General features: G+C 41.2%; 3 protein-coding genes and 1 pseudogene across 3 annotated transcripts; 2 read left to right on the forward strand and 2 right to left on the reverse strand.

Annotated features, from left to right (window-relative positions):
- Nucleotides 1-228: 228 nt before the first annotated feature.
- LOC142379625 (melanocortin receptor 5-like) lies at nt 229-22,608 on the forward strand. The gene is made up of 5 exons (XM_075464686.1): nt 229-335; nt 11,707-11,915; nt 12,068-12,174; nt 14,313-14,501; nt 18,935-22,608. Exons 2-5 carry the CDS (start codon nt 11,724-11,726, stop codon nt 19,503-19,505), a joined length of 1,059 nt encoding a protein of 352 aa, XP_075320801.1. The 5' UTR covers nt 229-335; nt 11,707-11,723; the 3' UTR covers nt 19,506-22,608.
- A 345-nt stretch (nt 22,609-22,953) lies between these two features.
- On the reverse strand, nt 22,954-26,753 carry mc2r (melanocortin 2 receptor). Its single transcript, XM_075466450.1, has 2 exons — nt 26,383-26,753; nt 22,954-23,566 (listed from the first exon to the last, which is right to left on the reverse strand). The coding sequence occupies exons 1-2, from the start codon at nt 26,751-26,753 to the stop codon at nt 22,954-22,956; spliced, it is 984 nt and encodes a 327-aa protein (XP_075322565.1).
- A 21,632-nt stretch (nt 26,754-48,385) lies between these two features.
- LOC142380640 (uncharacterized) lies at nt 48,386-49,414 on the reverse strand (annotated as a pseudogene).
- A 4,373-nt stretch (nt 49,415-53,787) lies between these two features.
- On the forward strand, nt 53,788-54,721 carry LOC142380534 (uncharacterized). Its single transcript, XM_075466451.1, has 2 exons — nt 53,788-54,089; nt 54,142-54,721. The coding sequence occupies exons 1-2, from the start codon at nt 53,788-53,790 to the stop codon at nt 54,719-54,721; spliced, it is 882 nt and encodes a 293-aa protein (XP_075322566.1).
- Nucleotides 54,722-70,898: the final 16,177 nt, after the last annotated feature.

A 70,898-nucleotide genomic window follows, 5' to 3' on the forward strand; every position in this document is an offset into this window, starting at 1 on the left:
CTGCTATTTAATTTAAGATGGAGCTCCTGACAATCTTTATTAACATGGAGGAAGCTTGTTTGGCTGCTGCTTCCTCCATTTTGCTGTGAGCAAAGGATGGCTAGAAATTGCTGGGATTGGCTGCATGTCGTGTCTACACCGTCAGAACAGGAAAGGGAGTTTCTCACCCATTCTCCCTCTCTCTCCCTCTCTCTCCCTGTGCCTCTTCCTATTTCTCTCACACACAGCTCAGCTCTCATGATGCGTAAATCCTCCGGTTTGATTCTCCACAGAGACACCGTTCATTCTTTCTGAGCTACTTGGAGAGAGAAATTGAGTAACTGCTCCTGAGAGGGGTGAGTCATTCTTTGCATAATCTCACCATTCATGATAGGATTCTAACACCATTTCTGTTACATCAGGAAAAATCTACATGTTTTTTAAACTGGTTTAATCAAAACTCTCACTAACACAAAAAGCTGGTATTAGACAGTAATTTGTGATTTTGCACCGATATCATCACATTTTTTCTTTTATACAATTCTTGGATTCATCACTATTATTTTTATGGGAACTTGATAAGCATATCTTACACCAAATGCAGAGTGAATTGTCAGTGTTATAGGCTAGAATTGAATATGCTGGATCTGCTTCAAGTTTATTTTGTAATATTTGGACTTTATCTCCCACTTTTTGCTCATGGTTGTTTTGTCAACTATTACATATTACAGTTATTGATATTTTAACTACTACTATAACTTGGAAATTCTGAGATAATCAGCTCTTAACGTCTGCACCCGAATCAGCACTGTCTATGCAGTGGTCACCACGGTTCACACATAAAATGCTTTCAAAATGAAAAGACCCAAAAATGAAACCGTACCATTTCATCCTGTCAGTAACTTTGCTGCCAGCGCAGTAGACTTATACCTGTGGAGAAAAGAAAAACAGGGATAACATGCATTTAATCTAGGAGCTATGCTTTGCAGCAAAATGTAAATTATTTTCATAGCACTGATAAAGCTTCGATCTGATCAAGGGTCCTGAGAGCTGCTCTGCTGCATCCTATGGAAACAAATATGCAGTGAGGTCCAAATGCTGCTCAGTCTCGTGGCATGCCGCCAGATCTGCATCTGCTTAAGTTAAAGTTGCTATAGCTTCTGTCCTATCAGAACTACACACGAGCCAGTCACTGTGTGGCTGAAAATGCTTGAAGTTACCTGCATTTCATCCCAGAGGTGCCTGTTTACTGGTGGCAGTAATCTGTTGGAACTGTGTTGCACAAAATACATTCTTAACAGGGGCAAAGCAACAGTGGCAATGCGCATCATTCAGTGGAAATCAAGGAGCTTCTTTTCCACCCAATGACTTGTATCTGGCTTCTGATAAACACATCTCCCACTGGGGGGGAAAATGGACACCTTCTGGTGTAAATTGCTTTCAGTTCTACTGTTTGGCTTACATCATGACCGTTTCATCTCTTCTGCATGCCTGTCAGTGATATCTGTAGAGAGAGATATCACTGACAAGAACAGTAGTGACTCAAAAGACTCCAACGGAACAAAACGGGTAACGAGCTGCTTATAATACTGGTATGAAGTACAGACAGATCAAGTAAAAAGGTCTTCTTCAGTATCGCTGGCTGTGTAAGCTATGAGTTTGGATTGTAAGATATTTAGTTCAGTGACTGTTGTTTTTGCAAAAAGTTAAACATCTTCCCATGTTTCCTTCTCTTTGCATCACAAACAGGTGCATGGTATGTACGTTACTAGGAATACGTTTATATTTTTCTCTATACACTCAAAAAAATTAAGTATTTTGTCAAGATATTCAATTTTCACTGAAATAAAGAAACAATCTACACCTTTACATTTGATTGCTTCGGTTGATCCATTATCATTTGATATTCATATGGAGAGATTTAAAAGTTAGAAAAATACATTTCAGAGTTCCCTGATAGCTGTATTGTAAGTGTGTGTACCACTTGCTAGGTTTTGCTCCAAGCATCCCCGAGTCATGTCCTGGCTGGACCAATAACTGTATTTACTTAGTGACTTCCTGTTTCCTGTATTCTATTTGTCTCCTCTCCTTGTCAGTAAAGACATATACCTCTTTATACAAAGATATAAAATAGTACTAAACTACACTGAACAGCAATTACAGAGACCATTTAGTGATGTAATCACACCAACTGGATACTACAGTAGTAGAGTTCCGGGCCCATAGCAATAAGCTGCCAACTTTCACCCATCGACCATACGTTTCACCATACATTGAAGGGTCAGGGGGGGGGGGCAAGAGCCCATCCCAGCTGTCACTGGGCAAGAGGCAGGGTACACCCTGGACAGGTCGCCAGTCCATCACAGGACCACACAGAGACAGAAGAGACACACAACCATGCACGCTCACACTCACTCCTAGGAGCAATTTAGAGTCACCAATCAACCTAACATGCATGTTTTTGGACGGTGGAAGGAAGCCGGAGTAGCCGAATACATAACCTGAAAATATTCATAAATGTATCTTGCATGTTAACAAAATCTTTCTGCAAACAAACAGACATATGAATACTTTCCAAAGAAGCTTCTGCTACAGAAGGTGACATCCAAAGCCTTTATGATATTTACATACAGACAGAGAGACTCATGAGATTAAATCATACCAACCACACCATTAGAGCCAGTAATTACAAATTGTTATAATTTTCCATTGAACTGCTGTCAGCTGTCTTTGATATTTTATTTCATTTGACCTCATATGAATCTGCTGCTGGCAGCCACCACTTGTTAATTCCAATTACTTTTCCTACAGCTACAAGCCAGCCATCATCGTTATTTTTGGGTGGACGATTCATGAGCAAGAGAAAGAAAACACAAAGCTGTGTATTTTTTAAAGGTAGCCATAGCAACCCTTCAAAAGTGGCTCTGACCATGCTGTCTTGCCTACATAAATGCCAATGTCTTGGCTTCAGTCACATCATGAGATGAGCAGAAAAGATTGAGTTCCCAGTGTGGTGCGTAGCTGTGGTGGATCAGAAAGATCAGAGCCTGAGGAGATCTGACAGCAGCTGCTCTCAGCTTCACTGTCTGCTGTTAAATCCTGCCATTCATCAAGAAAAGTTTGTCAGAGAAGAGAAAAGCCCAACACAAATACAGACATATTAAATATACTGACAGTGATATGAATGAAGTTCTAAATATTATTTAGTGATTGTTCTAAGTAATATGGAGCTTCATGCTTATCTTTCTGGCCAGTTGATAAAAGAGATTATCAGGTTTATCGTTATTTATCATTTTTCAGTTTTGTGTTTCTATAGTTTCTTCTGTTGATGGTCATGCCTTGTGTTTAATTGTCAATTGATTCCCTCTTTGATTGTTAAAGAATTTTTAATGTGGGGTGATTTGATTTGTTGACATGTGAAAACATTATTACATATTCCAGCTTTATAGCTGTTTCTAAAAGTGTCAGGGACTTGTCCCCAAAGTGCCAATTGCAAATAAGACATGTATAAAGTGGCTGTACAGCTTTATGCTGAATATTGCTGTGGTATATTTTTTGATGTGGCATGAAACAAGTATGGTGGAATAAGCTAAACAAATAAGTAACACTTGTTGGCTTGTTGTAGCTGTAGCATTTACTAAAATGTTTTACTTAGTTACTTTTCATACATTTATGCTGCATAAATATGTATACTATGTCAGCGAGAGGCAGCTCGCTGGCAACGAAAAAAATAAATGAAGAAATAAAATAATAAATGAAGGTTGAATAAAAAAATGAATACATTCCAGTTGTGAAATGTGTGAGCAATAAGCTATACAATTGGCCACACATTTACATGCCTCCATTATCCTCCAGAATAATGAAAACCAGAAGTGTATTAAGGAAAATGCACTAATATAATTCAGCTGGGTGCAATGCTCTTTGGCATTATTAATTTTAGTTATATTAGTTTTAGTTATATTAGCATATATTATATTAACAGAAGTATTCACTCTACCCTCAGCCTTTGTGCTCAGCCCTTCCCATGTGAGGACCTATTTGGGTAACTGTGATGAACTCAGATAAAAACCTTTTATGCTACTGTATGTGCATCCACTCTAACTTGTTATCTCCATTACACACTGTTCCATGCTAGCAGAAGAAGTAATCTGGCCGTGGTTATCTTAATCTCTGTAGTGCTCTGCCAGGTATCCTGGGGTGGTCCAGAATGCAATGACATTTGTGGTGTTGGACTAAAGCTCATTAAACTTTGCTGGCCAACCATGGCTTACTGAATTAAGTTAGTGACCTACAGAGGGGTTTCTGGGTTGGCACTAAGCTATCTGATCTCAGTTATATAGGGTTATGATTTTTTTTAGACTACCGTGTTTCTCCCCAAAGCCATGATACTGATACTGCCATGCACAAGTCAGTCTAAATCCAGACTGTTCTAATTTTTTCAACCATTGTGGAACAAGCTGCCAAATACATTGTTCTCTAACAAGAATCAAGAATCTTTAAGAATAATATGCCTTATATGCCTAATTCATAGTTTCTTATAACGTTCTGTCAATTGGATATAATATATATCATTAAATATGTATGCCAGGGTTTCATAATGTACTGAAGCTTGAATGTGGTTTCTCATTTGCAAAGTCTCTTGCTTCTGCTAAATAAATCATTTTAAACTTGTAAATGCGAGTGGAATTTGGTATAATTCACAGCTGCGTGCTTTAAAGCAGACTGCAAGAAAGCTGGAGAGACAGTGGCGTTCCTCTAATTTAGAAGAGTCTCAGTTAGTCTGGAAAGATAGTTTAACAATGTATAAGAAAGCCCTTCGTAAAGCTAGAACTGCTTATTATTCATCATTGATAGAAGAGAATAAGAATAATCCCAGGTTTCTTTTCAGCACTGTAGCCAGTCTGACTAAGAGTCCGAGCTCTGCTGAGCCAGTTATTCCTTTAACTCTCAGCAGTGATGATTTCATGAGCTTCTTTATTAATAAAATTGTTTCTATCAGAGAGAAGATTGATGGAGTCCTTCCCACTATTATCAGTGATGTATCATCAAGTACAGCAGCTTTAGAAGTATCTTTAGAACCTGATTTGTATTTAGACGGCTTCTGCCCAGTTGATCTCTCTGAACTAACAACAGCAATAGTCTCTTCTAATCCATCAACTTGTGTTTTAGACCCAATCCCAACCAGACTGTTCAAGGAGGTTTTCCCATTAATTGACACTTCCATATTGGATTTGATCAATCTGTCTTTGTTGACAGGATATGTACCTCAGACTTTTAAGGTTGCTGTAATTAAACCTTTACTTAAAAAACCTACTCTTGATTCAGAAGTGTTGGCTCATTATAGACCTATATCCAATCTCCCTTTTATGTCTAAAGTTCTTGAAAAAATAGTTGCAGCTCAGCTTTGTGATCATTTACACAGAAATAATTTGTTTGAAGAGTTTCAGTCAGGATTCAGAGTGCATCATAGCACAGAAACAGCACTGCTGAAAGTTACCAATGATCTCCTCTTAGCCTCTGATAGCGGACTTGTGTCTGTGCTTGTCCTGTTGGATCTCAGTGCTGCATTTGATACGGTCGATCACAGTATCTTATTACACAGACTTGAACATGTTATTGGGATTAAAGGAACTGCATTAGGCTGGTTTAAATCATATTTATCTGATAGATTTCAGTTTGTTCTTGTAAACGAAGAATCTTCCTCACACACCAGAGTAAGTCATGGAGTTCCCCAGGGTTCTGTGCTTGGACCGATTCTTTTTACTTTATACATGCTTCCATTAGGTAACATTATTAGACAGCATGGCATAAATTTCCATTGCTATGCTGATGATACTCAGCTGTACTTATCTATAAAACCAGATGAAACCAATAGGTTGGTCAGACTACAAGCATGTCTTAAAGACATAAAGACCTGGATGACTCAGAACTGTCTGCTGCTAAATTCAGACAAAACTGAAGTCGTTATCTTTGGACCTGAGCGTTTCAGGGAGAAATTGTCTAGCTATATAGTTACTCTAGATGGTATTTCCTTGGCTTCTAGTTCTACAGTGAGGAACCTTGGAGTTATTTTTGACCAGAACTTATCATTTGACTCGCATATAAAACAGGTTTCTAGGACTGCCTTCTTTCACCTTCGTAATATTGTTAAAATCAGGAACATCTTGTCTCAGAGTGATGCAGAAAAACTAATTCATGCATTTGTTACTTCAAGATTGGACTACTGTAATTCTTTATTATTGGGCTGTCCTACATATTCTCTGAAAAGCCTTCAGTTGATCCAAAATGCTGCAGCCAGAGTTTTGACGAGAACTAACAGCAGAGATCATATTTCTCCAGTTTTAGCTTCTCTTCATTGGCTCCCTGTTAAATTCAGAATAGAATTTAAGATTCTTCTCCTCACATATAAAGCTCTTAATGACCGAGCTCCATCATATCTTAAAGATCTCATTGTAAGATATTTTCCTAACAGAGCACTTCGTTCCCAAACTGCAGGTTTACTTGAGGTTCCCAGAGTTTCTAAAAGTAGAATGGGAGGCAGAGCCTTCAGTTATCAGGCCCCTCAATTGTGGAATAAGCTGCCAGTAAATGTCCGGGAAGCAGACACCCTTTCCACTTTTAAGACCAGGCTTAAAACTTTCCTTTTTGATAAAGCTAATAGTTAGGGATGGCTCAGGTGATCCTGAAACATCCCATAGTTAAGCTGCTATAGGCCTAGACTGCTGGGGGGCCTCATCTGACACACCTTTCCTCACTTTACTCTCTTTATGTATATGTGATATTATTGTGGTCATTAACTCGTGTTTCCCTGTTCCAACAGATATCCTTTGAATGGTGTTACAGTGCCGCCGTCGCGGTGGCCCCCTGCCCCCCTCCCCCCCCCTTTTTCTGTCTTCTCAAACCCCAGCTGGTCGAGGCGGATGGCCACCCTTCCTGAGTCTGGTTCTGCCAGAGGTTTCTTCCTGTTAAAAGGGAGTCGTTTCTCTCCACAGTCGCCTCAGGCACGCCGCTCAGGCCGGGAGATTGGACCGAAAAACAAAAAGTTTTCAGTGCAATCTGTTGGTTTTCTTAGCTAGGAAATTGTTTTTGAATTGGCTCTATATGAACGAATTGGATTATTTTATGAATTATGATTATTATTAATTAATTGAATTCCAATTGGCTTGAATTGGACTTACTATCTAAGTGCCTTGAGATGACATTTGTTGTATTTGGCGCTATATAAATAAAAAAAAAAAAAAAAAAAAAAAAAAAAAAAAAAAAAAAAAAAAAAAAAAAAAAAAAGAATACAAATTTGAAAAAAAGATTATTGGATTTTGGTGAAAGACAAAGGTTTTTATTTTTTGCTAACTGAAGAAGTAAAAGAGGTGAAAGGAATTCAGTGATACTGTGATTTACTATCAATCCAACGTGAATTCTTAACATTTTTTGCTGCTTGTTTTTATCACAGTTGAGCTCATAAAGTATCACTGATCAGGGTGAGCTGACATTTACTCAATTAAATTTGAATGATTGCATTGATATTTCACATTATGAGAAAAACAGGTAACTTTTCAAAACCAACATCTTTGGTTTATTTCTGGAAAGGCTAAATTTAGCTCTTTTTGATGTCCCTGTAGCGGCGTGTTTGTTGTAGAACTGTTTCCGCATTTTGGTCTGTGTCAGTCTGACTTTTTTAATGCATTCTAGATTTTACGTGGGAACAGTGCACACAAGTTTCTGTTTTGATGTGAAAAACATACCCATCTGATTAGATTTAATTACATCTGTGTCACTGTGCATAATCATTGTCCTGATCTCTGCATGAATAATGTGGAACATGTCCAAAGATGCAACCCCCACTTCAGAGAAACTACTTTTGTGTTTTGATTTGGTCTGCCACATCAATATTGAAACGATGTTATGACCTGCAAGGATACTTGGAAAAATTAATAGCTCTTTGCATAATTCATCAAGCTGTTCAGTTCCCTATAAAATAATATCTTCATGTGTGGGCAGAGACAGTATTTGCTGCAATATAAATTAACTTATTTTTTATTTTTTTTAGATACCTATATCAGGTATCTGTAGAGTTTTTATACAAACCACATTAGACATGTTTTAGGAAAATCTAAGAACACAACTGTTCCAGCGACATATTCAGGCATGCTTAGATTTTTAGAGCAGCCTTATGCACTGTGGGCAGTATGCACACAAGATTACTGTTACATGAAAGAAAAGAAGTAGCAAGATGTTTGCCTTGATCTAGGCACTGTGGGTCTTGTTTTTTGTTTTGTAATAATGACACAAAATCCAAGGCAAGGCAAGGCAACTTTATTTATACAGCGCATTTCATACCACAGCAACTCAATGTGCTTTATATAAAGACAAGGCATTTAAAAGAACAGCATAAAGCAGCATAAAAACAAGCAATTTAAACAGAATTAAAAAATAGAATAAAAATTCAAACACACAGTTAAAAGCAATCAAAGAAGAAGGGGAAAAGAAAAATATAAAACAATTAAGAGGATTTATAGCATTATGCTTTAAAATTATTTAAAGGAACTCAACCATAAGCACACGGAAAGAGAAATGTCTTTAACCTGTTTTTAACAGCTAAAAGCTGCTTCACCGTGTCTAGTTTGAACTTTGGGCTCCACTATCTGACCTGAGTCAGTAGATCTCAGTAGATCTCAGAGCTCTACTCAAGTCAAAAGCCAACCCCCTCTCCCATAGGACCATTACCATAGTGGGTGGATGGAGTGGTGGTGGAAGGGGGCTCGATGTAAAAACATAAACAAGAAAGAGATAGACAAATAGGAGAGATGGAGAGAGAACAGCTTGAGGAAAGTGTGAGGGGCAATGACAAAGAGATTATCAATATAGTCAAATTTTAAGTGAACAGTAGCATTCGGGAACGATGCATACGTGTCAACAAGTAAAAGACTGCAGCTTGTTTCGATATGTTATTATGCATTGATGATTCCTGGGAGCAGAATTTACACAACACAGTGGCTTAGATCCTCACATCCCAGCAAGCACATTTCACGTGCTGCACGTGCCCTCTGTCTCTGAGATCACAGCAGTAAGAAACAAAACGTCCACCTGTAGACACACCGCTGGCTGCAACCTGCACACGACTCAAACCCACAGAACATTTCCATGAGTCTTTCTTTTTTGCCAAATGAATGCTCCATCAGACTATTCTCTCTTATCAATGAGTCACTCTTGGCAACGCGGTTATCTCCTCGACTGATACAAAAAAGCCTACTGACAGATGTTTAAAGAGTTTGCAGTCTCTATGAAAAACCAAGAGCCCTTTCCTAAAGCAAATGGGGTGCAACATCTGGGACAAAACATTCAGACATCAGAATTGTTGAAGAAGTTCTCTTTGCTTTTGTAGAAATCAGTTTTAGAGTAGATCAAATTTGTTGTGTCAATCTGCCCTCTTGCTCTATTAAGTCATATGAAAGTGGTTTATCTGTGAAATGTTGCCAGAGGCAATTGACGATGTTCTACAGATTAAAAAAACAAAGCAGTGCATTTAGAATGAAAATGAATTAATAAATTAGCAGCCCCAAACATACGTCATCTATCTTCTTTTAACTACAGTTGGTCATTGTTAATACCTCAAATAGTAGGCTTCTTTGTGTTATTGATTATGACTTTTGCTTCTATAATTTCCATTTGTTGCATCACCCTAACATGCATGAATAAAAAGCTGTGTCAATTCTCTGCAGAATATTTAGATGTGAAATTTTGCCTGTTGCAATTAATCCAATATTATGTATAATGGGTGCTGTATTTTTCATTCTGGAAATGAGAGGCCGCATCTGAAGTTTCCACTGGGATTTCTCCCACAGCAGATATACTCTAAAGCCTCTTTAATTATAATACAGGAGAGGCAACGCCAACATACCAGTCCTTATATACCAACCTCATTTGACTTAATCTATGCCACTATGATATCAAGAATGTTCTACGTTACTCGTTCAATTTTCCAGTAATGAAAACTGAAAAACTGTCTTTTTGACAAGTTCAAATGGAATTAAATGAATTTGCCTATTAACTAAGCACTTTTTGAAATACCAAGGCACCTTAGTTGAGCAATTATCTGATAAGTTGCAAGAGCTTTAAAAAGAAAAAGAAAAAAGCCTGCAGACATAGGTACTCTGACCATTTTGCCATGCAAAAAAGGATCTCAGAATGAATTCAGACTCTTGAAGCAGATAAGCAATAAAAAAAACCATTTCAGGTTCTGCTCCTGTTAGCAACATGAATCCATGGATCAAGCCTGTCTTCTTCCAGGTACCCAGGCTGCTGGTGGTGGGTGGTGTGTGCGTGTGATATCCTCTTAACACAGTTTGTGACCTTTGATACAGATTATTAGTGGTTAGCATTCAACAACCTCTGTAAGGTTGTGTCAGTGGTTTGATTCGCGGCTTCCCCATGTCGAAGTGTCCTTGGGGCAAGACAGTGAACCCCATGTCTACCAATTTCTCCATCGGTGTGTGAACGTGTGTGATAGAGAAAAAAAGCTCTGTATAACCTGTGACATGTATGAGTGTGTGTGAATGAGTGAATGTGGCTTGTGTAATAGTACTTTGAGTTGTCAACTGGACTAGAAAAATGGTATAGTCAAAGGTATAGTCCATTTATCATAATTCTACAGAAATTTATGATGCAGATGATGGAGCAGAATCTCAAGGGAATGTTTCCAAAGCCTGTCACAAGCTCAGGCTGTCAGGAACAAAGGAAGGTCCGATCCAGTATCAATATACAGTGTTAATACATCCATCCATCATCCATTTTCTATACCTGCTGAATCCGTCGGTCAGGTCGCAGGGGGGCTGGAGCCTATCCCAGCGGTCCAGTGTTAATACATCCATCCATCCATCCATTTTCTATAACTGCTGAATCCGTCGGTCAGGTCGCAGGGGGGCTGGAGCCTATCCCAGCGGTCCAGTGTTAATACATGTATTTTGTAAATACTTTGGAATTACAAAAATGCAGACAATGCTCCTATTAGATCATGGCATTTTGCAGGAATAAGACAGATTATGTCCAGAAGAGGGGCTACAGTGGGCATGACGAAGGAATAAGTGAACTGCTGGATTCTTCACTGAACTCTTGGAAACATCTTACGTGTCACATGATGCTGGGGGATTTAAAAAACGTATATAAATATACATAACCTTAAAAGAAACTCCAATAGCATCATATGACATTACTGTGGTATCCATTTGATGGGTCATGAGTTACAAAACCTTTGGCTGTAAGGAAAAGTTAAAGTCTGTTTCCTTCACACCTCATCAGCTGAGGCTTAGTTTGTAAGACAGATGGTTTTTTATGTGCTCCATTCACTTAAAAGTGTCATGTAAGGGCCCTTTGTCCCTTTCCTTTCATAACCAAGTAAAAATGTTCAAAACAATTGTCAGTGCCATTTTGTTTGGCCTAACTTAGGAAAACAACAATTGTTTTTTGCTGACCCCATGAAGAGGGTTATAAATCATGGGGGTGCTGGATTTATTTCAGAAGCGGGGCAAAGACAAAACATGTGAGACATCACATCACTTTGTTATCTTGAGAAGCCACAACTGACAAGTGAACTGCTAATCCTGCTAAAGTGGAAAAAAGATTTAACTATGACTTGTCTGATCATCAATATGAGAATATCCCAAAGTTGTAATGCATGCACATGCATGAAACATAACTCTTTCTCACTCTGGCATTTGTTTTTCGTTACAGTGTGCTTGAAAAATGACATGCAGATAGAGTTGCAAGCAGGGATGAATGTGACTGATAGGTCATCCTACCAAGGGGAGGAGCTTCTGGGCAACTCCACCTCTGCCTACTCTTACTATCATCCAAACTACACCCTCGCCCCTTCGCTTCTACAGGACAAGAGTAGCACCCCCATACCTGCAGCATGCGAGCAGGTCCACATTGCTGTGGAGGTCTGTATCTGGGTGTATGTGAGTGTGTAAAATACCAATTGCATTTTTTTTAAACATTACAGATTTAAATGGTGGATACCATTAACTGTGCTGATCGTGTATGAATCCATACGTTTCTCATAGTTTCAGTTTTTTTTCTCTCCTCTTCTCAGGTGTTCCTGATCCTCGGTATCATCTCTTTGCTGGAGAACATTTTGGTCATTACAGCCATCGTAAAGAACAAGAACCTCCACTCCCCCATGTACTTTTTTGTCTGCAGGTAAAAGATTCATGTTAAACTGTAATGTAATAATGTAACACTGTTGCAAGTTCAGCTGAAAGTGTTTTGGGCACAGCGAATCTGTTAATTCTTTCAATCTTTGCGCATTGTGTCATTTAAATAATTTAAGGTTGCATTACATCTTCATTCAGGCATTATTGATGAATTAGGTGATTATACAGCTGTCCCATAGGCCCCTATTCATTTTGGCTCGTACTCATACAGAAAAAAGAAAGAAAAAAAGTGCTTATTTTGTGTTCAGCTCCTATGAAAACAGGGGATATGCTCATTATTGAATAGAAAAAGTTAACAGAAGATTTACTCCTGTGAAAATGTTTATTTCAAGCTGACAAGACTGTGAGAGTATGCCTGTGTGTGTGTGTGTGTGTGTGTGTGTGTTCCAGCCAACTTTTTTTATAAATGTCAATGTAAGTGTGCACTTTAAATGACAACCAACCTGGCAAAAGTTTGCCCCAGAGAAATAAATTCCGGATTAAATATCTTTAAATATCCTCGCTTTAGAGTGCATTCTTTCATGCTGCTTCTTTGCATGTGACATTACCACAGAGATGAGTGATACATAGGGGAGGAAATGTTGTGTAATTTCATCCCTATTTGTGGATCTTTATCATAAAATAATGAAAATGAATGCAGGGATAACATGCTACATGCTTATTAGTTTACACCAAGAACGGGTTGTCATTGTGATGGCGCAAACTTTTTTGCATTCAGCTCAAAGCACCGTAGCTTTAAAGAGCAGTTAACATTATTGGACTCGGTTGTTTTGTATTATCAGTCAAGGCCATCACTTGTTTCCCTTGCATCATATTTAGGAAGGACATCTCAATAAGGCTGCGGCTACACGAAAACGTTTTTCACTGTAAACGATACTTTTTCTTATCGTTTCGCTGTCGCGGCCACACGGAGCCGGCGTTCCCACTACCCCAAAACGATAGTTTTTGAGAACGGGTTCCAGAGTGGGAAAGTTTGAAAACGGCCTCGTTTCGTTTCCATTGTTACAGCTAAAACGTTTTTGCGTCAGTCAAACGTTGACGCTGTGAGCCAATTTTAACACTTCTCTATTGTCTCACAGCGTGGCGTGACACAGTGGCGTGTGTACTGCATCGTTTCATCGTTTTCATCCGTTTTCGTCTGGACCTGAGTCTTTACAGCAGCGCGTTGCCGTGTGGTCGCAAGAATTTTCGTACCCGTTTTCAAAAAAAACCTCGTTTCGTTTTCGTGTAGCCGTAGCCTAAGTCTCAGGATAACTGTTCAACCTTTTTTTCAGAGAATGTGAAGAGCACATTCAATCATCAAATCCTTTAACTGGTTTTCCCACTGAAGTGCGAATGCGTCACTACACAGCAGGAGGGTTTGTCAGCTCGTCTGCTGTATCCTGGAATCATAGAGAAGAAACAGTCAGTGGGGTTACATGGCACTGAAAGGATCAGATAATTGGCTAAATTACGATAAGATTGAGTTATTAAGTTCATGTAGACACCTGAATCTGACAAGAAATTGGATCGAATTGAGTTACTCGCGATCGGATTAAGACCCCGAGATAATGAAAGTCAAAATAAACGTGCTTGTAGACGCTGAAGCACGTGGTGAATTAAACTTTGCATTCTGCGCATGCTCGAGATTTTTTCCCTGGGTCGGGAACCGGAAGTCGGAAGAGACTTACTAGAGATATTACTGTTGTTGTTGCCGTCAGAAAGAAACAAACAACGCGATGGAGAATGCTCCGTTGTGCATCGCGTTTGTGCAACAAGCAGCTCATCACAGACCAAATGTAGAGGGACGTAGCTTCATCTTGCTCTGTGTTCTCCATCTTTCTCCAATGCCTGAGTTTGTTGTTGTTGTTGGTGGTGAAGAGGTCAACAGGAAGTGGCTCTATTAGCAATAGTTTGAATGGGTACAGCGCCACCTATCGTATCGGAGTATGGCATATTTTGTGCCTCTGATCCGATTCATTCACCGCCATACATCCAAAGAGAATTACCCTTGCTCAACTCATTCTTATTGTAATTTAGCCAATTATCTGATCCTTTCAGTGCCATGTGACCCCATTGTCTTTTGTAGATTGTGAATATCTATGTGCGTGAGAAAGCTTCTGTTAACCTGTCTGGTTGCTTCAGTCTGGCAGTAGCCGACATGCTGGTGAGTGTGTCCAACGCCTGGGAGACCATCATCATTTACCTCCTCAACAACAGACAGCTGGTGGTGGAGGAGCACTTCATCAGGCAGATGGACAACGTGTTTGACTCAATGATCTGCATCTCTGTTGTTGCATCCATGTGCAGCCTGCTGGCCATCGCTGTGGACAGGTAAAAATTGTGGAGAGTAATTACATCAATTGTAATCATTTACTTAAATTTGCGTGAAGATCCCGTTCAGTGATATGTATATATATATATATAAAAGTGTATTCTTAATTATTAAATGTAAGAGTAAATTAAATTAAATCAAAGTAAAATTAAGATTAAGTTTCCCTTTTTTAATTTATTTTCTATCTGGTGTTGTACATGTGCAATAAGACGCATCATGAGTGAAACAGTAAGACAACCATTACACCTCATCCTGACTGAAAGCGAGTGAGCGAAACTGACGCGATACGACGACGAAATTTCGCGAGGGTGTCCTGATATGCAGCGTGACGATTTTGTCGGGAGTGATTCTATTGGTTCAGAAAGTACTCACTTGAAAAACCGAGTTCTCTGGCTCCCTACGGTTCTGATTTTTGTGGTACGGGTGTTTGGGGTCATAAACCATTGGGTGCTGTTCAACGGTAAAGATCAGCTTCTCCTCGTCCATTATTCTCTGAGTGCTGCTGTCCTGTTGCTAACTAGTTTGTCAACAGGATTGATTTCAACCAATAAGAAGTGTTTAGGGGCGGGACGCCGCCGCGAAATGTCGTCCAAATGGAGACAGCGCGGGCGATTTTATAAGGGGCCGGCATCATCGCTGGACGGAGCGACATTTCTCGCGGCATGTTAGGACAGGCTGTTTGAAAAGTATGCGTTCTGATCACTTTTTATCAATCGCTCGCTCGCTCGCGTTCAGTCAGGATGGGGTGTTGGAGAAATCTTGTGAAGCTGGTTCACAAACTCTCACTGTTGCTGAGAAAGACTGTAGTTTTGATTAAGAGAGTAGTCTTGATTACATAGCTGTCCCTGCTACTGTGGCAATTACACATGGCTTTGAAGCCAGTGGTTTTTAAGTGCTGTAACTGATTTATATATCATATACTTATATAGACTTTTCTGCTAGTTGACTACGAGCCACATAGATCCATTTACACATACAGTTATACAGCATGCCTTAGTCTATACAGTGTTACAAGCTTCACACTCTTTCCTCTATCACACACATTCACACATGGACACTTATGGAGGCAACTTGGAATTCTTACCCAAGGATAGTTTGACATGTGACTTGGGGAAGCGGAGAATCAAACCTCCAACAATGCTTACCAGTCCCTGAGCTACAGCCGCCCCATGTAGTGGTTGTTTGTGTTGAGTTGCGATGTGTTAACTTGCAGTGTATTATACTATAATCAGAAGGAATGTAAAAGTGATGGATATGAGGGTGGCTGTCCTCACCCTTACAGATACTGTGAGGAGCTGGGTAATTATGGAGGGGCTCAGATTACAATCACTGGCTTCTGCATCAAAAGAAGCTTGTTAAGGTTGTTCAGACATTTGGTCAGCATGCCATCTAGAAGTGTCCTAATGGAGATGTTTTGGGTAGATATTATAATGACGAGATCTCAGGGCTGACCCAGAACGTACTGGAGAGATAATATCGATACTTATTGATATTATCAATAATACTCGACTGCCTTGGCCCCCCCTTAGTGTCCCTCTGGAAGAGTTTAAGAAGGTGGCTGAGGAAAGGGAAGTATGAGGATCTCTCAGACCCTTGCTCCTGTGTGATGGCGCACCCCCCCCCCCCCCCCCCCCCCCCCACTAGTTGTCCCTGTCTTTTTTGTTGGTTGTTTCTTCCCTTTTGCAAGGAGTAAGGCAGAGTGTTCATCAGGCTGATTGAGCCACACCTGGGGCTTGTGTCTTAAAAGCTTTATTTTGTGAATAAAAGTTATTTTCGACTCGTCTGTCTCCCATCTTTGTTGCAGCCTTAGAGCCGGGCTGTGACAAAAATGACACAAAATTATCTAAACTAAGGAAACGTGGAAGTCAGTTGTCAATAGTGTATGCATGCAAGAGTGTGTGGATGTGTAAGTGATCGAAAACAGAACAAAACAGTAGCCGCCCCGTAACCTGTTCTAATCAAGTTAATCCAAGTGGAGGGGGGGCGTAACTGGCAGGAGAGTATGTGCTTACACACAGGGGTGGCCATGAGTACCACTCTCGGGATGATTTTGGTTACCGGGGAGGTGGTAAATGTGGTGCAAGTCATGTGAAGGGGATGAAGGAATTAGTCATCTGGGTAACAGCAGGCCAGAACGGGTTGCATATGGTCAGGTACAGTTTGACTCAACTAAAACATTCCATTATTGCAAAGGCAGGGGGCATTGGAAAGGTGATTGTCCTAAACGCAGGGATAGTGGTCCCCAGGTTAAATCTGCTGCTCTTGCTGCCTCTGACGAACGTGTTAGTCCTGTCATTTCCTCCTCCCAGCAGGTGGAAGCTGGAGGTAGGTGCAGTTTGAACAAGGCTGATTTCTCAGCCCTTGTCTCAGATGGCCACTGGTTGGGAGTGATGCCACTGTGCCGGTAAAAAACTCGTATATTGTGAGTTCTGTGTTGCCTTTTTCTGAGGAAACCAATACTGGAGACTATATTTTGATACAGGGAATGGGGCTAACGGTGTTGCCAGTTCCGCTGCATAAACTGACGCTGCACTGTGGGTTGGTTAAGGGTGAGGTTGCCATGGGGGTGCGTCATACACTTCCCTATAAGGGGGTGGATATTATTCTTGGTAATGATCTTGCTGGGAGACATGTGTGGGCTGATGGTCTGCCACCTCCACCCATAGTAACATCTTCACCTGTTGTTACAGGAAAGCCAGATGGGAGTGCTCAGTGTTTTCCTGGAGTTTTCACGGCGTGTGCGGTGACACGAGCTCGAGTCTAATACTGACCTTGAGGATGAGAGAGCAGGAAAGAGTGAGGTTTTCTCTGTCGACATCCCTGAGTCTCTTTTTTCTGTTTCTCGCAGTGACCTGCTGGTGGAGCAGAGAGCAGATCCCTCTCTGGGTCAGTTGTTTGATCAGGTTCTCACTGTTGAGGAGGCAGAGAGTGTTGCAAGTGGGTACATGTTGAAGGATGGGTTGTTAAGGCTCAGATAACATTGTGGCTGACACTTTATCTAGAGCACCTTGCTCTTAAGTTTGTACTGTGCCATTATTGTTAATACTTTGGTTTTTCATGTTTCCTCCATCGCTGTGTCTCGCTTGTTTGTTTCTTCCCTTTTGCAAGGAGTAAGGCGGAGTGCTCATCAGGCTGATTGAGCCACACATGGGGCTTGTGTTTTAGAAGCTCCTCTCCTGCCAGTTATTATGAATTAAAGTTATTTTCGAATTTAAAAACTCTCGCCTGTCTCCCATCTTTGTGACAGCTGAAGAAAATGAGTAGATGAAACGTTCAATACCAATTAAATCATGATCCGTGATAACCAATTAAGTAATGTTATGTTATATAAAGTAGTATGGTGTGGTAATACCTATATTGTCCTCATAAAGCAATACTTTTGTAATAGCTGATTGTATAACCTTAGTGTAAGCAAGTGATTTAGCATTCAGCATTTTTTGGAGCCTGCCTCAAACAACCCCTGGCAAAAACTATGGAATACCCACACTTGCAGGAGGTTCAATGAGCTTTTTGTATTTTATAAAAAAAAAAAAAAAAAAAAGACAACACAGATATGAGACAAAACATTTTTATTTGACTGTAGAACAATCTGGCTTTGGAAAAAATGAAAAAATAAATTATATTGAAGAAAAGCAGTCATGGACTGTGGATGATTGTATGAAAGTGATATTCACTGATCAAATATCTGCATTGAGCAATGAAACATATAAAAATGAGTTCCTGAAGAGGACAAGCAAATGTCTACATTAATTGATGATAGGGTGTTGTGTCAGATAAAGGACAAGTGGAGATGGCAGTCTTTACCTCTACAGTAAAACGAATGGGTGAACACTGTCATTTTGGGAACTTTTCTCATTCCATCAGTTAGAATGAAGTCTAACTCAGCAGAGGTCATTTCACAGGATTATTATGCATCTTGCTACAGAGTAAAGATAATTCAAACTCTTTTCCAGGAAAGACGTATCAACTAAAGAACATGGTCAGCAAATAGTCCAGATCCAGAAAAAAACAGTCCATGATAAGGACCATTTAAATAAATATTTACTTTATCCTGTAAAGCTGGTCCATCAACCTAGTAGTAACAATGACCGTCTTTTTAGTCAACAATTCTATTGTGAGGTATGTTTTACAAAGCAAGGATATTCAGCTGTTAAGTTAAATCATTTTGTGTCATATCTATGTATTTTTTTGTGTTACAAAATAAAAAAGCTGAATGAACATGAATTAAAGTCTTTGATCTAATCTGCTGCTGTTAGGTTCTACCTCAGTGACAAAGCAGTATTATTCTTCACAGTAATACATTTTCCCTTACAAGGGTCCTTGCCCTTAATAGTTTCAGTAATCCCTCAGAGGGAGTGATTGCTGCAAGATAATTCTAGTTTACTGACGTGTCAACATGACAAATCAATAAAAAGTATTTTATTATCTACAGGTACGTCACTATCTTCTATGCACTGAGGTACCACAACATCATGACTGTCAAGAGAGCTGGTTGTATCATCGGAGGAATCTGGACCTTCTGCACTGGCTGCGGAATTGTCTTCATCATCTACTCTGAAACAACCCCTGTCATCATCTGCCTGGTCTCCATGTTTTTTGCCATGTTGCTAATCATGGCCTCCCTGTACAGCCACATGTTCATGTTGGCCCGCTCGCACGTCAAGCGGATTGCTGCCCTCCCTGGCTACAACTCCATCCATCAACGAGCCAGCATGAAGGGAGCCATCACGCTAACCATCCTCCTAGGGATCTTCATTGTCTGCTGGGCTCCCTTCTTCCTTCACCTGATCCTGATGATTTCCTGCCCTCGCAACCTCTACTGCGTGTGCTTCATGTCCCATTTCAACATGTACCTCATCCTCATCATGTGCAATGCAGTGATCGACCCACTGATATATGCTTTCAGGAGTCAGGAGATGAGGAAGACTTTCAAGGACATCATCTGTTGTTACAGCCTGAGAAACGCATGCACTAACATCTGTGCCCTAACTGGTAAGTACTGAGAGAAACAGAGTGACAAGATGAACTGACAGGATGGGTAGAATAAACTCAGCCAAATCTAACACTGGAGCAAAAACACTGGATATTCAAAACACAATGCCAGATGACTGGTTCACCTCACCTTTCAGCCAGCACAGTGTGCCATCAAACATTCTATCCAACAAATATTGAAAAGTACAAGCTGGAATGGAGACTGTACTATTAAAGTGTCTCCTAATGTCCAAGTGTATTATATCTACCATTTACACAAAGAGGCTAGTTCATTAGGTGCATTATCTAAACACAATCTGAAATCACATGTTATTTGAAAATGCCTCACAAAAAACCATGGCTTGCTTTTCATTCTCACTGACATTTCTGCTCTTTTTTGGCTTTTTTCTCTAATCAATGTTATTAGAATTTTTTTCTGCCAGAGTATGACTGAAAAGGCACCACGTGGATGGAGAAGATTTTTTTTTCACTAACAGTAGAAAACCATGAAGGTTGAAAGAACGCTTATATAATTGCTTTTAATGACACGATAGCTTCCCACCTAGCTACGACTCAGTGCCGAATGTGCACATCCTTTGTAATTAAGACTCTGTGCATTAAGAAGCTTTTCCCACAACATTTAAGTGGAACTCAGTTCTGCTTCCTGATATTGGAAAGCAGTATTGCATACTTCAAACAAGTCAGATTAAGACTTTTGTGTATGCCTAAGGAGCGATTTGAAAACTTTTGGGTTTCAAATAAAGTGATTTTAATCATTTTCATAATACTGTATTTGATGTGTAATCAAATTTATGTGTAATATTTGTAATATATATAACTGCTAACAAACAATAACAAAACACAATAATTAAGTTGTCATCTGAGATTAACATAATTCGCCCACACACACTTTAAAAACCAACAACATTTAAGATTTTTTTTTTAAGATACTCAAAGTGCTTTCTGTTGGGGTTCAGAGATAAAGAGCATCAAATCATCAGCATAAAGAGCTATGATTTAAAGTAGCACAACAGGGGTTATTTCCTAAAGACCCATGTATCTCTCCTTGGTTTTGCATCATTCATGCAATTTGTTTGCTCTGTCAGCCTTCATACTTTAAGGGAAAATCACCTCTCATGATGGAAAATATAATGTTTAAAGATATATAAACATTTGACACGTTATGGACTTTTCAGTTGCTATGCAGGTTAAACTTTCTCCATTATGTCACTGTACTTGAGTCTGAAGAACACCAATTGATTAAAACAAAAGGGGGTGTGAAAATTGTTGATGTGGACCACAGTGACAAGCTCTTGGCTAATTGCAAAGTCCAGCTTGCTAGGTCTTTTTACAGTTGATCCGTAATCGCACATAATGTTATCAGAATTTTATTGTCAAGGACAATAATAATCAATAAAGGCAAGAAGGCAGTTTTGCAGCATCTATTGAAATACTTTTTCTTTTCTCTACACCTTAAGCTACATTCACATCAGGGATAGATTGTTTTAACATTACTCTAGTCAAATAAAAATATTCTCGATGTTGTTGTGCAATGGTGGACATTAAAATTTCACATTAAGTATGTTGATGGAAACATTGGAGAAAAACACTAAAGAAGAAAGTATAGAAAAAAAAACAATAAACAAAATTAAAGCAACAGAGCATAGCCCTGTGTTGTGCTGTTTTGCTAATCTCGCTCCTGTCTGCACCCACTGGATTTCTGACCTCCTGCACCTGCACATTCTGACTACAGCTTAAGTTTTATTCTATTGTGGCTTCTCCCATCTTTCATTTAATTTGATAAAAATATTTGCTGTTGAGAAAATGTGAGGCTTACTTAGCTTAGGTTTTGCTGTAATCTCCTTTTATCACTAGTTAGCTTAATCATTGTTCTTAAAGCTAGTTATGTACCAGAGCAGGTGCCACACTAGAACATGCAATTAATTGATAGTTGTTTCTTCCCTCAGCAACATTAAAACCTCCTGCTCTTGCAAGATTTGCATCGGGTTCTGTGGGACCAAATCCAAATACTCTGCAACAAGCACGTACAAACTCAGTATGGAAAATTAAAAAAAGAGAAAAATAATCACATAGGACCAATCATTTGGACATTGCAGCATCACATAAATTATTTTGTTGTGTGAACACTGTATCCCTCATTGATAGTTATATTGCTTTGATTATTTTTCTCTGCAACCAATTTTTTTTTGTTCCTGCATTAGTGCACAGTTAACAACCAGCCTCCTCAAATTTGTCTGGGCAGACAAATCACAGACGTTTCAAAATTTAAATGTGAAATTATTTTGCTGCTCATTTCTGTCCCTTGCTCCCTGATGATTATTTCCTAATACCATTCCCTTCCCAGTCTACTGTGTTAATTTACTGTGTATAAGATGCCATAAGGTTATGGAATGTAAAAATAAATGCTTCGCAGTGCAGTCCCAGTTTTTATCTAGAAATAGAGCCATTCACTGAAGCAGGATGCTGTACATTATTACTGTGTGGTGGGAACAAAAAAATAGTTCTCCTGTGTAAAATATTTATTGGGACAAAAAGAGTGAGCCAATTGTATTGATTTTTCTCTTCAGGCTGATCAACAGAGTTTTTTATGCATAAAAACAGCAAAATAATATGTGTTTTTAATGCCAATGAAGTGAAACACTGTTAAAGGATTCTTTCCTGTTCTGTGTTGTATTCATTGTTGCTTCCTCTACAGCGTGTTATAAGTCCTTTGCAATTGTGAGAACAAAAGCAGACCATGTCAATATGTACACAAAACTGTACCACAAGGAAAATTACTTTTGTTTTCCATTGTAATGTAGTATTTCTTTATTTTCCTTGTGGGTTGATTTGGCGGAGAAAAACATCATAGTTACTTATTGTACATTCAGCTCCAACACATCTGTGTAATTAATGACTGAAAAATGATTCATTATTATGGGCTGTGACACACTGACCTCTTAATTGTTAACTGCATGCTTAAGCTTTTGTATGTGTGCAGTGAGACAATTGGGGGAAAGCACATTTTATGTAATCGACTGGTGGCATGAACAATTTTGATCATGAACTTTGGTTGAAAAGACTGATGTTAGTATTGGTCGTGTGACTTCTGATGGACTTTCCAACTAACATATTTGCGTGTCTGAATAAAATTAGATGTTAAAATTGAGAGCTGTTTTTTTGCCCATATTTATTTCTATTTGCACAGATGTGTCTCATAGCATGACGAAGATCTCAAGCATATCATGCATCTGAAGGATACAGCAGAACAAGCCTGACCCACAAATGCCCCTCCCCAAATGGCCCAAAGGTTCTGTTTCAGCCTCTTGGTGCCTGAAAACACAGGGCACCTCCAATGGTATAAGAGGGGCCTACAAAATATCAGGCAGGCAATTTCAATGGTCTGACCGCTGGAAACTAAACTACTGACTCTCTGGTGTGAACATATCTTAGCATGTAAAGGAGTATTCAAGGTGAAGGTCAATTGCGTCCATGAACAAATAAAACAGAAAAAAAGGTGTCAACATACTTTGTCCATGAACACAACTTCCAGTCTGAACAAAGCAGCATCTTCCTGAAGGTGTGTCTGAGCTCGGCACAGCGGAAGGCATAGATGGCTGGGTCTATCAGGGCATGGCTCATCATCAGCACCACATGCAGCTGGAAAAGGGACCGGTAACACTCGCAGTATGGATTCATGGGGCACACCATTATTATGATTAGGTGCAGGGAAAATGGTGCCCAACACACCACAAACGCTCCAACCAGGATAGTGAGAGTCAGAGCTCCTCTCATGTTGCTGCCCCATCTCCTCTGCCGTCGACACTTGCCCTCGCCACCAGCAGAGAGAGATGCGATGTTCTTGGCATGGATACGTGCCAACATGAACATGTAGAAATATAGGAAGCAGATAACTGCCAAAGAGACGATGAAGAAGACAACGAAGCAGATCATGATGAACTTGAAGGCAAAGAACCTCACCATCAGTACAGCAAACACCCCACATGTTGTCCAAATGACCCCCAAGATAGCTCCAGTACGCTGCGTTGTCATGATATTGTGGTATTGCAGTGCATGGAATATGGTGATGTACCTGGAAAACAGAGAAGAAATAATTCCATATTCTGATCAAATTTTTTTGGGTGAACTGAATTTCCCCAAAACCACAATCATATATTATCCAAAACACCAACTATGGCCAAATGCTGCAACAACAGAGTGGAGAACATAGCTACTTAAGTGCCACATAATTTGGATAAAAGCGTCTGCCAAATGCATAAACATAACATAATCTGCTTCCTATTGCTGTACTATTGCAAGAAAGGGGTTAGGGTTAAATAATTTAAGATAAACACAAGAAACTTGTTCTAAAGAAAAAATGGACCAGACTCAGTGAATAATTCCCTATAATCCCTATATCGATCAGTGAGTAGTACTGACCAACATGTTATTGGGGTCATCAGATGGGAGTCTCCTTTCATCAGTGTTTCATCTAGTTGGGCCCACTCCTCACACCACAACAACCATCTTTTTTTTTTTTTCCTACAACCGCAAGCTACCCCATCCTCTCACCAACTGCACACCAGTCACAGCGGGGTGAGGATACAAACCCTGGTTCGGGTAGGGGGTAGAAATAGAAGAGGTAAAGATCAGTAGGAATGGGATTCAAACCCTGGTTCGGGTAGGGGGTTATGAAAGTATAGAGCAGGGGTCGGCAATTAAGTTTGGACCCGGGCCAATTTTTTTTCTGACAATGGTATTACGGGCCATGGCCATGTTTTTCTATTCTGGATTTACATAAATGCATTTAATTTTTTTAAATTTAAAACTTTTTTTTCTTCTATGCACTGTTATTAGGCTGAATGTTGCATCTCCTGGCGTCTCTCATGAAACAGGCGATAAAATATGAGGTTTGAAAAATATATTTGAAAAATCATATTTAAAAAATTAATCTTGCGGGCCAGATATAATTGATGGCGGGCCAGATTTGGCCCCCGGGCCGCTAATTGCCTACCCCTGGTATAGAGGGTGCCAGAGGTGGAGGCATGACAAGACACACTAGCAGATTCAGCAGACAAACTCACATAAACAGTCCTACAATCACTAGACATGTCAGCAAAAACAAAGCCATACAGGCCAACTCACCTAAAATGACCGCCTGGTTTCAAAAGGCTCACATGGGCCACACCCTCTACTTAAATATCTTAGATTTCTTCCTTGCTTCTTCCATGAGTCTGTTTTTACCCTAAGTGCTCCCCCCTCCCCTTGGTTGGGTTTGGAACCACCTTACTAACTACCACATCTTTACTCCCAGCTAACAGGAGCTCTGTCCTAACTTTAGTACAGTTAAACTCCTCTACTAGACTGGGAGCTGGAGTATGCCTTTACCATGCAGTGCCACAGTACTTAAGCATCCAGGAACACCTAGCCACTAATGTAAAAGCTAACTAATCTTTCAATTTTTTCTGCACCAGATAATGGAATCTCATACAGAGCCAGTGGCCACATCAACCTAGGAAACAATCCAAACTGCAGACACCACAGCTTCAACTTTCCTGGAAGCCCTGATATATCTATTCTATCCAGTCCCTCTGCAACATCTTCCCGAAACTGCACTGTCTGCTCTACATCATTCATGTCTGCCTGGTACCACCTACCTAAACTCTTTACTGCCTTTTCCCTAATTTTTGGAATATTTTCTTCATCTATTACAAACTTTCTATCACTTAATTTCCCTCTACTTATTGAGATACTTCTAGACTTAGTAGGTTTGATTTTCATACCAGCCCACTTTTTATTAAGTCTCTCAAGTATTCTCTTCATACCTGGCACTGTTGTAGTCACCAACGTCATATCATCCATGTAGGCCCTAATTGGTGTAAAGCGCATGCCATCCTGATGTCTCATTCCACCTTCAACCCACTTGGAAACTCTAATAATTATCTCGATCTCCATTGTAAATGCTTATGGAGAAATCATACACCCTGCCATCATGCATATTTCTAACCTCTGCCTACCTGTTGTGAAACCTGCTGTACTTAGGCACAGTCTAATATCCTGAAAATATGCTCTTACTAAGTTAACAACTACTACAGGCACTCTAAAATACTCAAACGCTTTCCAAATAAGGCTACATGGCACTGAACCAAATGCATTTGCTATATTTCTATAACATGCAAGTCTTTTTTTCTTAATCTTGGCTGTCTGAATCTGATGCCAAATCTTGCTAGTGTGCTCTAAACACCCTGCGAAACCTGGTATTCCTGCCTACTGCACAGTAGTATCTATTAAGCTATTATGTTCTAAATAACTAGCTAATCTCTGTGCAACTACACTAACGAATCTTCCCCTAAATAAATAAAAATTGTCAAATTAAAAAGCCAGGTTAAGTTTTTTTGTGAATGCGAAGATCAAAGCTCTAGAGTAAGATAATATAATACCTGTGATGTAAATTATACATGATCCATGTTTGGACACTCAAAAACTATTGCAGGAGTCCTTTAACTAGACACCAATGACTCATATATCAGACAAAAATTTTCCAAACTGTCCTTGGCATACAGTTAGCAAGACATGATCCTTTGCCAATTTAAATGATCAGTAATGGCTGATTTTTTTATTCTCTTTGGACAAAAATCCAGAGAAATTAATCATATCAGGCAGTTCAGCCGCTAACAGAACAATTATTTGATTCTTTTTACCTAGTTGATGCTCCTATGATTCTGCTAATGGAATAAAGTAGCCTGTCTTTTCAAAGGATAGAAATAGTATAATGTCTTTGAAAGGGGAATTCTGATAGCTTGGGTAGATAATTGTCATCATAGATTAAAATACATTCATGATATTGTTGAATAAATAATTAAAAGTACAGTGCAATTCTATATACAAATCCAAGCTCTGCTTACATACCGGTCAACAGCAATAGCCAGGAAACTGAAAATTGAGCCCACAAAAGACATGCAAAGGAGGGAGTCCATCACATCATCCAGCTTGGTCTCAGAAGGACCTCTCTTCTCCAGTTGTCCCACATCAGCAAAAGCTATCATCAGGTTCTCCCAGGTTTTTGTCACGCTGGCAATGGTATTAAAGGCAGCAAGGCTACATATGAAGCAGTACATGGGTGTATGGAGGTTTCTGTTTCGAAAGACGGCTACCACAACCAGGAGATTCTCAGCCAGGCTCACTACTCCAATGGTGAAAAAGACAGGAAAAGGTACCTTCACATCTGGGCAGTCCGTCTGGTTCATTGTGGCAGTGTTCACAGTTAGCCCAGACACCATTCTATCTAGAATAAAAGCTGATTAACAGGAAAATCACATTTGCGTATGACCAAAAGTACATTTTGAATGAAAAAAAAACTTGTCAAGATATAGAACAAAATAATAATAACAAAGATGGTACAGTCCAATGAAGTTTTCAAGATGTTGATGTCCACTGTTGGGAAAAGTTCAAAAGCCTTTGCAGCTTTGTCCTTAGACTATATCTAATGGCTACATGAACTTTTGCTCAAGCTTGTGTCAAGATTCAGCCTTGATTACAGTTTGAATGTCCAAAATCTTCCTTTAACTTTTTTGTCAGGACTATTTTTTTTTTCTTCAAATCTTCACAAAAAAAGTTGACAATCACACAAATGGGATCGGAAGAAAAATAATAAAAAAGCAGAAAGCGCTAAACTAATGCAATTTCAACAGCAGCAAAAGTGGACATAGTACTATAACGAGTGTCAGTGAGCAACATTAAAGTTTCAATCTCTGTATGTGTAAACAGTTTAAGGGACTAAAACTTCATTATCTATAGCCTACTAAGACATAGACCGTGGAAGCATAAAGATAACTGACTCAAATCAGCCAGCAGCTCACCTTGCTTAGTGACATATCAGCTTCTTTAGAGAAAGCAAGAAGCTGTGCTAATGTTAATGCTAATGCTGAGCAAGTGGGAACAATACAGGACAATGCTGTTCAATGTCTGGATTTAATTCAGCAAGTCAATTTTCTATTGCCTTAAAGTATGAAGATAAGATAAAAATAAAATATTCCAATCAAATGAACAAACAAACAAAAGGTGACTTTTGCAAATAAAAGCTGATTTACTAATGAAAGCTGTGCAAAAGTGTTCTTGTTAACCAAACTTTTTTAAATCAAATTCCTTAAATTACATTTTTTTTTAATTTATTTAATTTTTTTGTTAAAAGACAAGGAACAGAATATAAAAGAGGTAATCCAATTAAACAGTGTTGTGGCAAGAATTCAGTCTGACCTAATACCCAGGTGGTTGGTAGTGCTCAGCTGACAGAACATGACTAATTCCTCCGGTAATCACATGAACGAAGGTCACTTAAGGAAACTCACACAGGAATACTCAGAAACAGGCACGTCTTTGCAGCTGCTTTGTCACAAAATGTTTCACAGATGTATATCCTGTTTTCAACCGGGTGGGCAGTGGTTTTTATCTCCAGCCATGTCACCACATCTGCCTTTCCTCTGCTGTTTACACAAGGGAATGCGGTCAGTTTTTTCTGCTGTATTTCTCTCTCCTTTTTTTCCCAGCACTGCAATTACAGTTAGTCTGTTATTGCCAAAATGTGGTTTACAGGATGTTGTAGTCTCACTGTGTCCATCTAATCCTTTGTACTCTCTCTGTCAGGTTGGTAAGTCTCTGCTTGATGCTTCACCTGCGGAAAAACAATAATATATCATTTCACTAAATTCCAGCACTTTTTTGCTGCTAATGTTTAATTAATGCATCATGTATGGTATTTTTCTCAGATATGTTGTAAAGCTCCTTTAGTTGGACTGAGTTCTTTTGAATTAAGGAAGCACTCTTTGATCTGAGCTATGAATCAGAATTCTTATACAGTAAGTCTGCTGATTGAAGATGATTATTTTGAATATACCAAGTTTTAATCTAAAACACTCCTCCCTTGCTGCATAGGCAATTCCCCAGCCGTCTCATTGCATTCAAAGGAGCCACAATAAATCCAACAAAAGACACTTTAAAAGTACTTTATAACTTTGCTAACTTATTGTTGGGTTTTAATGCTAAAATATTGGTCAGATGATGTAGATGAAGAAACTATTGATCTCAACAAGTACTTAAACAACAGATATTTTTAGTCTTTGTTTTCAGTATGAAACAAAACACCCAACTATGCAAGGTGTTAAATATTCTATTGACAATAATAATATCTAAAAAAAAAGTAGAAATATATATTTTTTAAACAGACTGTGTCCATTGGAGCTGAATTCTCAGTCATCACTCTTTTTAAAGTTAAATACAAAATTTACAAAAAATATACAGAAATTGTTTAATGAATAGTGTCCAAAAAATATGGCATGGTTTGTGAAATTTGAATAGAAACAAAATGTGATGATTTGCAAATTATTTCAACCCTATATTTAGATAAAAACAGTACAGTGCAACATACTGAATGTTGAAACTGAGAAATTTCGAAGGCAGCAACATGGCAAAAAAGTGAAAAAAAAATCAAATAAAATAGAGCACAGGTAACTAACAACCAGCACATCTGCAAAGACTAGCTAAGTAACAATAGAACAAAACAAAAGAGGTGGAAAACCTCATCAGAAAGATGATGTGTTTCAGATGAGTGGAAATTACCACTGTTAAAAATTGTACAGGCAATAAGGGCAGCTATTTGAAAATAACATTATTGAACATAAAAACTGCAAAGGTTGAAGATTGCATCATGATAACTTATCTAATTTAGAGGATACAATTTTTTTTTTAAATCTAAAGGGACAGGGTCAAAAACCAGTATGGCCATGACCTTAAAGGGATAGTTCGCCTCTTTTGACATGAAGCTGTATGACATCCCATATTAGCAACATCATTTATGAAAATTGACTTACCCCCTGCTGCGTCCTGTGAGCCGAGTTCCAGGCGAGTTCCAGGCGAGTTTCAGCGCTGACGAAGGTAGTCCGGCTAGTTGGCTGGGGCTAAACAAATAAAGCGTCTTGCTTCTCAAAACAATATGCGTTCAAAAGAGTAATACATTTGCATCACAAAATCGTTTTGCATGAAAAAGTCAGACCTCGCATCGCTTGGCGCTATTTTTGCCTCCCTTGATATCAATGCGTCCAATGTAAACTGTGCAGACCAAAGAGCAGACAGAGCAGTCCCCTGCTTCCGAGCAGTAAACATCGTAACAGGTGCGGCTATCGCTAGGTATGAATAAGATTAAGATTAAGATTATGAATAAGATTAAGATAAGATTAAGATTAAGATTAAGATCTGATTTATTGTCATGCATACATGCATACACACATGTCCTCCGCTTTTAACCCATCCAGGTTGGCACCTGTTGACACACACATGCACATGCACAGGGTCACACACTCAGAGACAGATGCCAACCTGGAGCGGTGGGCAGCTATTTAGCGCCCGAGGAGCATGGGAGTACGGTGCCTTGCTCAAGGGCACCTCGGCCGTGACAAGGAGGTGGACTGACACCCCTCCAGCTATCAGTTCCACCAGGCGAGAGTGGGAATCAAACCGCCAACCTTCCGGTTATTGGACGACCGACTCTAACCACTGATATCATTGATATCAAGGGAGGCAAAAATAGCGCCAAGCTATGTGAGGTCTGACTTTTTCATGCAAAACGATTTTGTGATGCAAATGTATTACTCTTTTGAACGCATATTGTTTTGAGAAGCAAGACGCTTTATTTGTTTAGCCCCAGCCAACTAGCCGGACTACCTTCGTCAACACCAAAACTCGGCTGGAACTCGGCTCACAGGACGCAGCGGGGGGTAAGTCAATGTTCATAAATGATATTGCTAATATGGGATGTCATACAGCTTCATGTCAAAAGAGGCGAACTATCCCTTTAAGGTCCCCAGGCTGCACAGCTTAGAAACACACTTATGGAGTGGAAATCATAACTGGAGCTGAGGACCATATCTGGAAATCATTCTCAGAAAAAACATTCAGAAAAAATGCATTGCATAATATGGGTCAAAGAAAATAGCTGTCTTCTTTGGGGCTGATTTAAGACATATCCTTTTGAAAAGGGGACTATTCAGCTTGTTATTGGCACATCAGAGCAACACAGATGTAAACAAACACACATTGCAACTTTTCAGAAATGTGCAGCGGTCATAAAATTCAAGATATGCATATATTTTCGAACAGACAGTAAGATATAACTGTTGTGTTGTTATATTTTCAGTTAAATATAAAGTTTAAATAATTGTGCAGATCACTGCATTCGGATTCATGTCACAATGTTTTTTGAAAACAAAAATAGAATAAGGAAAAGATTTTGATTAGAATAAAATCAAAAGCATCGCTGAATGTTAAAGTGATACACTGAAGATCTCTCCTGGCTGCACAGTTATGCTTTACGTGTTTGTGTATGCATACAGCACACAGTCCATTTTCAGATGTCATTCAACTTAAGGTCATGTAAACCTTTGGGGGGAATAGTTCAGGGATCTGTTCCATTATTGATTAGTTGGCAACATGAAACTGAGTTAACTCTCTGAGACCATGCCTGTTTTGTTAATACTTAAATTTTCTCATCGTGTATTTTCTGTAACATTTCTGTGATATTTAGAAAGTTCTGGTATGGGCTGAGAATGTCTGGCTCACAGTGAGTTTCTTTATCCCAAAGGTTACGGATAAGTTGGGGGCTCTTTACAGACAACTCCCCCGTTTCTTTTAGGAGCTGGTTTTGTGTATGGATGCCAATACATTACAAGACACAACCTCACAAATATAGGGGGAAAAAACTGCCATAATAAACATAATATTTAACTATTTTACTTACCAAGAACCATGATCAACTTTTACATCATGTCTCGGCATCAGTTAAATTAAACAACAATTATGTGCAGACCAAGAGGAAGGAGGGGTTCCAGGGTATCTAAAACATAAAAGAAACTTGAATTTAATTCAGGCAGGAAACTATTCTTGCCCTTTTGTTTAGGCAAGGCAAGGCATCTTTATTTATATAGCGCATTTCATACCACAGGCAACTCAATGTGCTTTACATAAAGACAAGGCATTTAAAAGAACAGCATAAAGCAGCATAAAAACAAGCAATTTAAAGAGAATAAAAGAATAGAATAAAAATTAATCACACAGTTAAAAGCAATCAAAGAAGAGGGGAAAAATGAAAAATATAAAACAATTAAGAGGATTTATAGCATTATGCTTTAAAATTATTTAAAGGAACTCAACCATAAGCACACGGAAAGAGAAATATTTTTAACCTGGATTTAAAAGTGCTTACAGTTGGGGCTGTAAGCACCTTCGATCTTACTGTTTCACTGTGGAAAGTCCTGTCATTGGCATTACTTAATTTTTTTGGCAACGTATACGCATCCCAAAAAGTAGAACATATGAATTTCTCAAAAAAAAAACATTATTGTCTTGCACTTTGGTTGACAGACTAAACAATAGAGCAGTTGTTTACAATTTTCCCAGTGTGCACTTTGAATCATACTGAATCCTTTGGTCAGACTGTGTTTATGATGCAAAGACAGGAAATATCCTTTAAAAACATGAGATTAGGCTCTCAGTTCTGTTGTGTATAGTGCTGTATGTTGTTGCATTTAAATTTTCCTTCAAATGTAATTAAGGCCAGGGTTTGATTTGAATTAACCGCTTCCTTTGTAAAATGTTTATGTTTAACATGACCTGAATTCTGGAAGTCTCAATTGACCTTGGGTTACACCTTTGGAAGCTTATTTGGAAGGCATTCAAGATCAACTGTCCACATGAGAGTTGAGAGAAGCAGCGCCGAGTGAGCCTGGGAGACAGAATTCAAATCCTATTCTCGCTGCTTCAAAACTTCTTCAAACACAGGGCCAGTCATGTTATTGCCACGATTATTGAACTGTTTAAGAAAGTTTGACAACTGTCAGAGGTAAGACAATCCAGCAAACAAATCCACTTGCTGCCTATTTTAGTGCATTTGTCCTTGCTCTACAATGAAGGAATTGTTTTTTTTGCAGGCATGATAATGTCATAAACACAGGAAATCAAATCAGTCATGTCTTCAACACTAACAAAGCAAATCATCCTAAATGTTCGTGTTTTTGTTGTTTTTATGTCCGTAGGTCTCCAATCCTTTTCCTCTGCTCATGCCCTCTCCAATATGAATGCACACATATCTTATCTATACTTCCTTCCTTGTGCCTTATTACCATTCATGCATTGAGTCCTCTTCATTACCTCCAGAACTTCTTCCCTGCATCTTTTTTTAATGCACCAGAGATCAAACAGTTGGGATAACAGGGGCCGACATGCTGTTGCACTAGTGTCTCTTCCCCGTCTGATTATATGAGACTTCCTTTTACTGCACTTAAGGCAGACAAAAAACCCAAGGCTTTAGGAACAGTTCCAAGAACCAGAGTTGGAAAGATTATTATTTTTGGATAATTGTTGAATTACAACAGGACTTTTTTCTTTTGCTCCCGGGTCTTTTCATTTTCATCCCAAGATTAGAACATTTGCACAAGGGATTTGTTAAGATAGAAAAAAAAAACATCTCTCCAAAGAGTCATTGAAAGATGATCAAGGCAATTTGAATCAGCCAGAAACACTCAAAGTGGGAGCATTGGTGATAATGGACTGAGTTTACATCTGGATCACATCAAAATATCAGCCCTATCCACCTCTGCTTGTATTTTTCATTACAAGTGGGCCGAGAGCCGAGGTGTTTTTTCTTATTTCCCTTGAAATAATATTATCTAAAAGAAAATCACTTACTGTAAAGTTTAATGGTTTGCTCTCGTTCTCCTCCTTTTTGTAGGTTTTAACATGACAGATGGGTTTTCTAATGCAAAAACGCTATGTGATGATTCACCTGAAGTAATGCAAAGCTCCTCTACCATCAACAAGGCAAAGCTGAAAGTTTCATTTGAGAGTGCTCGCTGAATCCATGATAAGACATTGTAAATGTTAAAGATTTGATAAATGGAAGAATCATGTAAAAACCTTACTTGTTCTCAATGTGCCGCTGAAAAAACAGCCTCTTCTTTAGAGGCCTTCTCGTGAAGGATTTGTCATATTTTTGCCATTACTTTTGCAGAGCATCTCCATGGAAGGCACCAAATGGACCCATGTTCAAGAGTGTTTTTTTTCCTTTTACAGTGGATTGGGTATAAATAGGATGGACAGGACTCTGTTATTCTAGCCCTGAAAGGCTGTCTCATTGAGGCTGCACTCATGTTATTTTGTCCATTTCTTTGTTATTGCTTTCCATCAATGTCTTCATGTCTGACTACCACAAGGACAGTGACTGTAATGAATGCCTGTTTGGGCATACATATACATGTGTGTGTATGTGTGTGCGTGCGCGTGTGTATATCACATAAACACACACACCCACACATGCGCGCGCACACACGCACGCACGCGCACACATACACACATCAACATATATATATATATATATATATGAGGGCTGGGCAACGATTAAAATTTTTAATCTAATTAATCACATGATTTCCCTGATTAATCACGATTAATCGTAGCCTGGCTGACGCGTCCACAATCTCGATGAGATGGTGGTCTGGGAACTAGGTGTGCATTTTCTCGTATTTGAGGCGTGGTTTACGAATGCCTAGAGCCGTTTATTGGGCACTACGAATGTCTATCAAATGACGTCAGGTATTTCCCATGCTGCTTTGCGCGCGATTCATAGCCAATTGTATCACTTATACCAGATGACGACAGAAATTCGACGAGGAAGAAGAAAAAAATGGAAAATAAAAGTAAACTTGCGCTCTAAGCTACTTAAATTGACAACAAAGTAGGCCTATATGCTATATTCTACATGAATTTTTATGTTGTAGAGTTGTGAATTTATTTTAATAATGGAGAAATTGAGCAGCCTTGCTTTGTTGTCTACAGTAGTAGCTCAACCCTCATCTTACTTTGAAGCTCCCAGCTCCCAGAAGTGACGTCGACGTAGCTTTAGCAGCAGAAAAGCTATCAGGCTTGTGTTGATGATAATAATAAACTCCTGGACTATGTACAAACTTCCAAATGCATCGTTTTGTGAGTACAGACCATATTTGTACTACTGTAGAAGTTTGGTGTCATGACATGTGATTTTAGTGTGGTAATTTTGGAGATACTGCCAGGGTCCGTTAGCGCTTGTACTAAGCTATTCGGGATAACTCAGTAACTCAGCTGATGTTCAGCCAAGATCGGAAAAACTTCGGGTGGGCTACTTGGCTGGATGTCACGGTTCAAATGACCCTAGGGTGAATCTACTCCGAAACACTTTCTAAGGCTGCATTGAACGGTAACGTTGTGTCCGCTGTCATGTTGAATTAACACTCTACAAGCTTCGGTGTAGCGCATAGACGTCGTCATCGTCTTGCTGCCGCCGCCCCCCCCCGTTCTGTGATTGGTTCCCAAACTCTGGCAAAAATAAGGGCGGTGGTTTCCAGGCTGACTTTGCAGTGAGAATGAAATCGAGCGCAAAGCAGCATGGGAATTCCCAGGCTAGATTAATCGCATTTGTACGCAAAATCCAAAAATGAATCCAAAAGTAGTGTATAGCTTTTAGTATTTAGTTATTACCTCCGCCAAGGAGGTTATGTGATCGCCCGAGTTTGTCTGTTGGTTTGTCTGGATGTCTGGATGTTCGTTCGTCTGTTCGTGCTGCAATCTTGCGACCTGCCACAAGGTGGGGCGACCTCCACAAGGTGGCGCGACCTCAAGGTGCCAAAGCCAAACAGAGCCAAAGCCAGACAGAATGCATAGTGCGCGGATTTACTTGCACGGCAAGCCAGTGTGCATAACTGCATATAGCGTAATAATAACGGCGAACACTGCTTCCCGACAGAACACTGCTTCCCGACAAAACATTATAATAATAATAATAATATTAATTAATAATAATAATTAATAATGGCGAACACTGCTGTTCAATAATGAATAGGGAGAAGGGAATGCCTCTTCTGCTGACAGCGCCAAAGAACAAGTAGCCCACATCAGGAACGTATGTCCATACATGGCTCGCTATCCACAGGTAGGTTGGCGGTTGGCGGAGGTCTGCACTCTCTGAGTGCATTTCTAGTATTTTAAATGTGCTGACATATGAATGAAAGTGCCATTGCATTTGTATGATTATTACAGGTTTGACATTTCCGTTTCAACTGAAATGCCTTCCGTTTCAACTGAAATCCACAAATATTTGACATATTGTTGAGTTGTAAATGCATGTGATGTAGTTATCCCATAATATACTCTGTTTGTTGTATTGATCAAGAGTTGTAAGAGTGTGCCTTGTTCATTTGTGTTATGGTCGTAAAAATTCCTTGTTAGGAATGCGGCCTGAAACTGGATCCCCCTGTCCTGTGTTTTGAGATGTGTTGTAATAGGATACCCTTTTCTTTGTTTCCTTTCTGGCGACACCCATTTTCCCTAATAAAATAGAGGAGGCGTGAGGAGATGGTCAGAATTGATCAGGACGAAGCTGTGAAAGCTGTCTCCTCGTTGGTTCTCCTCATGAGTTTAAAAAGTCCTATAACGTCTCTCTCGCTTCTTTATAAATTTGTAGGTATTTGAACCTGACACATATGTATATGAGAGGTTTGACATATGTATATGAGAGGTTTGACATATGTGTATGAGAGGTTTGACATATGTATATGAGAGGTTTGACATATGTATGTGAGAGGTTTGACATATGTGTATGAGAGGTTTGACATATGTGTATGAGAGGTTTGACATATGAATATGAGAGGTTTGACATATGTGTATGAGAGGTTTGACATATGTGTATGAGAGGTTTGACATATGTGTATGAGAGGTTTGACATATGTATATGAGAGGTTTGACATATGTGTATGAGAGGTTTGACATATGTATATGAGAGGTTTGACATATGTGTATGAGGTTTGACATAGTATATGAGAGGTTTGACATATGTGTATGAGAGGTTTGACATATGTATATGAGAGGTCTGACATATGTGTATGAGAGGTTTGACATAGCTATATCTATATGAGAGAAAGCTTTTCAGTAGTGTTTATGAGAGCTTTTGAGTAGGTTATATAAGAGGTAAATGTTTTCACTAGTTTATGTGAGAGCTTTTCACTAGTGTTTGTGCAAGGTTTTGAGTATAGTATGTGGAAGAGTTTAATTTCACATGTGTATATGGAAGTTAATTCTGATTTATGTCCCTGGTGGCACCTCATACATTTGTGTGAAGTTCTCCCGTTTTTCAAACATGTTGGTTTATTTTCTACCATTTGTTATATTTGTGGTGATTTCAGGGTGTTAGAATTTACTGCCGTTTTTATTTGGGGCGGATGTAGTAACTTGCCGGATCTTCTTTTTTATGGATGTCGTTGTTTTGACTGGTGAAGCTGAGCTGGTGAGTTAAAGCTATTTTAGGTAATCCTAGAGAGCTAGCAAGAGAGCTAGCAAGATTCGAAAGTGGCCCCTCCTCTAAGCTCCACCCCCCCTCCCCATTCCGTCAGTGCTTCATCCAAAGCCGGTAGAACCGCGTGCGCACACGGAGCAGGGAGCCGACAGAGGGGGGCGTGGGCAGAAAGCAGAGGCATCTGATTGGTTTTTTGCAGGCGCTCCAATCCTTGGTCAGCTTTTTCTCAGTCCTGCAGCTGCCACAGAGGTCTGATTATTTTCGTCCCTTTTTCTAAATACATCTTATATAGATTTCTCTCAGGATAGAAGGACCATTTCACCCAGTATTACAAAATGTGTTTCTGAACAGGATTACCAACCATGTCTTTAAGAGATATGTATAAAAAGTGATTGAAACTTTAAAATATACCGTTAAATACCATAAATATGTTTATGTATACGGATTATACAGTGAATGATATGTCCGTGTAATTAATGTTGTGGTTTTGTTTTATATTTGTGTCATTTTCAGTTGATTACCTGGCGAACGGCACAGTCAACTGTATAGGTGCTAGTCAGTTTAGCATGTAAAGCATAAATGCTTATACAAAATAAACAGTGATCGGAGGTCTGAGCTTGAGTGTGACACTGTTTCATCATTTCAGAACACCCTTTACGGTGGGAGTTATTAGGCTAAAGTAAATAGTCTAATAAAACCGTACAGCATTTGTTGTGCAAACACACTTTTAACATCAGCATCTTTCTGTAGTTTTTATGTAGAAGCCTCGCTCCACTGTCTGTTTCCTTGAATGACTTGCTGCTATCAGTTGTGTGTTTTGCCTTTAAGTGATATTTTAGACTGGAACTACTACGGTGAGAAGACAATTCAACTTGGCAGTGTTTACAGATGACTTTGGTCCTGTCGACTCCGCCGCCTGGAAGAACTTTTAAATGAAAATGGCAGAGTAAAAGTTCCGTACCCTTCTCCATGTTTGGTGGATCTGCCGATTACTTTCTTTTCCGGTTCCGCAGCAGACAGCAACAGACTTTTACAAAATAAAAGCCTGTGAGAAACAGACTTGTACAAAAATAAAATAAATAATAAAACACGGGTAGTCCGTGGCGTAGTGGGTTGAGCAGGCGCCCCATGTACAAGGGGCACCTTGTACAGTCCTCAGCTGCAGCTGGCCCCGGTTCGAGTTCAGCATCAGACGGCCGTGTGCTGCGTGTCGTTCCCTCTCTCTCTGCCCCCTGCTTCCTGTCTCTCTGAACTTTCCTATCCATTAAAGACACAAAAGCCCCCCCAAAAATTGTTTTTTTTATTTTTTTTAAAATTAACAAAACAAAAAAAAAAACTGCAGTAATGTGCGATAAAATATTTATCGGCATTAAATAATTAACACGTTAATACGATAATAACGAGTTAACTTGCCCAGCCCTGATATATATATATATATATATATATATATATATATATATATATGTATATATATATATATATATATAAACACAATTGATATATGTCTATATATACATACATATATATGTCACTTTTTTTGTGAAAATATGTGACCCTGTTTAGACGTGGTTGCAGATACACACATGGATGACTCCAGGAACCATGGACCCATAGTCATTCTTATCACAGTGGGTTACAGTAACACCTGCAGAAAAGGTATTCAGCGCACGCACATTATGAATCAGTCAGCACACAGGGATGTAGAGTCACAGCAATATGCTGGTTATATGAGCCTTGTGCATACCTTTTGTTTACAAAAATGACCAGGCTGGTGTCGTATTAATATGTTTAATGAGCATTTAGTACAGCATTATTATTGGTAACACACAAAGGAAAAATCTTTTCCATCCATACAGTGTCCTGCTCATTTCATGTATGTCTTTCAAACCACCTGTCAGGTTCTCAAGGGAAAGAGTCCCACCCCAGGTCAGTGTTTCTGTGGAAGGATCGCAGATTGAATTGTTAAGAGGAGGGCAGCAAAGGAGGCTTTTATTGTCAGTGTGTCAGTTTGGTGCCAGCATGCAATCTAAACACATTCTGTGCCGAAACCATTAGCATTATGCAGACCCCACCGGTGTAATGCTGTCATGCAAGGTAATGCATGACTAGCAATGTCATTTCATGTCATGTCTATACTTACTCTAGATGGCTTTTAGTACTAGAGTAAGGAGTTATTAAATACCAGAATCTGTCCTTTGATTTACATATAAAACAGGTTTTCTAGTACTGCCATATTTCACCTTTGTAATATTGCCAAATTAAAGAAACATCTTGTCTCAGATGCAGAAAAACTGCTCCATGTATTTTTTAATTCAATCATACTACTGTAATTCTTTATTATTGGGCTGTCCCACATATTCTCTGAAAAGCCTCCAGCTGATCCAAAAAGCTGCAGCCAGAGTTCTGATGAGAACTAACAGGAGAGATCATATTTCTCCAGTTTTAGCTTCTCTTCATTGGCTCCCTGTTTTCCTCCTCACATATAAAGTTCTTAATGACAAAGTTCCATCATATCCTAAATATCTCATAGTGAAATATTCAGCACTTCTCTCCCAAACTGCAGGTTTACTTGTGGTTCCCAGAGTTTCTAAAAGCAGAATGGGAGGCAGAGCCTTCACTTATCAGGCCCCTCTATTGTGGAATCAGCTTCCATTTTGGGTTCAGGAAGCAGACACCCTCTCTACCTTTCAGATCAGGCTTAAAACTTTCCTTTTTGATAAAGCTTATAGTTAGGGATGCCTCAGGTGACCCTGAAACATCCCATAGTTGTCCCATGCTGCTGTGGGCCTCATATGATGCACCTCTCCTCACTGTGCTTTCTTTCCTCTCCATGTACACGTGACTTTATTGTTGTCATTAACTTGTGTTTCTCTGTCTCAACATGTATATCTGGCCTGGTGTTATGGTGTTTGTTGTCCCCTCTTTTCTGTCTTCTCAAACCCCAGCTGGTCGAGGCAGATGGCCGCCCTTCCTGAGTCTGGTTTTGATGGAGGTTTCTTTTTGTTAAAAGGGAGTTTTTCTTTCCACAGTGGCCTTGTGCACACTCAGGACAGGGGATTGGATTGAAGAAAAGTTTAGGTGCAGTCTGTTGGTTTCCTTAGCTGGAATGCTGTATTGTCTGATACTTAACAGATGTTCGAAAGAGCATCAGGGACAGTGAGTCCCAGGTAAGAGATGCACATAGTCAAACATAAATATTTTGAGAAAAATGCATTCCTCAGTTAGTGCGTCCAGGAGAGCTCACCAGATATGTATACATTATATTTTGGCTATGTGCTGGTTGACAGGGACACACAGCATCTTCAGGGTTACCAAGTAGCCTATGGGAAGGTTTTACCCTACTTAATGCGAGAAGCACCCTCAGTGAAGCAGAGATTGCAGTGGACTTTTGGGCTTTGAAGATCTCTCCAGATTTGATGCATCAATCTGTAATTCTGATACGGACCTGGTTGGAAATAAAGGTTTTCTGTGTTCGACCAAGTCTGTGTCAGCAGAGTTCTTCCTGTACCATCTACACATTGGCTGTTTGAAGGCAACCATCCCTCATACACCTCACTGTTTTTTTTTAATTGGCTTTGTATGTATGAATTAGACTAATTTTGAATTTAATGAATTGGATTTTATTGGATTGTGATTGTTCTACAATGAATTGGATTAATTATCTTGAATTGGATTGTGTCTTTGAAGTGCCTTGAGATGACATTTGTTGTGATTTGGCATTGTAGAAATAAAACTGGACTGAATTGAAATTCAGACACACACACACACATCTTCTTTGGTCTTGCTGAGCTCTGTTGTGCTAATGCATTGCTTAGAGAGACAACATAGATATTTGTATAGTACAGTAAAGTACTTGATAGCTGACTGAGGCTGAGAGACAGGTAAGGAGAAATACAGTAAAAGAAAAAGAAAAACTAGAGGCAGCAGGCAAAGATAACGGCAGATACAAAGTGACAGTCATTATGGCTGCTTGTGTGAGGAGGTGTTGCAAGGCAGGCACCAGAGCAGACAGGATCAGAAAGTGGCTGAAAGTAGGAATGGTGAGTCACCACAAGGGCTTACACTCAGTAACCACTTCCCCTGTCCTCACTCAGGTTCACTCCATGCATGACTAGAATTCAACAGCTCTCATTGTTGTCTGTGGATTTCAGCAAACATGCTGTTTGTTACATTACAGATAAAAGCAGAGAACCCAGTGCAGTCTTGCATAAGCCAGTCCACCTTTTTGTACGCTTTAGCAAAAATAGCTTGGTTTAAGACAATCGTTGCGCAATTCTGTAAGACTTCTCTGCGGCTTGGCTAGAATGACCATCAGATCATTTATCCTTTGCTGCAAGGATCTTTCATGGCTTACATGGAAAGTGCTTATGATTATGAAGAGACACCTTTAGGATTAATTATATTAAAAAGTTTCATCATCAGATCTTTGAATTTTAAGGTGAAAAAGGACAAAAGATATTAAGATATAATCAGATTTGGAGTTCAGGGGCGTTTTTTCATAAAAGGAAATTTTATTTTAACAATATTTTGAGATTAGAATACAACCAAAAGATTGATCAAATACATATATTTTTATTAAGTTTTGTTCATTTTAACTGCACTGAATTACAAGTGCGAAAGAAATAGAAGATTTGTCAGGATCTGGGTGTTTTTTGTGGTGTTTTTGTATTTAGTTGTTGGTTCTGTTTTTGCTCGGTGCTCTTGGTTCTTTCTTTATTGGATCAGTCTTTGTTTCACCTTAGTTCTGTTTCTCATAGTATTCAGTTATGTTTAATTTCTCCTTGTGTATTCTTTGTGTTAGTTAGATTCATTTTCATAGTTAGAATGCTCTCCCTCGCCCCATGTGCCATCTCTCTCTCTCTCTCTCTCTCCTCAGTCCGTCTCCTGCCCTCTGCTCTCTTCACTCTCACCTGCAACCTGTTTGTAATCAGCCACCAGTTCCTGCTCCAGTAATAACCTCCCCAGTATATATGTCTTGCCAGTTTTACCACTCCTTGCCGGATTCTCGTCCTATTCCTCGTCTGAATTCCCCGTATGTATTCCCCGTCTTATTCGTCTCACACCCGTCCTATGTTCCATGGTTTTCCTTGTCAGTCCTTGTCCCGCAAGTATTCAGTCTGGTTTTGTTATTTTCTTAGTTTTATGCTTAGTTTAGTTTTTCAGTGTTCCAGCCTTGCTGCACCTTTTGTTTATATTTAAAATAAATCCCTTAACTTCATTTCTGGCTCTTGTCCGTGTCTGCACCTGGGTCCTCCCTTAACGCACCATGACAAGATTGTTTTAATGTGCATGTCTTCACTGCTGTTAGAAACATCATAAAGTTATACTATGAGAAAAAGCTGTATGTGATGGAGGGAGGCTTCCTTCTATCTTTTAGTTCTCATAACATTGAGAACTAGTGAGATTGTTTCTGAACTCATATTTCTGACATGCTTCCAAATAGGGGGTCCATGACAATTTTCGCCTGGTGATCAATGAACTCGACCAGGGTTGAGAACCTTGCACTTCCTCTTCCCTTCTCTTGAATTTCAAAAGCTGTCACTCTCCACTTCTCACACAGTTTGTAAGGAAGCTTTGAAAGAACAGTCCGCAGATTAGTGGGGTTGTCCATTTCCTCCATGAACTCTAAATCACCCGTTGTGTTGTTGCAGCCAGTCGGGAACAGTGCATATGCATTAAGAGCTTTACCATCTTCTTGCTTGATGATAGGCCAATTCAATGCCTTCTTGATGTAGGCATTCCCTATCTTTAGCTCATTGCCATGGTGTTTCTGCAGCAGCCTTCTATAGCCTTTTTCAGATGGCATATGCTCACAGCTACGGACAAGCCCCTGCACTTCACCACCAGTGTACTGTTCCAGGTAATAGAATTTATCTTGATAGGTATCAGCTTTGCTCTCAACAGCATGTTCAAATGATCTAATTGTAGCAGGCGGTTTTCTGCGTTGTGTTGTGTTGACAAGTGAGACGTACACTGGTGTTGAGTATCGATGGGGCTTTTAATCTTCAGAATAAAAGAAAAACACACAGGCGTCACACACACCGAGCCTCACTGCAACTCTCCACACTCAGTTCAGAGCTCACACAGCTCTTTTTACCACTGTATATTACACAATACTGTATAGCTCATACTGTATCACAGTTAATATGAAGGCAGTGTGCTTTATAAAACAAAATTCCAAATGAAATGAAAATGCATTAAATATTTCCCACTTCTCTCAGTGTAAAAAAATAAATCATTTCACCCACATTAACACATTTTTTTTATAGTGGAAAAATATATATTTTGAAAAGAACATGAGCTGAACCAACATACCTTCAGAATAAAGGAAAAACACACAGGCGTCACACACACCGGGCCACACTGCAACTCTCCACAGTAAAGCTTCTGTCATGGGGCCAAAGCCAAAATAAGGAAAAGACTCAAAAGCAGATTTCACCAGGGCAACACAAGTTTATTAATGAGGCTGGGAGGGCGCTGAGAAGAAGTAACCTGGGCTGGAACTGTATGGAGATGATATATGAGAGAGAATGAGTTCAGGTACATCCAATCCAGATAAATCCAAAAACAGAAGAGTGAGGTTATCTTACAGTCTGAGAGGGGAGTCCATCCATAGGAGGGGAAGTACTGAGATCGGCTGGCTGGGTAGGAGAATCTGGAGTCGTAGGAGGGTGAGCAGGCAGGGAGAACCAGGTGAGTATTCTGAAGGAATGGAGGCTGGTGTGTTGAAGGATCCAAGCTGGAACCGAGAGGAGAGTCCAGGAACTGGGTGCAGGAATCTTGCTGTGGGAAGCGAAGAAGGTGTTAGAGAAAATATGGCATATGCCATATGCCAGTCTTCCTCCAGCTCGGGGAAAAGGGGTGGTTGGTAACTCAGAGAACTCTCGAAGGGGGACTGACCGGTGGCTTCTGAAGTCAAGGAATTGTGGGCATACTTAGTTGTTGGCTCCAGGAGGAGGGATCCTTGGTGGTGACACACCTGAGAGCTGCTTCCAATTCCTGGTTGAGGCGCTCGGTCTGGCCGTTAGATTGTGGGTGGTACCCCGAGCTGAGTGATACCTTAGCCCCTAAGGAGGTACAAAATGTTTTCCAGACTCGGGGAATAAACTGAGAACCCCGGTCAGAAACTATTTCAGAGGGGATACCATGTAGCCTGAAAACATTTTTAACGAGGAACTCTGCAGTTTCTAAGGCAGATGGAAGTTTCTAAAGAGGAATAAAGTGAGCAGCGAGTGAGAACTATTGTGTGGCCATGGGAAGAAGGTAATCCGGTTACAAAATCGACAGCTATATGAGATCAAGGTCGTCCAGGAATGGGTAAGGGTTGAAGCAGACCGGCTGGGGGTTGATTACTACTCTTACTGCGGGCACAGACAGCACAAGCCGCTATGTACTCACGGGTGTCAGCATCCACAGAAGGCCACCAGAAATACCTTTTGAGGAAGGAGATGGTACGTAGGGAACCCGGATGGCAGGTGAATCTGGCTGTGTGTGCCCAGTGGATAACTGCAGAACGAGCTGAAACAGGAATATGGCGCCGATTAGGGGGACCGGTTCTTGGATCAGGATCTAAACCGAGACCCTGTTGAATCTCGTCTTCCACCGCCCAAGTAACCCCCACTACACAGGACCGAGGCAGGATACGATCAGGGTCAGTGGTACCACCTGAAGAAAACTGGCGAGAGAGAGCGTCCGGCTTCACATTTCTGGTACCTGGGCGGTAAGTTAAAGAAAAGTTGAATCTCCCAAAAAATAGAGCCCAGCAAGCCTGCCTGGAATTAAGCCTTTTGGCATCTCTCAGGTAGATCAGATTTTTGTGGTCGGTCCAAACCACAAAAGGCTGTTTGGTGCCTTCAAGCCAGTGCCTCCATTCCTCTAACGCCAGTTTGACAGCCAAGAGTTCTCTGTTGCCGACGTCATAGTTGCGTTCTGCTGAGGTTAGTTTGCGGGAGAAAAATGCACAAGGATGCATCTTACCTTCCGAATCAGCTCGTTGCGAGAGCACCGCTCCAACCCCAGAGTCCGAGGCATCCACTTCAACCACAAACTGGCGCTCAGGATCGGGTTGGATAATTCAATTCAATTCAATTAATTTTTATTTATATAGCGCCAAATACAACAAATGTCATCTCAAGGCACTTAGATAGTAAGTCCAATTCAAGCCAATTGGAATTCAATTAATTAATAATAATCATAATTCATAAAATAATCCAATTCGTTCATATAGAGCCAATTCAAAAACAATTTCCTAGCTAAGAAAACCAACAGATTGCACTGAAAACTTTTTGTTTTTCGGTCCAATCTCCCGGCCTGAGGCGACTGTGGAGAGAAACCACTCCCTTTTAACAGGAAGAAACCTCTGGCAGAACCAGACTCAGGAAGGGTGGCCATCCGCCTCGGCCAGCTGGGGTTTGAGAAGACAGAAAGGGGGGGAGGGCCGCAGCAGCGGTGGCACTGTAACACCATTCAAAGGATATCTGTTGGAACAGGTAAACACGAGTTAATGACCACAATAATATCACATATACATAAAGAGAGTAAAGTGAGGAAAGGTGTGACAGATGAGGCCCCCCAGCAGTCTAGGCCTATAGCAGCTTAACTATGGGATGTTTCAGGATCACCTGAGCCATCCCTAACTATAAGCTTTATCAAAAAGGAAAGTTTTAAGCCTGGTCTTAAAAGTGGAAAGGGTGTCTGCTTCCCGGACATTTACTGGCAGCTTATTCCACAATAGAGGGGCCTGATAACTGAAGGCTCTGCCTCCCATTCTACTTTTAGAAACTCTGGGAACCTCAAGTAAACCTGCAGTTTCGGAACGAAGTGATCTGTTAGGAAAATATCTTACAATAAGATCTTTAAGATATGATGGAGCTCGGTCTTTAAGAGCTTTATATGTAAGGAGAAGAATCTTAAATTCTATTCTGAATTTAACAGGGAGCCAATGAAGAGAAGCTAAAACTGGAGAAATATGATCTCTCCTGTTAGTTCTCATCAAAACTCTGGCTGCAGCATTTTGGATCATTTGAAGGCTTTTCAGAGAATATGTGGGACAGCCCAATAATAAAGAATTACAGTAGTCCAGTCTTGAAGTAACAAATGCATGGAGCAGTTTTTCTGCATCACTCTGAGACAAGATGTTCCTGATTTTAACAATATTACGAAGGTGAAAGAAGGCAGTCCTAGAAACCTGTTTTATATGCGAGTCAAATGATAAGTTCTGGTCAAAAATAACTCCAAGGTTCCTCACTGTAGAACTAGAAGCCAAGGAAATACCATCTAGAGTAACTATATAGCTAGACAATTTCTCCCTGAAACGCTCAGGTCCAAAGATAACGACTTCAGTTTTGTCTGAATTTAGAAGCAGACAGTTCTGAGTCATCCAGGTCTTTATGTCTTTAAGACATGCTTGTAGTCTGACCAACCTATTGGGTTCATCTGGTTTTATAGATAAGTACAGCTGAGTATCATCAGCATAGCAATGGAAATTTATGCCATGCTGTCTAATAATGTTACCTAATGGAAGCATGTATAAAGTAAAAAGAATCGGTCCAAGCACAGAACCCTGGGGAACTCCATGACTTACTCTGGTGTGTGAGGAAGATTCTTCATTTACAAGAACAAACTGAAATCTATCAGATAAATATGACTTAAGCCAGCCTAATGCAGTTCATTTAATTCCAATAACATGTTCAAGTCTGTGTAATAAGATACTGTGATCGACCGTATCAAATGCAGCACTGAGATCCAACAGGACAAGCACAGACACAAGTCCGCTATCAGAGGCTAAGAGGAGATCATTGGTAACTTTCAGCAGTGCTGTTTCTGTGCTATGATGCACTCTGAATCCTGACTGAAACTCTTCAAACAGATTATTTCTGTGTAAATGATCACAAAGCTGAGCTGCAACTATTTTTTCAAGAACTTTAGACATAAAAGGGAGATTGGATATAGGTCTATAATGAGCCAACACTTCTGAATCAAGAGTAGGTTTTTTAAGTAAAGGTTTAATTACAGCAACCTTAAAAGTCTGAGGTACATATCCTGTCAACAAAGACAGATTGATCAAATCCAATATGGAAGTGTCAATTAATGGGAAAACCTCCTTGAACAGTCTGGTTGGGATTGGGTCTAAAACACAAGTTGATGGTTTAGAAGAGACTATTGCTGTTGTTAGTTCAGAGAGATCAACTGGACAGAAGCCGTCTAAATACAAATCAGGTTCTAAAGATACTTCTAAAGCTGCTGTACTTGATAATACATCACTGATAATAGTGGGAAGGACTCCATCAATCTTCTCTCTGATAGAAACAATTTTATTAATAAAGAAGCTCATGAAATCATCACTGCTGAGAGTTAAAGGAATAACTGGCTCAGCAGAGCTCGGACTCTTAGTCAGACTGGCTACAGTGCTGAAAAGAAACCTGGGATTATTCTTATTCTCTTCTATCAATGATGAATAATAAGCAGTTCTAGCTTTACGAAGGGCTTTCTTATACATTGTTAAACTATCTTTCCAGACTAACTGAGACTCTTCTAAATTAGAGGAACGCCACTGTCTCTCCAGCTTTCTTGCAGTCTGCTTTTAAGCACGCAGCTGTGAATTATACCAAGGAGCCAACCTCTTCTTACTGATTACCTTCCTTTTCAGAGGGGCAACATTGTCCAGTGCTGTACGCATTGAAACTATAGTGCTGTCAACAAGAGAGTCAAGTGCTGCTGGAGTAAAGTTTAGGTAGTCGTCCTCTGTCATATCTGCACATGGCAGTGAAGAAAAGGATGATGGAATTAATTCTTTAAATCTGGTTACAGCATCCTCTGATAGACACCTTCTATACGTAAATTTCTTCTCAGAAACTGTATAGTCAAGTAATGTAAACTCAAAGGTTATCAGAAAATGGTCAGATAAGACAGGGTTATGAGGGAACACTGTTAACTGTTCACTCTCAATGCCATAAGTCAGCACAAGATCAAGGGTGTGATTTTAGCAGTGAGTCGGTCTGTGTACACTCTGAGAAAATCCAATAGAGTCCAATATAGAATTAAATTTCATATTCAGGCTGTCATTTTCAACATCTACATGAATATTAAAGTCGCCCACTACAATGACTTTATCTGTACTCAGCACTAACTGGGATAAAAACTCTGAGAATTCAGACAGAAACTCAGAATAAGGGCCAGGTGGACGATACACAACAACAAACACAAGAGGTTTCTGGGATTTCCACTTTGCGAGGGAAAAACTGAGAATCAGATATTCAAAAGAGCTCAAACTAATCTTGGGTCTGGGACTGATGAGTAACCCTGATCTGAAAATAGCTGCCACTCCTCCTCCTCTGCCTGTGGTTCGAGGAACGTGAACATTTAAACAGTCAGAGGGAGTTGCTTCATTAATGCTAACATGATCCTCCTGCTGCAGCCAGGTTTCTGTAAGACAAAATATATCAATATGATGATCACAAATCAACTCATTGACTAACAGAGACTTCGAAAGGAGAGATCTGATATTCAGCAAACCATATTTAATAGTTTGATGTTTTTGTTCAGTTAAAGTTTTTGTTTTAATAATTTCTTTTTGCACAAGAGGATTTGCTCCTTTTGTGTTAATCGATTGGGTGGGTAGCAGCAGGTGGGAAGCTGCAGAGAAGTGTGTAAGACTACAACTCTGCATCCTGGTCTGAGCCCTGGGTTGTCATGTTTTAGGGTGGCAAATAAATTCATCCATATTTCTAGAAATGAGAGCTGCTCCTTCCAAAGTGGGATGGATGCCGTCTCTCCTCATCAGACCAGGTTTTCTCCAGAAAGATTGCCAATTATCTATGTAGCCCACATTGTTTGCTGGACACCATCTAGACAACCAGCGATTGTAGGACGACAGCGGCTAAACATGTCATCACTGGTCAGATTTGGCAGGGGTCCAGAGAAAACTACGGAGTCCGACATTGTTTTGGCAAAATTACACACCGATGCAACATTAATTTTAGTGACCTCCGATTGGCGTAACCGGGTGTCATTAACGCCGACGTGAATAACTATTTTACCATATTTACGTTTATCCTTAGCCAGCAGTTTTAAATAGGATTCTATGTCGCCCGCTCTGGCCCCTGGAATGCATTTGACTATGGCCGCTGGTGTCTCTAATACCACGTTTCTGACTATAGAGCTGCCAATTACCAGGGTTTTGTCCTCAGCGGGTGTGTCGCTGAGTGGGGAAAATCTGTTTGAAGCGTGGACAGGTCAATGGTGAACAACGGGCTTGACTTTAGAGCTATGCCTCTTCCTGACAGTCACCCAGCCACGTTGTAATCGTGGCTGCTCAGGTTCTGCTAGGGGGAGGCTAATTGAGCTAGCTACGCTAGGTGGCTCCACACTGGCTAAAGGGACCTGGCTCGCTATCGGTTGATTTTCAACAGTGCAGAGCCGAGCTTCCAATTCAGATAACCTCGCCTCCAAAACTACAAAAAGACTACATTTGTTACATGTACCATTATCGCTAAAGGAGGCAGAGGAGTAACTAAACATCTGACACACGGAGCAGGTGAAAGCAGGAGAAGGAGGAAGAGAACCGGTAGCCATGCTACGCTAGAGAACCAGACACACCGTTAAAAAGTGAGAATAAAGATCTGTAGGAGTGTGTTAGAACAGAACGATAAGCTATAGAGTTTAACTATGCAAAATTGTGTAAGTTATAGATCGAAATAAAGTGATTATCAGTACTCCAAGCGGAGCAAGAAATTCCACAGTGCACGAGCAAGGTAACAGGAAGTGATGCAACACGTCTTACCGCAAAGCGTCACAGCGTCAACGACCTGTTGATCAGATCTGCTCATCTGGATGGGAGCTGAGGTGAAACGGTGCTTGAGGGTAGCGAAGGCTGCCTCCGCCTCAGGAGACCAGTGGAACGGCAGCTTGGTGGAGGTTAAGCGGGTTAAGGGTGCTGCGACTTGACTATAGCTCCGTATGAAGCGGCGGTTAAAATTGGCGAAGCCCAGAAAACATTGTAACTGTTTTTGAGAGGCGGGAGTTGGCCATTCTGCAACAGCTTAAATTTTGAGGGGATCAGTCTTCACCTGCCCACCCTCAAAAACGTAGCCCAGGAAGGTGACAGAAGGTTTATGGAAGTCGCATTTCTCTGCCTTTACATAGAGACGATTCTCCAGCAGTCTCTGTAGCACAGCTCGAACATGCTGTTCGTGTTCCTCCAGGGAAGAAGAGAAAATGAGGATGTCGTCCAGATACACAAACACGAAGATGTTGAGGAAATCTCTTAAGACATCGTTAACCAAATTTTGAAACACTGCTGGGGCGTTGGTTAAGCCAAAAGGCATCACTAGATATTCAAAATGGCCCAATGGTGTATTGAAGGCAGTTTTCCATTCATCTCCCTTGCGTATATGCACTAAATGATAGGCGTTTCTGAGATCCAGTTTGGTAAAGATCTTGGATCCTTGTATGGGTTCAAATGCCGAGGTGAGAAGAGGTAAGGGGTATTTATTCTTTATGGTTATCTCGTTTAGGCCACGATAATCGATGCAGGGGCGAAGGGTCTTATCCTTTTTATCCACAAAGAAAAATCCAGCCCCTACAGGTGAAGAAGATGGACGGATGATACCAGCGGAGAGGGAATCCTTTATATAAGTCTCCATAGCCATCCTTTCGGGACGGGATAAGTTGTAAAGCCGACTGGAAGGTAACGGTGCACCAGGGGGTAACTCAATGGCGCAGTCGTATGGTCTATGGGGGGGCAAAGAAAGGGCTTTATCTTTGCTGAACACCATAAATAAATCATGATAGGTAGGGGGTATAAACGAAAGGTCGACTGAATCGTCAGGCTGAGGTGGTGGTTGACCGGAGGAGGGGAAAGCAGATTTTAAGCAGTTGGACAGGCAAAATAAGCTCCAACTCTCAATTCTCTGGCCGGCCCAATTGATATGAGGGTTGTGAGCAGCTAGCCAAGGGAAACCTAAAACCACAGGGTTGTTAGCCACTGGAAACAGGAAAAATTCTAGCTGCTCCTGATGGTTACCAGATACCATAAAGGATATTAATCCAGTCTCATGGGTGATGGTTGCCAGGGAGACACCATCCAGTGCAGAGACAGAAATAGGATTAGGTAGGGGAATAATAGGCAGACCCAGTTTTGAGGCCAAACTTGGATCTAAAAGATTTTTCTCAGAACCAGAGTCAACCAGAGCTTGAGTAGCGTGGTTAATTCTTTCGTAAACCAGAGAGACAGGTAATATAAGGCGAAGAAGATCGGGTAACTTAGTTCCGCCCACCTGTGCCCTCGCAGTTACTGGTGGGCGTGCTCGTTTGGGCGAATAGGACAGGCGGCGATGAAATGCTTGGGCGAACTGCAATAAAGACAAACTTTGTTACGCAGACGTCTGGATCTTTCCTCCGAGGTTAACCTGGTACGTCCTAATTGCATTGGTTCTGAATTATCAGCTTCCGCAGCAAGAGGACTGTGTTTAACCGGTGAAGTTGGAAAATGGGGCGGAACGGAAAAGGAACTCTCGTGAGAGCCGCGACCAAGGGGCCGATGGGAGTTGAGGTTTCTTTCCCTCTGACGGTTGTCAATGCGTATAGCCACAGAAGCCAACTCCTCAAAGGAAGATGGCTCGTCACGAAAGGATAACTGATCCTTTATCTGGTTATTGAAAGCATTTTGTAATATGCCCCGCAAGGAGTCTGAACCCCAGCCGGTCTCGGCTGCGAGAATCCGGAACTCAATGAGGAAGTCCGAAACTGATTGGCTCCCCTGACGTAAATTGAGAAGACGTTTGGCAGCATTATCCTCTCTAAGAGGATGGTCAAAAGTCTTACGAAACTCTTCAGTGAATTTGTCGAAGGAAAGGGAGTCTATGGGGTTAGACTTAAGAAAGGCTAATGGCCAAGCTAAAGCGTTAGCCTTTAGCAACCCCAAGACGTATGCCGTCTTAGCGGAATCACTGGGGAAGGAGTGAGGGGAACGAGTGATAACCAATGAACACTGGAGTAGGAAGCCTTCACAACCCCAAACATTACCTGAATAACTCTCTGGAGTAGGAAAGGAGGCGTCTCGAAATAACGGTTCCGGAGGAGGTGGAGTGGGAGACGGGACCTGCGGAGGAGCAGCAGATGGGTTAGCGACAGGAGGAGCGGAGGTGAGTGTTGTCAAATGAGCGTTAATCTGAGCCATCATGTTTAAGGCTTGGTCAAGGCATTGGTTATTTGCCTCTTGGTGGTCATTAAGCGCCCGAAGTGCTTTCTCATGTTCGCCAAGTAGCATGCCTTGGTTGGTTAAGGCTGCCCTGAATGAATCTGCTGAGTCCATATTTTGGCCAGATCGTGCTGTCATGGGGCCAAAGCCAAAATATGGAAAAGACTCAAAAGCAGATTTCACCAGGGCAACACAAGTTTATTAATGAGGCTGGGAGGGCGCTGAGAAGAAGTAACCTGGGCTGGAACTGTATGGAGATGATATATGAGAGAGAATGAGTTCAGGTACATCCAATCCAGATAAATCCAAAAACAGAAGAGTGAGGTTATCTTACAGTCTGAGAGGGGAGTCCATCCATAGGAGGGGAAGTACTGAGATCGGCTGGCTGGGTAGGAGAATCTGGAGTCGTAGGAGGGTGAGCAGGCAGGAAGAACCAGGTGAGTATTCTGAAGGAATGGAGGCTGGTGTGGTGAAGGATCCAAGCTGGAACCGAGAGGAGAGTCCAGGAACTGGGTGCAGGAATCTTGCTGTGGGAAGCGAAGAAGGTGTTAGAGAAAATACGGAATTTCAAGATTACTAGCAAGGGTTTCGGGGCCTGATTACCACAGAATATGGTTTGACGATCTGGCAAAGACTGGTGCTCCTGCTGCTCCTTAAGAAGGTATCTTGATGACTGCAGATGGAAAGCAGCTGTGGCAGAAGGCCACAACCAGACCCCGCCCTGGTGTTCAGTGAAGCCTGCTCAGCCCAACCTACAACTCAGAACACAGCCAACCAGATCATGACAGCTTCACATCACGTATGAGACTGTCCGGGCATTATACAGCCGCAGCACACAGAGCATGGCCTCCTGACCTCAGCATGGAAAAGAGGGAGACAGAGGGAAAAAAAATTTCAGCTAGCATAATGCTAAGTTAGCTCACTCTGCATAACTCGGTTAAATATTCAATTTAAAAGTTGTTAATCCACAGAAACTCGACCAGAAGGCTCATAAGACTGTCGCAGCACAGGATATATCAATACAATGCGGTTTTGACCGGTAAAAAGAAAGGAAAATAATTCAGACAAAGGAGAGAGTGCATATCGTGACTCACCAGTTCAGAGCTCACACAGCTCTTTGACACTAGGTGGTGCAACGCCAAACAATACCCCAGAGAAACGAAGGGAACACAATAGAAAATCGCCATAGGAACCTTTCTTCTGCTTTTCTTTTACAGACAGAAAATAATTATTTTGGGAAAGTTCACCACATAAAGAGAAAAATTTTAGGGAAAATAAATCAACAAAAAAATATGTCACTTTTGACTTGGCTACATGCTCCCCCCTGAACTTCACCAAAATATAGCAAAGACCCAGTAGTGTACTCCCATACATTAAACCACTGCAACTAAAGAGTTACTCACTTGACTGAGAAAATGACCCACAAAGGCTGCACAACCCTCATGAATACACTTGCAAGAAGGGGTGCCTTATACACCACCTCGTACGATACTGAACTAAGGTAACATCACATATACCTTTTTCTCAACATGAGGAGTGTAATAACTAACACTACTTTGTAATGTCTGCGTAATACAAACATCTTTACATACTTGGGGTCTGACAGGGGAATTTACTTCACAGATAAAGACCTAGCAAAGTCAGAGGTCAAAGATATTTTCTTCTGGGTCATGGGTATTAACCTATTAACAGGTTTCACAAGCCTGCCCACCCTCGTTCTTATCCTAGACACAGCACTGCTGTGTCAATGGGGTTGTTATCACTGGGCATCCCACCAACCACACTGGACATGCTCATAGGCCTCTGGCTCACACTGTCATCCAGTTCAACATCTTCAGTTCTTTCATCTGCATCAGGACACTCTGAGGGAAGGCTGGGAGCAGGACTGCCCAGGACCCAATCAGCTGTCCGATCTCCTGTGCTGTTTCTTGTCTCCACTTCCAACACCTCACTCCGTGTCTCGTCACAGCTTAGTTCAGCTGACTCGGCGAATGATGGCTCGTCCTCATCTGCCAATTCAGGGGGCAAGAAGTTTGCACGCAGGAGGAGGTTGCGATGCACCACCTTTTCACGCCCACTTGGGGTGTTCTTGATACGTTAGGTGTGACACTTTGGGTCCCTTGCGACTTGTTCACCATCGACCTGTCCACGCTTCAAACAGATTTTCCCCACTCAGCGACACACCCGCTGAGGACAAAACCCTGGTAATTGGCAGCTCTATAGTCAGAAACGTGGTATTAGAGACACCAGCGGCCATAGTCAAATGCATTCCAGGGGCCAGAGCGGGCGACATAGAATCCTATTTAAAACTGCTGGCTAAGGATAAACGTAAATATGGTAAAATAGTTATTCACGTCGGCGTTAATGACACCCGGTTACGCCAATCGGAGGTCACTAAAATTAATGTTGCATCGGTGTGTGATTTTGCCAAAACAATGTCGGACTCCGTAGTTTTCTCTGGACCCCTGCCAAATCTGACCAGTGATGACATGTTTAGCCGCATGTCATCCTATAATCACTGGTTGTCTAGATGGTGTCCAGCAAACAACTACATAGATAATTGGCAATCTTTCTGGAGAAAACCTGGTCTGATGAGGAGAGACGGCATCCATCCCACTTTGGAAGGAGCAGCTCTCATTTCTAGAAATATGGATGAATTTATTTGCCACCCTAAAACATGACAACCCAGGGTTCAGACCAGGATGCAGAGTTGTAGTCTTACACACTTCTCTGCAGCTTCCCACCTGCTGCTACTCACCCAATCAATTAACACAAAAGGAGCAAATCCTCTTGTGCAAAAAGAAATTATTAAAACAAAAACTTTAACTGAACAAAAACATCAAACTATTAAATGTGGTTTGCTGAATATCAGATCTCTCCTTTCGAAGTCTCTGTTAGTGAATGAGTTGATTTGTGATCATCATATTGATATATTTTGTCTTACAGAAACCTGGCTGCAGCAGGAGGATCATGTTAGCATTAATGAAGCAACTCCCTCTGACTGTTTAAATGTTCACGTTCCTCGAACCACAGGCAGAGGAGGAGGAGTGGCAGCTATTTTCAGATCAGGGTTACTCATCAGTCCCAGACCCAAGATTAGTTTGAGCTCTTTTGAATATCTGATTCTTAGTTTTTCCCACGCAAAGTGGAAATCCCAGAAACCTCTTGTGTTTGTTGTTGTGTATCGTCCACCTGTCCCTTATTCTGAGTTTCTGTCTGAATTCTCAGAGTTTTTATCCCAGTTAGTGCTGAGTACAGATAAAGTCATTGTAGTGGGTGACTTTAATATTCATGTAGATGTTGAAAATGACAGCCTGAATATGAACTTTAATTCTATATTGGACTCTATTGGATTTTCTCAGAGTGTACACAGACCGACTCACTGCCTTAATCACACCCTTGATCTTGTGCTGACTTATGGCATTGAGAGTGAACAGTTAACAGTGTTCCCTCATAACCCTGTCTTATCTGACCATTTTCTGATAACCTTTGAGTTTACATTACTTGACTATACAGTTTCTGAGAAGAAATTTACGTATAGAAGGTGTCTGTCAGAGGATGCTGTAACCAGATTTAAAGAATTAATTCCATTATCCTTTTCTTCACTGCCATGTGCAGATATGACAGAAGACGACTACCTAAACTTTACTCCAGCAGCACTTGACTCTCTTGTTGACAGCACTATAGTTTCAATGCGTACAGCACTGGACAATGTTGCCCCTCTGAAAAGGAAGGTAATCAGTAAGAAGAGGTTGGCTCCTTGGTATAATTCACAGCTGCGTGCTTAAAAGCAGACTGCAAGAAAGCTGGAGAGACAGTGGCGTTCCTCTAATTTAGAAGAGTCTCAGTTAGTCTGGAAAGATAGTTTAACAATGTATAAGAAAGCCCTTCGTAAAGCTAGAACTGCTTATTATTCATCATTGATAGAAGAGAATAAGAATAATCCCAGGTTTCTTTTCAGCACCGTAGCCAGTCTGACTAAGAGTCCGAGCTCTGCTGAGCCAGTTATTCCTTTAACTCTCAGCAGTGATGATTTCATGAGCTTCTTTATTAATAAAATTGTTTCTATCAGAGAGAAGATTGATGGAGTCCTTCCCACTATTATCAGTGATGTATCATCAAGTACAGCAGCTTTAGAAGTATCTTTAGAACCTGATTTGTATTTAGACGGCTTCTGCCCAGTTGATCTCTCTGAACTAACAACAGCAATAGTCTCTTCTAAACCATCAACTTGTGTTTTAGACCCAATCCCAACCAGACTGTTCAAGGAGGTTTTCCCATTAATTGACACTTCCATATTGGATTTGATCAATCTGTCTTTGTTGACAGGATATGTACCTCAGACTTTTAAGGTTGCTGTAATTAAACCTTTACTTAAAAAACCTACTCTTGATTCAGAAGTGTTGGCTCATTATAGACCTATATCCAATCTCCCTTTTATGTCTAAAGTTCTTGAAAAAATAGTTGCAGCTCAGCTTTGTGATCATTTACACAGAAATAATCTGTTTGAAGAGTTTCAGTCAGGATTCAGAGTGCATCATAGCACAGAAACTGCACTGCTGAAAGTTACCAATGATCTCCTCTTAGCCTCTGATAGCGGACTTGTGTCTGTGCTTGTCCTGTTGGATCTCAGTGCTGCATTTGATACGGTCGATCACAGTATCTTATTACACAGACTTGAACATGTTATTGGGATTAAAGGAACTGCATTAGGCTGGTTTAAATCATATTTATCTGATAGATTTCAGTTTGTTCTTGTAAATGAAGAATCTTCCTCACACACCAGAGTAAGTCATGGAGTTCCCCAGGGTTCTGTGCTTGGACCGATTCTTTTTACTTTATACATGCTTCCATTAGGTAACATTATTAGACAGCATGGCATAAATTTCCATTGCTATGCTGATGATACTCAGCTGTACTTATCTATAAAACCAGATGAACCCAATAGGTTGGTCAGACTACAAGCATGTCTTAAAGACATAAAGACCTGGATGACTCAGAACTGTCTGCTGCTAAATTCAGACAAAACTGAAGTCGTTATCTTTGGACCTGAGCGTTTCAGGGAGAAATTGTCTAGCTATATAGTTACTCTAGATGGTATTTCCTTGGCTTCTAGTTCTACAGTGAGGAACCTTGGAGTTATTTTTGACCAGAACTTATCATTTGACTCGCATATAAAACAGGTTTCTAGGACTGCCTTCTTTCACCTTCGTAATATTGTTAAAATCAGGAACATCTTGTCTCAGAGTGATGCAGAAAAACTAATTCATACATTTGTTACTTCAAGATTGGACTACTGTAATTCTTTGTTATTGGGCTGTCCCACATATTCTCTGAAAAGCCTTCAGTTGATCCAAAATGCTGCAGCCAGAGTTTTGACGAGAACTAACAGGGGAGATCATATTTCTCCAGTTTTAGCTTCTCTTCATTGGCTCCCTGTTAAATTCAGAATAGAATTTAAGATTCTTCTCCTTACATATAAAGCTCTTAATGACCGAGCTCCATCATATCTTAAAGATCTTATTGTAAGATATTTTCCTAACAGAGCACTTCGTTCCCAAACTGCAGGTTTACTTGAGGTTCCCAGAGTTTCTAAAAGTAGAATCGGAGGCAGAGCCTTCAGTTATCAGGCCCCTCTATTGTGGAATAAGCTGCCAGTAAATGTCCGGGAAGCAGACACCCTTTCCACTTTTAAGACCAGGCTTAAAACTTTCCTTTTTGATAAAGCTTATAGTTAGGGATGGCTCAGGTGATCCTGAAACATCCCATAGTTAAGCTGCTATAGGCCTAGACTGCTGTGGGGCCTTATCTGACACACCTTTCCTCACTTTACTCTCTTTATGTATATGTGATACTATTATGGTCATTAACTCGTGTTTCCCTGTTCCAACAGATATCCTTTGAATGGTGTTACAGTGCCGCCGTCGCGGTGGCCCCCTGCCCCCCTCCCCTTCCCCCCCCCCCTTTCTGTCTTCTCAAACCCCAGCTGGTCGAGGCGGATGGCCACCCTTCCTGAGTCTGGTTCTGCCAGAGGTTTCTTCCTGTTAAAAGGGAGTCGTTTCTCTCCACAGTCGCCTCTGGCACGCTCAGGCCGGGAGATTGGACCGAAAAACAAAAAGTTTTCAGTGTAATCTGTTCGTTTTCTTAGCTAGGAAATTGTTTTTGAATTGGCTCTATATGAACAAATTGGATTATTTTATGAATTATGATTATTATTAATTAATTGAATTCCAATTGGCTTGAATTGGACTTACTATCTAAGTGCCTTGAGATGACATTTGTTGTATTTGGCGCTATATAAATAAAAATGAATTGAATTGAATTGAATTGCGACCACCACGTACGGGGTAGACTCCCATCTGTCCGCCAACTTCTTGCTCCCTCTTTCACCTTTATTGGCCAGCAGGACTTGATCTCCTTCTACAATGTCATGACCTTTGACCCTCCTGTTATACACCTCAGCCTGGTGTCGCTGGCTGGTGACAGCATTGACTTGGGCAGATGATAATGCCTCCCTCAAGTTCTCCCTCAACTTCAGGACATATTTGTCGTAGTCAGCAACATCACAATCCCTCTCCACATTGTGGCACATCCCGTCGACTGGGAGTCAAGGGATCCTTCCATACATGAGGTAGAACGGGGCATAGCCTGTTGACTCGTGGGCTGTGCAATTGTAGGCAAAGGTCAACGTCTGTAACATCTGGGGCCATTTCTGTTTTGATCTTGGAGGGAGTGCTCTGATCATGCTTCCCAGTGTCCGGTTGAACCGTTCGACTATGCCGTTCCCCATGGGATGATATGCCGTCGTCCTTGATTTCTTCACTCCAGCAATCAGCAGCAACTCTTGGATCAGCTGGCTCTCGAAGTTAGCTCCTTGATCGGAGTGAATTCTCTCCGTGAATCCGTAGATACAAAAGTATCTGTCCCAGAGCTGGTGAGGAACTTGTCTGGCTGACTGATCATGACACAGGAAGGCGTGAGCCATCTTGGTGATATGGTCAGTGGCGACCAAAACATCCACGCTCTTCCCTCCTGGAACCTCAGCCGACCAGAAGTCGATACAGACTAATTCGAGCGGGCATGTTGTCTTCACACTTTCGAGAGGAGCCCGACCTTCTGGTTCTGGCGTCTTACTCACCACACACCGCTTGCAGGACCTGACATAATCCCGGACATCCCTTTCCATGTCAACCCAAAAGAACCTCTGTTTTGCCAGGTACAGTGTCCTTGGTGCCCAGCCTCGTCGTGGACGCCTTGCAGAACTTGCTTGACCAATGATGCAGCAACAACATACTGGTGGTGCCTTTTCCCAGTCAGCGAGTCTTTAAGCACTCTGTACAGGACACCGTCCAACATCCTCAGCTTGTCTCATTGCTTTAGCATTTTCTGCACTCTGAGAGGCTCGTTGACTTGCTCTCTTCAAGACGGCCTCCTGCCACGTGTCACATAGTGGATGACTCTCGCTACCACAGCGTCTTCCTGTTGCTTGTCTTGGAGCTCTTTAAGAGAGAATACATGTAACGCACTTTGACCTGGCGGGGTGAGCTTTTCCACTTCATGGGCCAACCAGGAGATTACTCTCCCTTTCGACCCCTCCTCCCATTCCATTTGGCCGGCCAGGACTGCTGTTACTTCCTCACTGCTCATTGACCGACATCCCACCTCAGACTCACACTGTTTCACCTCTTGACAGTTCGTACTCAGCCGGAAGACGTTCTGTATGGAATCATCCTGGACTTGCTGTGCCTCTTCGAGCAAGGCTCCATATGGCTCCGCCACGATTCTCTCACTGACACGCGTCTTGATGAACGGTTGTCTGCTCAGCGCATCTGCAATGACATTTTTACTGCCTGGGATGTACTGGATGTTAAAGTTCTACGGCGCCAACTTCGCCACCCACCGCTGCTCACAAGCATCCAGCTTCGGCTTTGTGAGGATGTACGTTAGCGGGTTGTTATCTGTCCAGACAGTAAAGGAATGGCCCTTCAGCCAGTGGCTGAACTTATCACAGACGGCCCACTTGAGGGCGAGGAATTCCAGACGGTGTGCTGGGTATTTGGTCTATGCACAAGTCAGGGATTTGCTCGCAAAAGCAATGGGACGCGCCTTGCTCCCTCCCTCGGGGACTTGCGAGAGTACAGCGCCCAATCCATCCAATGAGGCGTCTGTTGAAAGGACAAAGGGGCGACTGAAATCCGGATGGGCTAGCACCACAGAACCCAGCAGAGCAGCTTTCAGCTGGTTGAAAGCGTTGGTTTGTTCTTGAGTCCAATCGCTTGGGCTGAGTTTCTTGAAGTGTGTAGCACGTCTTGCGTTGGCCCTGCCTGTTGCAGCAGCAGTCAGGGCGAACAGAGGCTTTGCGAGGCTGGAGCAATTTTGAATGAACCTCTGGTAGTACATCACCATACCGAGGAAGGATTTGATTTTCTTTGCAGAGGGCGTTACCCCATCCTCCATCATCAGGTCCACTTCACCCATAGCGGTAATGGCTTGCACCTTCTCCAGGTCGGTGGCAACTCCACTCTTGTTGATGATGTGACCCAAGAACTTAACGCTCCGCCGAAGGAAGTGACATTTCTTTGGGGCCAACTTCAGCCCGTGCTCTCTCAGCTGACCGAAGACCATCTCAAGCCTTTTGATGGCTTCTTCTTCATTTGGGGCGAAGACTAGTACATCGTCGAGATAGCACAGCAGAGTCAAGAAGTTTTGGTCACCGAAGATGTTCATCATGAGGCGCATAAAGCTCGCAGGACTGTTACACAGGCCTTGTGGTAGTTGGTTGAACTCGTGGAGGCCTACTGGTGTGGTGAAGGCCGTAAACTTCTTGTCCTGCTCGTGCATGGAGATGTTATAAAATCCCGACGTCAAGTCCATGGCGCTGAACATGGCGTTTCCCCCTAACGCCGCCAGGCAGTCGGCTTGAAGACGCACTGGGTGGGCATCCTTCACGGTGCGGGCGTTAAGCCACCGATAATCCACACAGATACGCAGCTCTCCAGTTTTTTTCCATACAAGTACCAGAGGAGAGGCCCACTCACTGGATGACTTTCGTATTATGTCTTTCTCTACCATCTCGGAGAGGGCTTCTCTTAACGTCTGGTACTGGCCTGGTGGAACACGGCGGTATGGTAGCCTGAATGGGTGATCATCTGTTAGGTGGATTCTATGTACGAAATCCTTGGCATGTCCACAGTCCAGTTTGTCTTTGGAAAACACGTCGTCATATTTCTGTATGAGCTCCACCAGCTGACTCTTCCAGAAGGGAGATACTTCACATGACCTGATGTCGATTTTATCCAATCCAAGACTGTTGAGTTTGTCCTGGAGGGTAGGCACTACCGTCAAGCTGCAGGCATGATAAGTGTCCTTCTGCATGTTTTGGCTTTGTGCTTTCAACTCTGTGTCTCGGTCGTGGTTCATGCTGAGCTCAAAATCCTCCAATGCCACACATGGCGCAACGTCAGCCAGCCTTGTGTTCCTTCTCAATGTTACAGGCTTGTCACTTGTGTTCATGATCTTTACAGGAACCTACCTGTCACCACTCATTGAGGCCATGGTTCTCCCCACGATGATGTTCCCCTTGTGTGACTGGGACTTTGACGGCTCCACTAGTATGGCAATTCCTTGAGAGACAGGAGCATTACCAGGAAGCTTTCCCCATACGACGTGTTCGTGCATGGGCTTGAGTGTCACAGCATTTGCGAGCTTTACTGTTCCGATTGTGTCCGGATTAGTGTCGCCCTTCCATCTTGTTATGCCTGAGAGCATACTTAAGAACTGTTCAATGCTTGACTCACCAGAAGAATCTGCTTTACTCATCACGCGCCAGTAGCTGGGGTCTTTCTTGAACTGACGTAGCATGTGCTTGATCACGTTGCTGCCTACTATCATCTGGTCATGCTGGCCTGGTACAACCAGTGTGGGCACGCTCATTTCCTGTCCATAGACACTCAGCTTCAACTGGTAAATGCATTTACAGTGCCGCCGCCGCGGCTCACCCCCCCCCCCCCCCCCCCCCCCCCCCCTTTCTGTCTTCTCAAACCCCAGCTGGTCGAGGCGGATGGCCACCCTTCCTGAGTCTGGTTCTGCCAGAGGTTTCTTCCTGTTAAAAGGGAGTCGTTTCTCTCCACAGTCGCCTCAGGCACACTCAGGACGGGAGATTGGACCGAAAAACAAAAAGTTTTCAGTGTAATCTGTTGGTTTTCTTAGCTAGGAAATTGTTTTTGAATTGGCTCTATATGAACGAATTGGATTATTTTATGAATTATGATTATTATTAATTAATTGAATTCCAATTGGCTTGAATTGGACTTACTATCTAAGTGCCTTGAGATGACATTTGTTGTATTTGGCGCTATATAAATAAAAATGAATTGAATTGAATTGAATTGAATTTGGGCCACACTTTCACTCTGCCACAGCTCACCAGGACAATATCTTCATTGGAATGAGCACTCTCGGGTAGCAGTCCTGCTTTGTGGAGCTCCTCTTCGGCGTCTTCACTCACTGTGCATGCCATAGAGCCGTTATCAAGCAGGGCCTGCAATCCAACCTTGTCATTCACCAGCACATCAGTGTAGAATAAATCGTCTGCCTTCTCAAGCTTGTGTATGTTCTGACAGATTACAACACTGTTATTTTGAGCAGACTTGCAGTTTTCTTCATACTGGGGGATCAAGTCTTCTTTCAGTTCGAGGGTCTGACATGATGGACTCACACTTTGCCCTCCAGAGTGTGAGTGTGAGAGTGTCAGTTTCCCTGGTTTGGCGTGTGGCTCTCCGATCGTGCTTGGCGTGGTGTGGCTTTTGTACGGTCTCTCTTCTGGTGGCCGGGCTCCAAGCATCCGAAACACCTTTTCTCTTTCATGCAATGTTCACGTGTCATATGGGTCTTCTCGCCACACACACGGCAGACGGAGGGACGTGACCACTGGGTCGGCTGTTGGATTGGTGAGGCTGTCCTAGACAGGATGCTTTCCAGCATGCTCAGCACTCTTTCTAATGCCTCTGCTTCTGTAGTGGTGACTGCACTCTTTTTTTGTCTGTGCAGTGAAATCTTGAACACTGGCTCTCATTGCAATTAACTCCTCTGCTGCAGGGCTGCAAGTAGCTGTAGCTGCTGTTGCCACCACAAACCTCTCTGCCCTAGAAGGCCTCTTCCTTGCCTGACGTTCTCTCTGGTGCTCATCGATAGCCTCTTGGACTTCCATAGCTGACCATTTGCTAATGGGCTTACACCGGAACACACTGGAGAGGTCAGAGCTGGGGCAGTTCCGAATGAACATCATGGCAACTTCCGCAGGCATGTTCTCCATCTTCCCACCACTCCTCCGTAGCTGTCTGTCAGCGTGTTCAGCTGCTGTGTTTAGTCGGACCCAGTAGTCCACTGGGCTTTCATCCACATCTGGCTGCGTAGCGTAGAAATCCGCCAAAGGTAAACTGGACATGGGACAATCACTGAAATATCTTCTGAGGATATCATATATTATTTCAGGATTTGCAGCCTTGTCTGAGTTACTCTTCAGTCCTACCTTGACGATGTTCTTTGCCCGTCCCAACAGGTGACCGAGGATCTCATCCACCTGTTCCACAGTGGAGCAGCCTTTTTTGTTCAGATATGTGTCCATCACATCTATCCACTCTTGGACAGTGTATTTGTCTGTGCAGTCTCCTCGGTACACAGCTGGTTCCTTAGCATCTGTCTTCACCACAACACTCAGTCGGGACATATCGGGTGAGAATGGCGAGGGATTCAGCAATGGAGGGGTGGTGGGGGATGGGGAGTCTCTTATAGGGGCTGCTGTCTGGTTGGCTAACAGGCGATTAGCAACAGAGTCACCAATCTGGGTCCCCAACTCTCCCAGCAGGCCACGTATCTGCTCTAAGGTATCATTATCAGTGGTGGTGGGGGTTGAAGACTTGGGCATCACTACAGGTGTAGGCTGTTCTGCAGATCTGGCCCCACCCACACTTAGACCACTACCAAAGTTTAGCTGCCCAACCCTTTCTCCGTCAGGGAGATTTGCATATCTGAACCCTCTACCCCGCCCAATACACTAAACTGGTGTAAACGCCATGACAGTTTAAATTAACTCAATACAGGGTAGTCAAAATAATATGACAGACACGAAATGATCAAACAGTTAGCTATGTAAAAACAGTGCGGAAATGACCAACAGTTTCTGAATTCAGAGGGAAAATTTAGAATGGAGATGATTTTTTTAAAAAATCCTTTTTTAAATTTTTTTTTTCTTTCAATAAACACAATAAACGATGTCTCTGATCCTCGGATTCTTCCTGCGCCCAGCACGATACGCTTACTTGCTCACAGCTTGACCTCAGCGATCTACAATGGCTGATCTGAAGCATCCGGGTCACGGCACCGTTTGTAGCAGGTGGTTTTCTGCGTTCTGTTGTGTTGACAAGTGAGACGCACACTGGTGTTGAGTATCGATGGGGCTTTTAATCTTCAGAATAAAAGAAAAACACACAGGCGTCACACACACCGAGCCACACTGCAACTCTCCACACTCAGTTCAGAGCTCACACAGCTCTTTTTCCACTGTATATTACACAATACTCTATAGCTCATACTGTATCACAGTTAATATGAAGGCAGTGTGCTTTATAAAACAAAATTCCAAATGCAACGAAAATGCATTAAATATTTCCCACTTCTCTCAGTGTAAAAAAATAAATCATTTCACCCACATTAACACATTTTTTTTATAGTGGAAAAATATATATTTTGAAAAGAACATGAGCTGAACCAACCGACCGGTAAAAAGAAAGGAAAATAATTCAGACAAAGGAGAGAGTGCATATCGTGACTCACCAGTTCAGAGCTCACACAGCTCTTTGACACTAGGTGGTGCAACGCCAAACAATACCCCAGAGAAACGAAGGGAACACAATAGAAAATCGCCATAGGAACCTTTCTTCTCCTTTTCTTTTACAGACAGAAAATAATTATTTTGGGAAAGTTCACCACATAAAAGAAAGATTTTAGGGAAAATAAATCGACAAAAAAATATGTCACTTTTGACTTGGCTACATAATGAACGACTTGTAAAGGAGAGGATCACCTTTAAACACTGGAACCTCCTTACGTGGTAGACTTGACAGGTTGTGCTGTCTATCAAGCATCTCTGTGATGACACTTTGTTTCTGTAACACCTGATGGATGTCTTTGTCATCAGCCATTTGTCTTGCAGATTGTCTCTGGCTGCTACCCACTGGTATATTCCAGGACCAGAGCTCTGCACTACTATCTCTGCTGATGGCTGTACTCTATCATCTTTTTCCTCCTCCTTCACCTTTTGTCTCGAGGATCTTTTAAAGACATAACTACCTACTCATGCCATTTTCTTCATACGACTCTAACACCGTAGATTCTGCAAGTGCAGCATCAACTTCTAACGTCTCTCTTTTAGCCTTGAGGTTAGCTTCCTCAAGATCAAGAGCTTGTTTTTGTTCTAATGCTAGTGCGAGGAGAGCTGCATGTATTGCTGCCTCCTTGGCGGGCACAGTTGACACTGAGCTCCCTGAGGATCTTCTTGACCCACCTGAGTCAACTGATCCATATTTACCTTTTGGTCTGCAATCCTGTAGATAAACTTGCGAAACACTGCTGCCCACATCTTCTTCATCTTGTTCTAGGGAAACCTCTGAAGGTGCGGTTGGAACCTTTTCTATTTACTCACGCAAGGCGACTGACCCATTCCAAAGAATTTTCAACATATGCCTTCACTGACATTAATTTGTTGGTGAACCATTCCTGACCCACTTTCCTTTCTTCTTCATCCATTAAAGGAATTCTGGAATCACTGAGCTCCACTAATTCTTTATGCAAGTTGCATACATCACTTTGCAAAAGATCTTGCACTCTGTATACATCTTCATTATTATCCATGAGCTCATCAATTTCTTTCACTTTAGTTGTGAGCTGGCCGAATGTTACCTTTGTTGTTCCAATTAGTCTATGCAGTTCTTCTTGTAATGCCTTTTCAGTGTGTCTTCTGACTTTCCAGTGAAGTTTTCTGACTTTATGTTGTGGCAGCTCCTTCTAGCTCTGCATGCCACCAACGGAGCTAGTGTTTAGCAACCAGTCTGACACAACAAAATTTCTCAAACCCAAAAATCTTCATTTAAAAATGTTTACTGATGAAATAGGTCAAAATACAAAAATAAAGCAATTATTTAAGTTCTATATTTCCATAGTAGTTGAGGTCTTAACTGGTTGGTTGTTGCCTAATTGGTCGGTCGGTCAGAAAACTGTATCACCTTTACCCCTTCCTACATGGATTTATATTTAGGCTATACCCCTGGATATTTAGATAATATTCCAACAAATAATAATTTAAAGCAAAATACATTTCTCAATATGGCTGTTACACTTGGTCCTGATGACAACAGAACAGCTGCCCAGGAAATTTTTACAATTGTGTAAATTGGAAGCTTGGCTCCGCACTGTTGAAAACCACCTGGTGACTAGTCAGGTCCCTTTAGCCAGTCTTCTATCAGTTCCCAGAGTCAGAACCAGACATGGAAAATCTGCATTCAGCTGTCTGGAACAAACTCCCAAAAAGCCTCAGATCAGCTGAAACACTCAATGTATTTAAGTCCAGGGTGAAGACACACCTATTTTCAGCTTGATTTGAATAAAGCTCCAAATCTGAAGCTTGAGTTTCAAAACTTAATCATATTTTAACTACTGATTTTATCTGATTTTATCTGATTTTATCTATTGTTCTTATTTCTTTCTTTTTTGTTTAAACTTTAAATCATGCTTTTTATTTCTACTGTTTTAATGTCTCTGTAAAGCACTTTGAATCACCTTGTTGTTGAATTGTGCTGTACAAATAAACTTGCCTTACCTTAAATCTATTTACCTCTAAAGACAAATGAGCGAGCCTCTGTTCAGGCTCTACTACATTGCCTTAAAGATACCCAGACTTGGATGGAAGTAAACTTTCTGTCTTTGAACAAAGGCAAAACTGAAATAATTTAATTTGATCAACAAAATCTGCTAGATGGATGTGACAGTGCCATTGGCTCCTTTAAGTTTCATTGTCATCCTTTTGCAAGGAACCTTGGCGTTATCCTAGAAAGTAACTTTAGGTTTGATAAACATATATCCCATATAGTCAAGACAAGCTTCTTTCAAATTAGCCTGTTGGCAAAAGCGAAAGCTTATCTCCCAGGAAATGTCCTTGAAAGATTAATTCAGACTTTTATTATGTCACGTTTAGATTATTGTAATTCCTTGTTTGTTGGCCCATTTGCAGGTCGTTCAAAATGCTGCTGCCCACTGGCTGACTGGAAAGAAAAGGCGTGAGCACATAACCCCTGTCCTTGCCTCTTTTACACTGGCTGCCTGTTAATTTTAGGATTCAGTTTAAGGTTTTATTAATTGCTTTTAAATATGTAAATGGTTTGGCACCACCTTATTTATCAGAGCTTCTACAGTTCCACAATTCTGCTCGGGCACTTCGGTCGTCAAACCAGCTGCTCCTGGCAGTACCTAGGTCCAGGCTCGCCACTCGTAGCAGCTCCTAAGCTGTGGAACAGCCCACCTGTCCATGTTAGAGCAGCGCAGTCTGTTGAGTATTTTAAAACACTCCTCAAAACGCATCTCTTCTCTTTGGCGTTCACTCATCAGCTGAGCTAGGAATCTTGGCTCTCTCACTTTCTTTTTATCCCTCTTACTCTCTTTTAATTTAACTTTTTTTTTAAACATATTTTTAATATGATTTTTCATTGATTTAAACATTGACATTTAAACATGACCATTATATCCCCATCTGGCAATAATAATAATAATAATAAAAATAAATAAATAAAATAGAATAGAATACAAATAAACAAACAGATAATAAAACAAACAAAATTATACTAATGTAGATAAATAATAATTAATAAAACAAAATTACATTCCAATAGGGTCACAGCAGTGCACAAATTGCAGAACTTGTACAGTTTAATCACAATTCAGGGTTGTGAGTTTCCAGAAAGTCCATATAAGGTCTCCATAAGTGAGCAAAATTCTTTTTCTTTTTTACAATATATAATAGTCTCTCCAAAGCGAGACAGGACATCAGTTCTTTTGTCCACATTCCAATAGAAGGTGTGTCCATACTTTTCCACAATAATGCAATGATCCTCTAGCCTGATTAACATAGACTTTCAAATCTCTTCGAGATTCTGGTCTGACCAAGACCATAACGAATACGATTCGAAATGGCCTGGTCAACCCGCCTCCCTCGGGTTGCTACTGGTTGTGGCCAGAAAAGGCTGTGCCTAAGCTTAAGCCAATCACACCACTCTTTCCTCTGACGTATGATTTAGCTACCAGCGGGGCTAACTGGTAGATTAAACTCTTACCAAAGCCAGTAGGGAGCAAGGCGAAAACGTCTTTCCTGTCAAGAAATGATTCAAGGGCTGTTCTTTGCTCGATTTTTAACGAGAATCTCCCGTCGAACACTTTCATTACAGCATCTACAGCAGTGTCAAAAGCTTGACGCTGCTCCATGTTGATATTGAATGAAGCGCTTCCGTGTACAATCCATGGGTTGAGTGGCAGTTCAACCACGTCACTACCTTGAACACGCCTCTACCCTGGGCCGTTGGCGCTGCTCAAAGTTGATTGCTTCCCGACAAAGTGGGTGGAGTTCCCATTTTTTCGGGAACTCGAATCCACCTGAATGAGCAGTTTGCCTGAGTAAGTGTAGCAGAGCCGAAGGTGTTGCGTCACTGCGAGGGCGGAGCCTGGGTAATTATCCTCCTGGCTTGTAAGAGTCCAAAGTCAATGAGCAATGACTCCTGCTGAGACACCACAAAGTTCTCTGAGAATATTCCCAGTAAACATATTTTGGCTCGCAATGGAATTTCCCTTCCAACTATGAGACTGATACAATGTAATACATTTTTCCAGAATTGGTGTATCTTTGTACATTCCTACAAGCAATGAATTAATGTACCCTTTTCTTCTCTGCATTTCACACAAACATCAGGTACATTAGGGTACATATGATTCAACCTGCAAGGTGTAAGATAAGTGCGCAGTAACCACTTATATTGTAGCAGCTTATATCTGGTATTAACTGACTGGGTCTGAGCCTTAAAACAAGCCCTTTCCCTGTCAACTTCCTGGATATCCTCCTTTAAATCAGTTATCCATGCCTCACGCTTTTTAGAAGAGGACTCTTTTGAATGTTGTAACAGTAAATCATAGAACAGTGAAAATTGTCCTCTGCCCTCCATGCGGGATAGAGTCAAGTCCTCGATTTTAGATAGTGGGGGTACAGTCAATTGCTTATGTGTGGATAAAATAAAATGTTTAAGTTGGAGGTATTTAAAGAAGTGCTTTCTTGGAATACCATATTTCTCACACAGGTGATTATATGATAACAAGCTACCTTCTGCATATAAATCCAAATTTTTTTGCAGCACCTTTGTCAAACCACATCTTAAATCCACCATCTGCTCTCCCTGGTATGAAACAATTATTGCCCCATATAGGGGTAAACTGTGATAATGCTGGTGTGTCTCCAACCTGTTGGTGTGCAGAGTACCACACTGAAATGGTATTTCGAAGAAAGGGATTTTTTGTTTGTTTAATTAGTCTTCTGACACTTGCTGAATATAAATTCAATTCAATTCAATTCAATTCATTTTTATTTATATAGCGCCAAATACAACAAATGTCATCTCAAGGCACTTAGATAATAAAGTCCAATTCAAGCCAATTGGAATTCAATTCATTGTAATCATAATTATTCATAAAATAATCCAATTCGTTCATATAGAGCCAATTCAAAAACAATTTCCTAGCTAAGGAAACCAACATATTGCACTGAAAATGTTTTCTTTTTCGGTCCAATCTCCCGTCCTGAGCGTGCCTGAGGCGACTGTGGAGAGAAACGACTCCCTTTTAACAGGAAGAAACCTCTGGCAGAACCAGACTCAGGAAGGGTGGCCATCCGCCTCGGCCAGCTGGGGTTTGAGAAGACAGAAAGGGGGGGGGGCTGGCGGCACTGTAACACCATTCAAAGGATATCTGTTGGAACAGGGAAACACGAGTTAATGACCACAATAATGTCACATATACATAAAGAGAGTAAAGTGAGGAAAGGTGTGACAGATGAGGCCCCCCAGCAGTCTAGGCCTATAGCAGCTTAACTATGGGATGTTTCAGGATCACCTGAGCCATCCCTAACTATAAGCTTTATAAAAAAGGAAAGTTTTAAGCCTGGTCTTAAAAGTGGAAAGGGTGTCTGCTTCCCAGACATTTACTGGCAGCTTATTCCACAAGAGAGGGGCCTGATAACTGAAGGCTCTGCCTCCCATTCTACTTTTAGAAACTCTGGGAACCTCAAGTAAACCTGCAGTTTGGGAACGAAGTGCTCTGTTAGGAAAATATCTTATAATGAGATCTTTAAGATATGATGGAGCTCGGTCATTAAGAGCTTTATAGGTTAGGATTTTGGATCATTTTGGATCAACTGAAGGCTTTTCAGAGAATATGTGGGACAGCCCAATAATAAAGAATTACAGTAGTCCAGTCTTGAAGTAACAAATGCATGGAGCAGTTTTTCTGCATCACTCTGAGACAAGATGTTCCTGATTTTAACAATATTACGAAGATGAAAGAAGGCAGTCCTAGAAACCTGTTTTATATGCGAGTCAAATGATAAATTCTGGTCAAAAATAACTCCAAGGTTCCTCACTGTAGAACTGGAAGCCAAGGAAATACCATCTAGAGTAACTATATAGCTAGACAATTTCTCCCTGAAACGCTCAGGTCCAAAGATAATGACTTCAGTTTTGTCTGAATTTAGAAGCAGACAGTTCTGAGTCA

This window comes from Odontesthes bonariensis, chromosome 5 (genome assembly GCF_027942865.1).
Source record: "Odontesthes bonariensis isolate fOdoBon6 chromosome 5, fOdoBon6.hap1, whole genome shotgun sequence".
Classification (NCBI taxonomy): domain Eukaryota; kingdom Metazoa; phylum Chordata; class Actinopteri; order Atheriniformes; family Atherinopsidae; genus Odontesthes; species Odontesthes bonariensis.

What these genes read in the sequence shown, in the direction of transcription:
- LOC142380534 (XM_075466451.1), top strand. Translation starts at nt 53,788, where the DNA reads ATGGGGTTGTTATCACTGGGCATCCCACCAACCACACTGGACATGCTC. An exon ending in AAGTTTGCACGCAGGAGGAG is followed by an intron (nt 54,090 to 54,141) that starts GTTGCGATGCAC and finishes TTGATACGTTAG; the next exon opens with GTGTGACACTTTGGGTCCCT.
- mc2r (XM_075466450.1), bottom strand. Translation starts at nt 26,753, where the DNA reads ATGGTGTCTGGGCTAACTGTGAACACTGCCACAATGAACCAGACGGAC. An exon ending in CTGGCTATTGCTGTTGACCG is followed by an intron (nt 23,567 to 26,382) that starts GTATGTAAGCAG and finishes TCTGTTTTCCAG; the next exon opens with GTACATCACCATATTCCATG.
- LOC142379625 (XM_075464686.1), top strand. Translation starts at nt 11,724, where the DNA reads ATGCAGATAGAGTTGCAAGCAGGGATGAATGTGACTGATAGGTCATCC. An exon ending in AGGTCCACATTGCTGTGGAG is followed by an intron (nt 11,916 to 12,067) that starts GTCTGTATCTGG and finishes TCCTCTTCTCAG; the next exon opens with GTGTTCCTGATCCTCGGTAT. An exon ending in ATGTACTTTTTTGTCTGCAG is followed by an intron (nt 12,175 to 14,312) that starts GTAAAAGATTCA and finishes TGGTTGCTTCAG; the next exon opens with TCTGGCAGTAGCCGACATGC.